The sequence below is a fragment of the Bubalus bubalis genome, chromosome 6 (assembly GCF_019923935.1).
Source record: "Bubalus bubalis isolate 160015118507 breed Murrah chromosome 6, NDDB_SH_1, whole genome shotgun sequence".
NCBI lineage: Eukaryota > Metazoa > Chordata > Mammalia > Artiodactyla > Bovidae > Bubalus > Bubalus bubalis.
Genome location: NC_059162.1, coordinates 11,448,261 through 11,520,349, shown reverse-complemented (window position 1 = coordinate 11,520,349; position 72,089 = coordinate 11,448,261). Strand labels below are relative to the sequence as shown.

The window sequence follows — 72,089 nt, the reverse complement described above, 5'->3', positions numbered from 1 at the left end:
AAGAGGCTTTTTAGTTCCTCTTCACTTTCTGCCATAAGGGTGGTGTCATCTGCATATCTGAGGTTACTGAGATTTCTCCCAGCAATCTTGATTCCAGCTTGTGCTTCTTCCAGTCCAGCGTTCTCATGATGTACTCTGCATAGAAGCTAAATAAGCAGGGTGATAATAGAGAGCCTTGACGTACTCCTTTTCCTATTTGGAACCAGTCTGTTGTTCCATGTCCAGCTCTAACTGTTGCTTTCTGACCTGCATACAAATTTCTCAAGAGGCAAGTCAGGTGGTCTGGTATTCCCATCTCATTCAGAATTTTCCACAGTTTATTGTGATCCACACAGTCAAAGGCTTTGGCACAGTCAATAAAGCAGAAATAGATGTGCCCACTTTAAAGGAGCAAAAGAGGGTTTAGAATTCAAATTTATGATTAGAGCAAGCTCTTTTAGGGTCTAGAAATGTATGAACTACTGTACCTGAGAACAATCAGTCAGTTCAGTCACTCAGTCATGTCCAACTTTTTGCGACCCCATGTGCTGTAGCAGGCCAGGATTCCTTGTCCATCGCCAACTCCCTGAGCTTGCTCAAACTCATGTCCATTGAGTCCATGATGCCATCCAACTGTTTCATCCTCTGCCATCCCCTTATCTTCCTGCTTTCAATCTCTCTCAACATCAGAGTCTTTTCCAATGAGTCAGTTTTTTGCATGAGGTGGCCAAAGTATTGGAGTTTCAGTTTCAGCATCAGTCCTTCCAATGAATATTTAAGACTCATTTCCTTTAGGATTGACTGGCTTGATCTCCTTGCAGTGCAAGGGACTCTCAAGAGTCTTCTCCAACAGCACAGTTCAAAAGCATCAATTCTTCAGTGCTCAGTTTTCTTTATAGTCCAACTCTCACATCCATACATGACTACTGGAAAAACCATAGCTTTGACCAGGCAGACATTTGTCAGCAAAGTAATGCCTCTCCTTTTTAATATGCTGTCTAGGTTGGTCATAGCTTTTCTTCTAAGGAACAAGCATCTTATAATTTCATGGCTATAGTCACCATCTGCAGGATTTTGGAGTCCCCCAAAATAAAGTCTCTCACTGTTTCCATTGTTTCCTCATCTATTTTCCATGAAGTGATGGGGCCAGATGCCATATTTATTTTTTGAATGTTGAGTTTTAAGCCAACTTTTTCACTCTCCTCTTTTACTTTAATTAAGAGACTCTTTAGTTCTTCACTTTCTGCCATAAGGTTGGTGTCATCTGTATATCTCAGGTTGATATTCCTCCCAGCAATCTTGAGTCCAGTTTGTGCTTCATCCAGCCTGGCATTTCCCATGATGTACTCTGAATATAAGTTAAATAGGCAGGGTGACACTATACAGCCTTGCGTACTCCTTTTCCAATTTTTAACCAGTCTGTTGTTCCATGTCCAGTTCTAACTATTGCTTCTTGGCCTGCATACAGTTTTCTCAGGAAGAAGGTGAGGTGATCTGGTATTTCCATCTCTTTAAGAATGTTCTACATCTTGCTGTGATCCACATATCAAAGTCTTTGGCATAGTCAATAAAGCAGAAGTAGATGTTTTTCTGTAACTCTTTTGTTTTTTTGATGATCTAATGGATGTTGGGAATTTGATCTCTGTTACCTCTGCCTTTTCTAAATCTAGCTTGAACAGTTCACAGTTCATGTACTGTTGAAGTCTGACTTGGAGAATTTTGAACATTATTTTGCTAGAGTGTGAGATGAGTGCAATTGAGTGGTAGTTTGAGCATTCTTTGGCATTGCCTTTCTTTGGGATTGGAATGAAAACTGACCTTTTTCAGGCCATGACCTGAGAACAATAAGCTGCTTTTATTTATTTTTTTCTGCATCTATTGAGATTATCTTGAAGTTTTATCTTTTATTAATAGTGTATTACATTGATTGAATTTCATATGTTAAAGCAATCTTATATTCCTGGGTTAAACTGCACTTGATCATGATGTATAATCCTTATACACTGCTGCATTTGTTTGCTAATAATTGAGAAATTTTGTGTTTGTGTCCATATGCATAAGGATAAATGCTGTTTTACAGTTTCCTTGTCATGTCTTTTCCTGGTTTTGACATTAACATAATACAGACCTCTTACAATGAGTCGAAAAATATTTCTTTCATTTTCATTTTTTTGAAAAGTTTGTGAAGGTTTCATGCTAATTCTTTGGGCATTTGGTAGAATTCACCATTAAACATTCTAAACTTCTTTTTTTTTTTTTTAACTTTGTGGGTAGTTTTTTGATTAGTAATTCACTTTTTTGTTGTCGTTTTAGATCTATTCATATGTGCTATTTTTCTTAAATCTATTTTAGAAATTTGTCTTTCTAGGAATTTGTCCACTTCATTTATAGATCATATAATTTGTTGAGATAAACCAGTGTGGAGATTCTTTAAAAAACTGGAAATCGAACTGCCTTATGATCCAGCAATCCCACTGCTGGGCATACACACTGAGCAAACCAGAAGGGAAAGAGACACGTGTACCCCAATGTTCATCGCAGCACTGTTTATAATAGCCAGGACATGGAAGCAACCTAGATGTCCATCAGCAGATGAATGGATAAGAAAGCCGTGGTACATATACACAATGGAGTATTACTCAGCCATTAAAAAGAATACATTTGAATCAGTTCTAATGAGGTGGATGAAACTGGAGCCTATTATACAGAGTGAAGTAAGCCAGAAAGAAAAACACCAATACAGTATACTAACGCATATATATGGAATTTAGAAAGATGGTAACAATAACCCTGTGTACGAGACAGCAAAAGAGACACTGAAGTATAGAACAGTCTTATGGACTCTGTGAGAGAAGGAGAGGGTGGGAAGATTTCGGAGAATGGCATTGAAACATGTAAAATATCATGTATGAAACGAGTTGCCAGTCCAGGTTCGATGCATGATACTGGATGCTTGGGGCTGGTGCACTGGGACGACCCAGAGGGATGGAATGGGGAGGGAGGAGGGAGGAGGGTTCAGGATAGGGAACACATGTATACCTGTGGCGGACTCATTTTGATATTTGGCAAAACTAATACAATTATGTAAAAAAAATAAAATAAAATTTAAAAAAAAAAAAAAAGAAAAAAAAAAGTATTTCCTTACAACCCTTTTTAATTTCTTAAGGTCAATAGTAATGTTCCCTTTTCCATTCCTGATTTTAGTAATTTGATATTTTCACTTTTTTTCCTTTGCCAGTCTAACTAAAGATTTGTTAATTTTGTTGACACTTTTAAAAGGATTTAACATTTTTTCAAGTTTATCTGTTGTGTTTCTGCTCTCTAATTAATTTTCTCTAATCTTTAGTATTTCTTGTAGTTCAGCCTTTCTAGGGACAATTTGTCTCAATATTTATTCATCTGTGAATAAATTCCTTTGTTTGAAAAGTTACTTTGAAGTATAAATAAGGCAGAAATTCTTAGTTGGTGAAGTATAAGCAAGGTAGAATTGTTGGTTGGAAATTCTTTCCTGTCAACACTTTGTATATCATCCAACTGCCTTGTAATCCCCATGGTTTTTTATAGTAAATAAGGTTTTAATCTTATTGAGGATCCATTGTATGCAATTATTTGCTTCTTTCTTCCTGCTTTATAAGATTCTGTCTTTTGGCTCTTAATAGTTTGATTATCATATGTTTAGATATGAATCTCTTCGAGTTTATCTTATTTGGAGTTTGTTTAGCTTCCTGAATGTATTGATTCATGTATTTCTTCAAATTTGAAATGCTTTTGGCTTTATTTCTCCAAGTATCTTTTTCTCCGCCTTCCGTCTTTCCTCTCCTTCTGAGATTCTCATTATCAATATTTAGTGCTATTCTTGATAATGTCACAGGGATCTCTGGAGTGAAGTTTATTTTTATTTATTATATTTTTATCTCTGTTCCTCATACTGGATACTCTCAGTTAGCTTATCTTTGAGTTTATTGATTCTTCTACCAGCTCAATATACTTTGTGAGTCTTTTAGTGATTTTTTCATGTCAGTTATTGGATTATTTGGCTTCAGAGTTTTGACTTAGTTTTATTTATTTATTTTATTTACTTTATTTTTTTATTTCTTTTTTTATTATTTATTTATTTTACTTTACAATATTGTATTGGTTTTGCCATACATCAACATGCATCTGCCACGGGTGTACACGTGTTCCCCATAGTGAACCCACCTCCCACCTCCCAGCCCCAAGCTTCCTGTATCCTGCATCGAACCTGGACTGGTGATTTGTTTCTTATATGATATTATACATGTTTTAATGCCATTCTCCCAAATCATCCCCCCCGCCCCCACCTCTCCCACAGAGTCCAAAAGACTGTTCTATACATCTGTGTCTCTTTTGCTGCCTTGCATACAGGGTTATCATTACCATCTTTCTAGATTCCATATATGTGCATTAGTATACTCTATTGGTGTTTTTCTTTCTGGCTTACTTCACTCTGTATAATAGGCTCCAGTTTCATCCACATCATTAGAACTGATTCAAATGTATTATTTTTAATAGCTGAGTAATACTCCATTGTGTATATGTACCACGGCTTTCTTATCCATTCTTCTGCTGATGGACATCTAGGTTGCTTCCATGTCCTGGCTATTATAAACAGTGCTGCGATGAACATTGGGGTACACGTGTCTCTTTCCCTTCTGGTTTGCTCAGTGTGTATGCCCAGCAGTGGGATTGCTGGGTCATATGGCAGTTCTATTTCCAGTTTCTTAAGGAATCTCCACACTGTTCTCCATAGTGGCTGTACTAGTTTGCATTCCCACCAACAGTGTAAGAGGGTTGCCTTTTCTCCACAACCTCTCCAGCATTTATTGCTTGTAGACTTTTGGATCGCAGCCATTCTGACTGGCATGAAATGGTACCTCATTGTGGTTTTGATTTGCATTTCTCTGATAATGAGTCATGTTGAGCATCTTTTCACGTGTTTGTTAGCCATCTGTATGTCTCCTTTGGAGAAACGTATATTTAGATCTTTGGCCCATTTTTTGATTGGGTCGTTTATTTTTTTGGAATTGAGCTGAAGGAGTTGCTTGTATATTTTTGAAATTAGTCCTTTGTCAGTTGCTTCATTTTCTATTATTTTCTCCCATCCTGAAGGCTGTCTTTTCACCTTGCTTATAGTTTCTTTTGTTGTGCAGAAGCTTTTAATTTTAATTAGATCCCTTTTGTTTATTTTTTGCTTTTATTTTTGACTTAGTTTTAAAAAATAATTCTAAACTCTTTTTTTGATATTTTATATCAAAGCCATTATCATGACTTCCTTTAATTCTTAAGCATATTTATAATATATAATTTAAAATATTTGTCTATGAAGCTCCATATTCATGCTTTTTAAGAAATGATTTCTAGTTACTACTTTTTTTTCTGTGTAGGTCAAACTTTATGTTTCTTTGCATGTCTCATATTTGATATTGTTGTTGCTGAAAACTGGATATTTTAAATTTGGTAACTCTGTATTTCATACCCCTCTTTCAAAGAAGAAGGTAGACTGATTATGTGACTGGCTGGTATAAGCATAGCTGAGAAACTAGCTACTCAAGTGGTTCCCATTAGTCATATCTGTACCTTTCTAGTTATAAATGCATGGTTGTAGATATGTTTTCTTACTGACATATCAGATTTTCAAGGAGGAGAGCATATTGATGAAGAAGTGCATGAGCATGGCTAATCTAGAATCTGCCTGAACTACAACAGTGATAAACAAACTCCCTGCCAGGATGAGAAGACAGATGCACTGCGTGTCCCCAAGAATGAAAGGGTTCACAGGGGTCCTGTGGTAATGAAATTAGCAAAAAAGAAAATCTAGAAGTCCACATGTGGATGACTTAAACCATGATTCTTAGGAAGGATGGAAAAAGTGAGATTAACCACTTCAATATTCTTTTTCTTCAGAAATTTTGCCAAATTCAAAATTATAGAACATATGACACAAAAATAACTTTTACATTATTAAACTAAGTCATCTCACTTTTTAAAAGAGGAACTGTAGACCAAAAGGCAGAAGTGGTTTGCATAACATCACAGCCCATTGCTAACAGAGTTGGAGTCCAAGTTTCCTGATTTATTGTCCAGCACCATTTTGATTGTGCAGAATGTGACACCAGCATCTTAGACCACAGGATATTTTCCCACATACCCCACAAGGAATCAAAACAGATAAGAAATTTTTATGCTTTTCTTACAGTCCAAATGAAATGTCCTATGACTTTAAATCATCCACCTATACCATATCCCCTGTATCCAATCATCAGTTGTATTTAGCTATGGGAAAAGGAGACATATTTTTCTGAAATATGACAGATAAGTTCCTTCATAGAGCCTCTCTGGAATTCAGGAATGCTGTAAAGGCTGAATGTTATATGGGCTGAAGGAAGAAGAGGTGAGACAAGAAAGATATGTGAACACTCTGGGAAGAATCCCTCAAAGTCCAGAATGATAGGGCACCACAGTAGGCACAGTGCATTCTGAGTAAATATTCCCAGAAGGAATTATGTACTTGGAAGTCTCTAAAGTGTATATGTGCCTGTTTGTGTGAATTGATGAAGTTATGACTCTCTAATGTTGGTATGAAGGGCGATACTATAACATAAAACACATTCTCTTTAGGAATTGGCTTTCTAAACTTGCTTTGCCACTAACTCAAAATGAAAATTGAGCCTGGCCGTTGTTCCTGTCTTTACCTCAACTTGTTCTCATCTAAAATGAATTTTGAATAGATGTTCTACAAAGCCTCTTATAGTCCTAGTAGTCTGTGGTCTTCTAAAGTTACTGAAAAATATTTTAAGGATGAGGCTGGAGAAAGGAGATCTATCCTAGTGTCCCAAGAGCTTTCTTCCGACATCTAACAGACCTCACATAGGAAAGGTCAAAGTCCTCTCTTAGTCCTCTTCTTCAGCTCCTCTCATCTGTGCTACACCATACCTGACCATTACCTGACTGCAGGTGCCATTAAGTCTTGTAGCTTCTTTTTCAGTGTCCTTTTATCTCTAGTACACTCCCCTACAAATAACTTTTGTTCCTAGAAATTTTGGTTTCCCAGGGGCTCCTTGCTGTGTTTCCTGGGGTTGCTGGGTATGACTAGGACACAGCAGAAGTCCTTCTGGGACAGAAGGTCGGGCACAGGAAGGCAAATCAGAGTAGCGCTATTTCTCAAACAACTTTTCTCAACTCTGCAACCCTGATCATAGGGCTCTCGAATTCAATCTCAGGAACATTGTGTCCTCTGGACAACTAGAATTTTTGCAAATTCCATACAGCTTTCTATGGTAAAAGATAACTCACTTTGCATAAATGCACATTTTAAGAGTCACACATTGAGCACTTAAGAAGTGAGCTTCATCTTTAAAAAAATTCCTGCAAGAATTCAGCTCTTTTTCTGATTACCACTACATCCAAAGGCAAAGAAGAAGCCACAAAGAGATGGTAGGAGGGGTGCAATCATGATAAAATCAAATCTTTTCATACCAGGTAGATGACTCACAAACTGGAAAATAAGTATACCAAAGAAGTTCTTCCATGGGAGTGAAAGTTCTGAACCCCATGTTGATCTTTAGCCTGAGGGCATGGCAACAGAAAGAGGAGTCCCCAGAGAATCTGGCTTTGAAGGACAGCGGGGATTGACTGCAGAAATTGTGCAAGACTGGAGGAAACAGAAACTGTACCCTTGGAGGATGCACACAGGGTCTCATACCCACCAGAACCCAGGGAATAAAGCAGTAAGTTCATAATAAACTAGGTCAGAATTCCCATTTAGTATTGGAGGGTGCCCTGTAAAGATAAGGGGAGCTGTGGCTCACTGTGAGAGCAGGGACACTGGCAGCAGAGGTTCTGTTGAGAATTCACTGGCATGGGTTCTCTAGGAGGCTGTCATTTTCTTGCCAAGACCTGACCCCAACCAACAGCTTGTAAGCTCCGGTGCTGGGATGCCTCAGACCAAACAACCAACAGGGCAGAAACACACCCAGCAGTAGACAGGAAGCTTAAAGTATTCCTGAATAAACTGCTGCCTGATAATAAACATAACCTCAGGCATGGCCCTGCCTACCATAAGGACAAGACCTATCTCCACGCACAATGAGTGGGTACATCCCTCCCACCAGGAAACCTGCATAAACCTCCTAGACAGCCTCATTCATCAGAGGACAGGCAGCAGAATCTAGAAGAACTACAACCCTGCAGGCTGCTGAAAGAATCTGTAATCATAGAAAGTTACACAAAATGAGACAGACAGCAGAGGAACATGTCCCAGATGAAGAAACAATATAAAACTGAAGAGAAACAACTAAGTGTAGTAGAGATAGGCAATCTACCTGGAAAAGAAATCAGAGAGATGATAATAAAGATGATCCAAGATCTCAGAAAAAGAATAGAGGCATCAATCAAGAATATACAAAAATGTTTAATAACCACATAGAAGAACTAAAGAGCAAAATGAACAGGGATGAACAGTATAATAAATGAAATGAAAAACACACTAGAAGGAGTCAATAGTAGAAGAACTGAGGCAGAACAGATAAGTAACCTAGAAGACAGAATGGTGGAAATCATTGCCACTAAACAGAATAAAGAAAGAAGAATGAAAAGAAATGAGGACAGACTAAGAGACCTCTGGGACAACATTATTCATACCAACATTTGCATTATAGGGGTCCCAGAAGAAAAGATAAAGAGAAAGGACCTGAGAAAATATTTGAAGAGATAATAGCTGAAAAATTCCCTAGTATGGGAATGGAAGCAGTCACCCAAGTCCAGGAAATGCAGAGAGTCCCAGGCAAGAAACCCAAAGTAGAAAGCACTGAGACACATAATAATCAAATTGAAAAAAGTTAAAGACAAAGAAAAAACTATTAAAACAACAAGGGAAAAGCAGCAAATAGCATACAAGAGAACTCTCATAAGGTTATCAGCTTATTTTTCAACAGAAATTCTACAGGCCAGAAGGGAGTGGCGATATTTTTAAAGTGATGACAGGGAAGGTACTATTAATACAACCATGAATACTCTACCCAGCAAGACTCTCATTAGATTCAAAAAAGAAAACAAAACTTTCACAAACAAAAAAGCTAAGAAAATTTAACACTGCCAGACCAAGATTGAAACAATGCTAGAGGGAATTCTCTAGGAGGAAAAGAAAAGGCCACAATTAGAAGCAATAAAATTCTGAATGGAAAAGCTCACCAGTAAAGGCAAACATATGTACACAAATATCATATCAAAACCAGTAATTGTAAGAAGTGGATAGCACAAATGTAGGCTATTGTAAATGCATTTGAAATTAAAAGGCCAGTAACTTAAAACAATTCTATCTATATATAGACTGCTATATCAAATCCTCATGGTAATCACAAACTGAAAATCTACAATAGATACACAGAAAAGAAAAAGGAAACCAGGCACAACACTAATGTTAGTTATCAAATTACAACAGAAGAGAACAAAAGATAAAGGGAAGAAAAAATATCAACAAAAGCCAATCCAAAAACTAAAAAATTAAAATAACAACATCACCTCAGTTCAGTTCAGTTCAGTCGCTCAGTCGTGTTCAACTCTTTGCGACCCCATGAATTGCAGCACGCCAGGCCTCCCTGTCCATCACCAACTCCCGGAGTTCACTCAAACTCACGTCCATTGAGTCGGTGATGCCATTCAGCCATCTCATCCTCTGTTGTCCCCTTCTCCTACTGCCCCCAACCCCTCCCAGCATCAGAGTCTTTTCCAGTGAGTCAACTCTTCACATGACGTGGCCAGAGTACTGGAGTTTCAGCTTTAGCATCATTCCTTCCAAAGAACACCCAGGACTGATCTCGTTTAGAATGGACTGGTTGGATCTCCTTGCAGTCAAGGGACTCTCAACAGTCTTCTCCAACACCACAGTTCAAAAGCATCAATTCTTTGGCACTCAGCTTTCTTCACAGTCCAACTCTCATATCCATATATGACTACTGGAAAAACCATAGCCTTGACTAGATGGACCTTTGTTGGCAAAGTAATGTCTCTGCTTTTGAATATGCTATCTAGGTTGGTCATAACTTTCCTTCCAAGGAGTAAGCGTCTTTTAATTTCATGGCTGCAGTCACCGTCTGCAGTGATTTAGGAGCCCAAAAAAATAAAGTCTGACACTGTTTCCACTGTTTCCCCATCTATTTCCCATGAAGTGATAGGATCGGATGCCATGATCTTCGTTTTCTGAATGTTGAGCTTTAAGCCAACTTTTTCACTCTCCTCTTTCACTTTCATCAAGAGGTTTTTTAGTTCTTCTTCACTTTCTGCCATAAGGCTGGTGTCATCTGCATATCTGAGGTTTTTGATATTTCCCTGGGCAATCTTGATTCCAGCTTGTGCTTCTTCCAGCCATTACCTTACATGTAAATGAATTAAATGCTTCAATGAAAAAGCATAGAGTGGCTGAATGGATACAAAAACAAACAAGATCTGTATATATGCTGTTTACAAGAGACCCACTGCAAATCAAGGGACACCAACAGACTGAAAGTGAAGAAATGGAAAAATGTGTTCCAAGGAAATGGAAATGAAAAGACAGCTGGAGTAGCAATAATCATATCAGACAAAATAGACTTAAAAATGGAGACTACTATTAAGACACAAAGGAGGATATTTCATTGTTGAGGTCCTTTAATGGATCGGAACCTGGTGGTCTGGAGTCAACCGATAAGAAGTAAAGGAGAGAGAAAGAGGCTGATATTCCTTGGTTTACACAGAAAGCCAATAAAGCCCCTGCAGGGGGCTTGTTCTGTTCATGAAGGCCTCAGGCACCCTCTTGATGGGGTGAAGGCACAGAGCACCTTCTCAAGAAGGTCTTAGAAGCCCAGGCAGGAAAGTGAACCTAGAGGACCTCTGCACTCCAAGGAAATAGCCTGAGAGAGAGAGATAAAGAGAGAGAGAGAGAAAGAGAAGAGAAAAAAAAGCAAGACACGGGAACCAAAGCTCTCATGGAGCAAAGTTGTTTTAATCAACATGGTGTGGGCATATATACTATCTTACAAGGTAGTTATTCTCAGATAAAGATTAAAATTCCAGACTTACAAAAATAGGTGATCCATATTAAAGAGAGAGGGTTGTAAATAATCACTTTTACCATATGGTTCATAAAAAGGAAGAGGGTACTTATCACCGTGTAGAAAAACTAACAAAGGGAATGCCTGGATTCCTCAGCCCCCGGGAGAGGCTTGCCTCTTCTCTTAATTCCTGAATATTCAGGAATTAATAAGGAACAGAGAATTCCTGACAGGTCCAAAACAGCACACAGGAAACCTCCTGTTAAATGCTTCCTGACACTGCATAATGATCAAGGGATCAATCCAAGAAGATATAACAATTTTTGATATTCATGCATGCACACAACATAGAAACACCTCCCAGTTTATAAGACAAAAGCTAAAACCATACAAGGAGATATGGATAGTAACACAATAATAGCCGGGAATATTAACGCCCTGGATTCATCATTGGACAAATCAACCAGACAGAAAATCAGTAAGGAAACACAGGCCTTAAATGACACTTTAAACCAAATGGACTTAATTGATATTTATAGAGCATTGCATCCAAAAGCAGCTGAATATACATTTTTCTCAATTGCACATGGAACATTCTCCAGGATTGATCACATGATGAGCCAGAAAGCAAGCTTTCATAAATTTAAGAAAATTGAAATCATATCAAGCATTTTTTTCTGACCACAACACTCTGAGATGAGATTAGAAATCAGCTACAAAGAAAAATACTAAAACACACACACATGTGGAGGCTAAACAATTGGCCACTAAACATCCAATGGATCACTGAAGAAATCAAAGAGAAAAAAAAGTACCCAGAGACAGATAAAATCAAAAGCATGACAATCCAAAACCTGTGGGACACAGAAAAAACAGTTCTAAGAGGGAAGACTATAGCAATACAATCTTACCTCAGGAAACAAGAAAAATCCCAAACAAACAAGTTAACCTTCCTTCTAAAGTACCTAGAGAAAGAAGAACAAACCAAACCCTAAGTTAGCAGAAGGAAAGAAATTATGAAGATTAGAACAGAAATAAATGAAATAGAGATGAAGAAAACAGTAGAAAAGGTTAATGAAACTAAGTCAGTTCTTTGAAAAGATAAACAAAGTTAATAAACTTTTACCCAGACTTATCAAGAAACTGGAGAGGACTCAAATCAATGTTAGTCACAAAAAGGATAAGTTACAATGGATACCACAGAAATACAAAGGATTATAAGAGACTACTATATTATCATAAGCAACTATAGCCAACAAATTGTTCAACCTGGAAAAAGTGGACAAATTTTTAAGAAGATACAACCTTCCAAAACCCAAACAGAAAGAAATAGAAAATACGAAAATTCAAATCACAAGCACTTAAATTGAAACAGTGATTTAAAAACTTCCAATGAACAAAATTCCAGGATCAGATCATTTCACAGGAAAATTCTATAAAACATTTAGAAAAGAGTTAACATTTATTCTTCTAAAGCTGTTTTGAAAAATCTAAGAGGAAGGTACACTCCTAAACTCATTCTGAGGCAAAAATCACTCTGATTTCAAAATCAGATACATATACCACCAAAAAAAAAAAAAAAAAAAAAAGGAAATCATAGGCCAATATCATTAATAATAACCCTGGAGAAGGAAATGACAACCCACTCCAGTATTCTTGCCTGGAAAATCCCATGGACAGAGGAGTCTGGCAGGCTATGGTCCATGGGGTCGTAAGAGTCCAACACGACTTAGTGACTAAACAACCACAACCATCATTAATAACCATAGATGCAAAACTTCTCCACAAAATACTAGCAAGCCAAATTTGACAATATATTAAAAGAATCAGACACTATGATCAAATAGGAATCATCCAAGAGATGCAAATATTCTTCAATAACTCTAAATAAGTGTGGTACACCACATTAGCAAAAGTGAAGTGAAAGTCATTCAGTCATGGCCAACTCTTTGCAACCCCATGGACTATACAGTCCATGGAATTCTTCAGGCCAGGATACTGGAGTGGGTAGCTGTTCCCTTCTCCACGGGATCCCAACCCAGGAATCGAACCCAGGTCTCCCGCACTGCAGGTGGATTCTTTACCAGCTGAGCCACAAGGGAAGCCCCCACATTAACAAACTGAGGAATAAAAATTATATGATTGTACTTCCCTAGTGGTCCAGTGGTTAAGAATCCTCCTGACAATGCAGGGGACACAGGTTAAATTCCTGTTCCAGGAAGATTCCACATGCAACTAAACCCATGTGCCACAAATACTGAGCCCTTGCTCTAGAGCCCACTAGCTACAACTACTGAGCCCATGCACGACAACAACTGAGCCCACACACGGAGACTCCATGCTCTCCAACAGCAGAAGCCACTGCAGTGAGAAGCCCACACACTGCAGCTAGAGAGTAGCCTTCACTCACCACAACTAAAGAAAGCCCTCATGCAGCAATGAAGACCCAGTGCTGTGAAAAATAAATAATTAACATTTAAATATTTAAAAAAAAATCATGGCATCTCAATAGATGCAGAAAAAGCTTTGACAAAATCCAACACCTATTTATGATTAAAAAAAAAATCTCTTTCAAGAAGTGGGCATAGAGGAAACATACCTCAGCATAGTAAAGGCCAGATATGACAAGCATATAGCTAACATCATACTCAACAGTGACAAACTGAAAGCATTTCCTCTATGATCAGGAACAAAGTAAGGAATTCCACCCTCACCACTTTTATTCAATATAGTTTTTGAACTCCTAGTCATAGCAATCAGTGAAGAAACAGAAGTGAAATGAATCCAAAGTGAAAAGAAGAAGCAAAACTGTCACTTTGCAGATGACATACTATAAATAGAAAATTCTAAAAACACTATCAGAAAAGTACTAGAGCTCATCAAAAAATTTGGTAAAATTTCAGGATACAAAATTAATGCATAGAAATTTCTAGCATTCGTATATGCTGACAATGAAAGATGAGAAAGAGAAATTAAGGAATCCCATTTACCATCATATCAAAAAGGATAAAATACTTAGGAATAAACCTACCTAAGGTGACAAAAGACCTGTACTCCAAGAACTATATGACACTGATGAAAAAAATCAAAGATGACATGAACAGATAGAAAGATACAGTATATATAAAGATATACTCAGATTTTAATAATAAATATTGTTGAAATAACTATACTATCCAAGGCAATCTACAGATTCAATTCAATCCCTATCAAATTGCCAATGGATTATTTCAAAACAAAAAATATTAAGTTTGTAGGGAAACACAAAAGACCTTGAATAGCCAAAACAATCTTAAGAAATAAAAAGGGAGCTGGAGGAATCAGCCGCCCTGACTTCAGACTATACTACAAGGCTACAATCATCAAAACGGTATGGTACTGGCACAAAATCATATAGATCAATTAAACAAGGTGGAAAGTCCAGAAATAAACCCATGCACCCATGGTCAATTAATCTGCAATGATGGAGGAAAGACATTTAATGAAGAAAAGATGGTCTCTTTAATAAGTTTTGCAGGAAAAACTTGGCAGCTACATGTAAAAAAAATGAAATTAGAGCATTCTCTAACACTCACAAAAAATAAACTCAAAATGTATTAAAGACCTGAACGTAAGACTCAATAATATAAAACTCATAGAGGACAACATAGGCAGAACACTCTGCTGTAAATTTCAGCAGTATCTTCTTGGATCTGTCTCCTAGAGACATGTAAATAAAGATAAAAATAAACAAAAGGGACTTAATTAAAAGCTTTTGCACAGCAAAAAAAAAATGAAAAGACAACCTACAGAATGGGAGAAAATATTTGCAAGTGATGTGACCCACAGGGTTTAATCTCCAAACTATGCAAATAACTCATATAGCTTAATACCAAAGAAACAAACAACTCATTCGAAAAATGGACAGAAGATCTAAATAGACATTTCTCCAAAGAAGGCATACAGTGTATGGAATGGCCAAACAACACATGAAAAGACACTCAGCATTACTAAGAATGGGAAATTATTTGAATTGCTAGAGAAATTCAAATAAATACAGTGAGGTATGTATCACCTCACCAGTCAGAATGACCATAATCCAATAGTCCACAAATAATAAATGCTGAGTAGGATATGGAGAAAAAGAAGTTATCCTATGTGTTGGTGAGAATGTAAACTGGTACAGCTACTATGGAAAACAGCATGTAGATTCTTTAAAAACTGAAAATAGAGCTATCATACAGTTCTGCAATCTTACTTCTGGATATTTACTCAGAAGAAAACCATAATTTGAAAAGATACATGCATCCTAATGTTAATTCAGCACTATTTAGAACAACTGAGATGGAAGTTACTTAAATGTCCACTGACAGATGATTGGATAAAGATGATGTGGTTTATTTATGCAGTGATAAAGTGCTCACCCATTAAAAAAGTATGAAATAGTGCCATTTGTAGCAACATGGATGGACTGAGAGATTTTCGTATTAAGTGAAGTATACCAGACAAAAATAATATAATGTGATATTGCTCATATGTGGAATCTAAAAAAACGATGCAAGACACTTATTTACAAAACAGATGCAGACTCATGGTCTTAGAGAATGACGAGGGGCAAAGGGTTGGGGGAAGAAACATATTGGAGTTTGGGACTGAAATGCACACACTACTCTATTTAAAGTAAATAACCACCAAGGACCTACTATGTAGCACATGGAATTCTCTGTTCACTACTCTATAATAACCTAAATAGGAAAATAATTTGAAAAAGAAGAGATATATGTAAATGCATAACTGACTAATTTTGCTGTACACTAAAACTAACACAATATTGTTAATTAACAACTTCAATATAAAATAATTTAAAAAAAATTAAAAAAAAGACACACTTAACTATTGTGGCCGCACCATAGTAGCATAAGATATTATTACTTATAAATATATAAGCAGACCTGAAGCTAACTGTGGCTCAGATCATGAGCTCCTTAATGAAAAACTCAGGCTTAAATTGAAGGAAGAAGGGAAAACCAATAGACCATTCAGGTATGACCTAAATCAAATCCCTTATACTATACAGCCTAGATGATGTATAGAGTAAAGGGATTCTATCTGATGGAGTGCCTGAAGAACTGTGGACAGAGGTTTGTAACATTGTACAAGACACAGTGACCAAAACCATCCCAAATTAAAAGAAGTGCAAGAAGGCAAATTCTGAGAAGCCTTTACAAATAGCTGAGGAAAGAAAGACAAGATGCAAAAGACAAGGGAGAGAGGGAGAGATATACCCAAGTAAGTGCAGAGTTCCAGAAAACAGCAAGGAGAGATAAGAAGGCTTTCTTAAATGAACAATGAAAAGAAATAGAGAAAAATAATAGAACAGGAAAGACTAGAGATTTCTTCAAGAAAATTGGAGATATCAAGGGAACATTTCATGAAAGGATGGGAATGATAAAGGACAGTAATTGTTATCACCTAAGAGAAGAGAAGAGGTTTAGATCTATACAAGAAAATATTGAAAATGAAAGTCACTCAGTCATGTCTGACTCTTTGCAACCCCATGGACTATGCAGTCCATGGAATTCTCCAGGCCAGTACTGGAGTGGGTAGCCTTTCCCTTCTCCAGGGGATCTTCCCAACCCAGGGATTCAACCCAGGTCTCCTGCATTGCAGGTATATTCTTTACCAGCTGAGCCACAAGGGAAACCCAAAAATCCTGGAGTGGGTAGTCTATCCCTTCTCCAGTGGATCTTCCCGACCCAGGAATTTAACCAGGATCTCCTGCAGTGAAGGCGGATTCTATACGAACTGAGCTATGAAGGAAGTCTTTTAAAGACCTGGATAATCACAAAATTGTCACTTACCTAGAGCCAGACATCCGAAGTGTGAAGTCAAGTGGGCCTCAGGAAGCATTACTAAGAACAAAGCTAGTGGAGGTGATGGAATTCCATAGAAATTAAATAGGATTTTAGTTATTTAAAATTCTAAAAGATGCTGCTGCTAAAATGCTACACTCAACATGTCAGCAAAATTGGAAAACTCAGCAATGGCCACAGGACTGGGAAATGTCAGTTTCCATCCCAATCCCAAAGAAGGGCAAGGCCAAAGAGTATTCAAACTACTGTACAATTGTTCTCATTTCACTAATAGCAAGGTTATGCTCAAAATCCTTCAAGCTAGGCTTCAGCAGTACATGAAACAAGAACTTTCAGATGTACAAGCTGGGTTTCAAAGAGACAGAGGAACCAGAGACCAAATTACCAACATCCATTCGATCATAGAAAAAGCAAAGGAGTTCCAGAAAAGTATCTACTTCTGCTTCATTGACTACACTAAAGCCTTTGACTGTGTGGATCACAACAAATTGTGGAAAATTCTTAAAGACATGGGAGTATCAGACCATCTTATCTATTTCCTGAGAAACATGTATGCTGGTCAATAAGTAACAATTAGAAATGGGCATGGAAGAAAGGACTGGTTCAAAATTGGAAAAGGAGTATGTAAAATAAACAGGCTGTATATTGTCACCCTGTTTATTTAACTTATATGCAGAGTACATCATGCAGAAGGCCAGATAGGATGAATCACAAGCTGGAATCAAGATTGTCAGGAGAAATATCAACAATGTAAGATGTGCAGATGATACCACGCTAATGGAAGAAAGTGAAGAGGGACTAGATGGCCTTTTATTGAGGGTGAAAGAGGAGCATGAAAAAGCTGGTGCATTGCTGATTCTGTTCACAGCGTCAGTTGTCTCATTGTGTCTACTGCGCACACAGTTCGCTGAACCCATGGTAGGCAAGGTGCAAGTTAAGAGGCTGGAAGAAAGTGCGAGGAGCCATAGGAACTGAAACGTGTTTATTCTCTCCTGGCTGGCACAGCAGCTGTAGCTGCGGATATAACATAACACAACACAAAATTTCAGGGATTTTCCTTATTGTTCAGTCTCTCAGTCATGTACGACTTTTTGCAACCACATGGAATGTAGCATGCCAGGCTTCCTTGTCCTTAACCATCTCCCAGAACTTGCTCAAACTCATGTCCATTGAGTCGGTGATGACATCCAATCATCTCATCCTCTGTGGTCCTCTTCTCCTCCTGCCTTCAATCTTTCCCAGCATCAGGGTCTTTGTGAAAAAGTAGGCTCTTCTTATCAGGTGGCCAAAGTATTGGAGCTTCAGCTTTAGCATCAGTACTTCCAATGAACATTTAGGATTGGTTTCCTTTAGGATCGACTGGTTTGTTCTCCTTGCAACCCAAGGGACTCTCAAAAGTCTTCACCAACACCACAGTTCAAGAGCATCAATTCTTCAGTGCTCAGCCCTCTTTATGGTCCAAATCTCACATCCATACATGACTACTGGAAAAACCACAGCTTTGACTATACAGAGCTTTGTCAGCAAAGTAATATCTCTGCTTTTTAATATGCTATCTAGATTGGTCATAGCTTTTCTTCCAAGGAGAAAGTGTCATTTAATTTCATGGCTGCAGTCACCATCTGCAGTGATTTTGGAGCCCAAGAAAATAAAGTCTGCCACTATTTCCATTGTTTCCCCTTCTATTTGACATGAAGTGATGGGACCAGATGCCATGGTCTTAGTTTCTTGAATGTTGAATTTTAAGCCAGCTTTTTCACTCTCCTCTTTCACCTTCATCAAGAGGCTCTTGGGTTCCTCTTTGCTTTCTGCCATAAGGGTGTGTCATCTACGTATCTGAAGTTATTGATCTTTTTCTCGGCAAATTTGATTCCAGCTTGTGCTTCATCCAGCCCAGCATTTTTCATGATGTACTCTGCATAGAAGTAAATAACCAGGGTGGCAATATACAGCCTTCATATACTCCTTTCCTGAGTTGGAACCAGTCCATTGTTCCATGTCTGGTTCTAACTGTTGCTTCTTGACCTGCATACAGATTTCTCAGGAGGGAGGTAAAGTGTTCTGGTATTCCCAGCTCTTTAAGAATTTTCCACATCTTGTGATTCACACAATCAAAGGCCTTAGCATAGTCAATGAAGTAGAAATAGATGTTTTTCTGAATTATCTTGCTTTTTCTATGATCCAACGGATGTTGGTAATTTGATCTCTCTTTCCTCTGCCTTTTCTAAATCAGTTTGAACATCCTGAAGTTTAAGAACATCTGGAAGACCTTTTCTAGGTGAAGATACTTACAGAACAAAAGTAGCCCATGGCCAAGTGAGTACTTCCTGACCTGCATGGGAATTGCTATAAGTGATCTCAGTTGTTATACAACTGTGTGAAATCATTGGTTACAGAAAATGAGGTGAGACGCTGCCAGAGAGACTGACTGGCGCCATCTTGTTAATTTCCCCACAGCTGACCTGAAACTCAACATTCAAAAAACTAAGATCATGGCATCGGATCCCATCACTCCATGCAAATAGAAGGGGAAAAAGTGGAAGTGGGGACAGATTTTACTTTCTTGGGTTCAAAAATTACTGCAGACAGTGACTGCAACCATGAAATTAAAGGTGTTTCCTCCTTGAAAGGAAAGCTATGGCAAACGTAGGCAGCATATTAAAAAAACAGAGACATCACTTTGCAAACAAAAGTCTGTATACTCAAAGCTATGGTTTTGTCAGTAGTCATGTACAGATGTGAGAGCTGGTCCATAAAGAAGGCTGAGTGCTGAAAAATTGATGCTTTCGAACTGTGGTGCTGTAGAAGACTCTTGAGAGTCCCTTGGACTGCAAGGAGATCCAACCAGTCAATCTTAAAGGAAATCAACCCTGAATATTCATTGGAAGCACTGTTGATGAAGCTGAATCTCCAATAGTTTGGCTACTTGATATGAAGAACCCATTCTTTGGAGAAGACTCTGATTCTGGGAAAGAGTGAAGGCAAAAGGGGAAGGGGGCTGCTGAGGATGAAATGGTTAGATAGCATTACCAACTCAATGGACATGAATTTAAGCAAACTTTGGGAGAGAGTAGAGAATGCAGGAGCCCAGCATGCTACAGTCTATGGGGCTGCAGAGTCGGTCATGAATTTGTGACTAAAAAACAACATAAATATATTTTCTCATATACTAATGGGTGTAATTAGTCTTATTGTGGTGATCCTTTCAATTAACACAAAAAAGATCAAATCATTATGGTGTATGCTGTGCTATGCTTAGTTGCTTAGTCATGTCTGAGTCTGTGCAACCTGGTGGACTGTAGCCCAGGCTCCTCTGCCCATGGGGATTCCCCAGGCAAGAATATTGGAGGGTTGCCATGCCCTCCTCCAGAGGATTTTTCCAATCTAGGGAATAAACCCAGGTCTCCTGCATTATAGGTGGATTGTTTACCATCTGAGCCACCAGGGAAGCCCATTATGCTGTATTCCTGAAACTAATATAATATTTTATGTGCACTATACCTCAACAAAAGATATTTTTTCACCTCAAAAAAAAAGTAGTAGACTTAGCAGGCCAGTGGAAGTGAGTACTGAATTTTTAATTTAGGGGAATAGTGTAGAATTCATGAAAGCTGGGAGCACTCCTTACCTCATGAAAGTTGATTTTTCACAATTAGGTCAAAAGGAGATGTTTAACTTGAATTGTTTGTGAAGCATGTTAAACTAAGCTTTCTTAAGGAAAGAAATCCCCACTGCAGAAATGTATATGAGAAATCTTTGAAGTGACAGTGAGTTAACGTTTGGTGGTGTTGGTTTAGTTGCTCAGTCGTGTCCGACTCTTGCAACCCCATGAACTGTAGCCTTCCAGGCTCCTCTGTCCATGGAATTTTCCAGGCAAGAATACTGGAGTGGGCTGCTATTTTCTTCTCCAGGCAATCTTCCTGACCCAGGGATCAAACCCAGGTCTTCTGCATTGCAGGCAGACTCTTTACCAATGAGCTATGAGGGAAGTCCTGAGTTAACATTTATATAGTACCTAAGGTTCTATTATTCCCCTCATTGTACAGATTAGGAAACTGAGTCACCGGGAAGTTAAGTGTGGTGGGTAGGGCTCCACAGCAAGAAAGTTTTAGAATTAATATTCCTAGTCATACAGGGAACAATTCCATGTTCTAACCACTAAACTGCTTAGCTTCTGCCTAAATTAAGTGTTGAACATTCAACATGTGTTATTTCATCTGACCTTTAGGACCCTTTGTTGCAGATTTTTTAAAAGACAAAATTGAGGTCAGAGAGTAGTTACTGTCTTTTCTTGTCCAGGATCATATAGTCAAAAAGTAGAAAAATTTGGACCAAAACCTTTTCCTCTCTGTGCTGGATATTCAGATCGTTTCCATCTGAATGTAGTTCAGATCCTGCTTTATTTAAGAACAGTTTCAATCATGTAACTTGCTAAGCAGGAAGGAATGTGGGCAGTTACTCACTCCCTACTCTCATTTGGCAGAAGGACAGAGGAAGGCTGAGGAAGTCTTGCCAAGGTCACCCAGCCCACTAGAGTGGATCTGGGGTTGAGCTCATGTTCAGGAACTTTTCTAATTTCATTTTTACATAAGCACAGTTAGAAACATTTTTATAAAAATATTCCTGATTCATAGAATGGCCTGTGTCTGCAAGCTCTGGTCTTGTCTTAGTCCCTAATGAGCTGTTCATCTTTGGTAGCTCATGTCACCTCCTTTGCCCTTAGTTCTCTCATCTGAAAAAGTGAGAAAGCAGAACTGAGTCACCTCAGCAGAGGAACTTGTTGTGGAGACAGGGTAGAGTGCAGGGTACAGGGAGTGGCCAGGGCTTTGGGTCTCCCCATTTCCACTTTCTATTTCAGCCTGTTTTCTACTTTGTTTTATATATGGTAGATTCTATATATCTACTACATGTTTACCACCAACAAATTAGTAGTAATAACAATAATACTATCTACTGAATGCCTACTATAGTGAGTATGTAAATTTACATTTCTGAGGAGACTGAGGATCCCACTAGCCTGAGATCACAGCAAAAATGATGGATCTAGTGTTTGTACATAGGTGAGGGGGAAGGAAAGGGAAATTTTATGTAAAGGACTAATATAGGATAGGTAAGGACAATGGGTTCAATAATTAGTATCCATCTAGAATGGTAAACATATTCTAATGCTATATGTTTGTTTGAAAATACAGGATTAGAGATGATTTCTTGGTCTCTTCTTTGATATTTCAAGAATGCCGGGTCTGCTTCTTGCTAGGGCTACACAGAAATTGCTGGACTAATGTGAAGAAGGAAAGAGCATTCCTCATTCCAGGATACCTGCTTACCTGTGTCAAACATAGACAGGGGTGTATTCTGAACAGATAGTATAATTCAGTACCCTCATCAAAAGAGTCAACAAGACTAGTCAGCATATGGATTGAGGACCAGGAACCAAGGACTGAATAACTGTGTAACTTAACTAAAAACTTCTACCAGTGGTGAGGGGCAGAGCAGATGGTGAAATTAGGATGGAGTCTGAGACCCCTGACACAGTAATGAATCTTCTGTTTCTGCTCTGTTTCACGTAGAAACTGGGTACTTTAAGAGTCCAAGGATGAATCTCTTAGTAGATCCAGAGGCCACAGTTCAATGAAAGGAAAATCAGAATAATGGTGAATTTTAACATTTTCTGAACCTATGATCTCTAACTATGTAACCGATTTATCTCCTCTTGTATGCCTTTCTCTCCATCCATTCTAGATGGATACTAATTATTGAACCCATTGTCTCTACCTATCCTATATTAGTCCTTTATATAAAATATCCCCTTCTCTCCACCTCACCTATGTACAAACACTAGATCCATCGTTGTTGCTGTGATCTCAGGCTAGTGGGATCCTCAGTCTCCTCAGAAATGTAAATTTACATACTCACTATAGTGGGCATTCAATAAATAGGATTATTGCTATTACTACTAAATTGGTGGTGGTAAACATAAGCATATCAAATTGTTGTGTTGAACAAAATGTTTATTTGGGTCTTCCTGTAACATCTTTTGGAAAAATATTGAACAAACTTATTGGCCAAACCAATAAATTACTGATGCTTGGTCTCAATGGGCTGAAGCATAAAGCAATTTTGAATGTCATTTCACCTGTCACTAATAAGGACTAGAAATCCCCCTACCAGTGAAGTCAGTCTCTGTTTCAGGTAGGCTTTTAGAACACCAGGCTCCTACTTGAAAAACAGAGAATAATAACATGTATCCTGTCCTGTCTTGCCTCAGTGGGGAGGTGCTGCTGAAGTGTGATAGTGCTTAGTGAATATGAAAGAGCTGTACCATGATATAGGGTCTGTAGGAATTCTGTATATGGAAAGGAGTACAGACTGCATGGACACCTCTACTTAGAGGGCTGACAGTACAAGATAAGCCTGTAAATCTTTGAGCAGTGTGTCTAAAACAAGTCAGATTTTCTCCTCCTTCTCATTTAGATCTCAGGCAGTGATACTGAACTTCCATTTCCTTAGTCAGCCCAGGCTTGCCCTTCCAGCTTCCTTTGCTCAAGTGGAGGAGCTTTAGTCTACCATTGAATTATTACTGCCCCAACCCCTTGTTTGAAGGACCTGGAATACCAAGATATTCCATAGGGAAGCATGAGAGTCAGATCTATACAGCTAAGGAAATCCTTCCACAAAACTTTTCTTCTGAGGAACTCAGGGGATCAGAGCAATGTGCTAACACATTTGTTTACAAGAAGTCCAACAAGCTGTTTAGTTGAGCTGGGGAAACCAAAGGGTGAGTACAGGGAACTGTTCCCAGGAGAGGCTGTGCCTGCTTAATGAAGCAGAACCTCAACTTTAGTGATTATCAAACTTCAGTGATTATCATTGTCTCAGCAGTGGCCTCTCTCTGCCTGAGTTGAGGAGCAGGGAGCTTTGGGGAGGCCCCAGCTTTCTCCTCATGCCTCCCTCAATTAGTACTAATTGGGAACACGAGAATGCAGAGCAGGATGCAACAAAAGCAACCCTAGAAAACAGTTCTCCTAGGAATCCTTTCCCCAGGCCTGTGGGAGATACCAGCCTCGCAGCTCTGCCTGAACCATGCAGAAGTGCATCTATTCCCTATGTTCATAGGAGGCCCTGTGGATGTAGAGCGGGAGTCAGGAGGTCTGAGCTTTAATCGAGGTTCTGCCACTAACTCTCACCCAAAGTGGGTCACGCACCTTTCCTGAGCTGTATATATTTTTTAGATTCTAGGTATTTTTGCCAGAAGAATCTTTGCCACAAGAAGTTTTCCTGCACAACTAATTGGCCATAAGACAATTTTGCCATAAGAAAAGAACATAGTGAAAAAGATAAAAAGAAGATAATGAAATATGAAAACTTAATAAAATTGTAAAAATATTTCATTGTGAAGAGTGAAAATGCAAAAATATCTGAAAACAAACTGGTGTAGCTTCATAGTTATAGTTGTATTAGGGTATGTCTTGGAGGGTGCAGTGATAGTTCCTTTCTCAAAGTCAATATTAAGGACTCAGGATCTAATACTGGATGCAAGTTGTTTATGATATATATATATATATATATATATATATATATAAATCTGCCATAAGTCACTTTCAATTTCCCTGGAAGTAAAACAAACAGAGAAGGGATGCAGCTGTTTCTTATCAATATATGTAGTGCATATAGTTGGAAGCATATATCTAGATTACATTTAAATTTTCCATCATATGTCCAGTCCTAATATTTCACCAAATTATCTCAGCTAGATTCTGTGCCAAACACCAAAATTTGTCTACACCATGTTCTCCACTATAAAATAGCAAAAAATAATCACCATTTTCAAGAACCATATTCATCAGGAATCATATGGTTATTTTTTTGAGGCAGGAGAAATCTTATTCTTTTGCTTACAACTTCAAATGTTGCTTGATACATTTGGTAAATACAGCACTCAAGAACAAGTCATTTTATCTAAATTAGCTAAAGAATTGATAATTAATGCTATTGAAGACTGTGGTGAATTATAGTTTTTTATCTTTAATGCCCAAATTGGTGTATGAACAACTTGTTGTGTGGTGAAACTACTTGCAGAAAAAGTGTTTACAGTGAAAATACTAGATAAAATTTTTAAAATATATATGTAAAATATGGAGATTTAATTTTATGATTAAAAATCCAATTTTATGATTGATTTATTTACCTTTAATTTTGTGAGGTATAATGAATGATTTGTTTTTTGTTCTGATATACAGGATAACAGCATAAAGAAACAAGACTGTAGTTTCCTTACTTGTACTTAAGGGGAAAAAGTCTACTGAGTGTGAAAAAAGAAAAGGGAGAGTAAGATCAATATATGCCCCAAGAGACAGCTCACCTCCAAAAGAAAAGGGGTGTATTCTGTATTGTCACACTTATTTGCTCTTTCAGAACATTTAAAACATCATTTTCTTTTAGGAAGAACAGCATTTCCTCTTAAGGAAAAAAAAAAAAAAAAGATCAGTTCTGATCACCTGCCTGTGAGTTCATCTCTGCTTTTCTCATACCCGTAGACATGTATGCTACTTATGTCTCATGACTCTGAGTGTACTGAAAAATTGGTACTGCAAGTGAAATTTTTCAGTGTTGATAATATTATAGAAGAACATGCAGTCAGAAAACCTTGGGTTTAAATTCTAATTCCACAAATCAGCAGTTGTAAAATTTAGTTCAGTTTAGCAAACCCCTTTTCCCCTCATTTTTAAAACTGAAAAAGTTAATAATACCTACTTTAAGGCTGTTGGGAGAATAGAGATACTTTCTGCTGGCAGATAAGAGGTGCTATAAGAATAAAACTCAACTTTGCTGATTTCTATTATTATCAGCACTATCATTGCACATCTAGTACCTAATAGGACCAAAGAGATAACTCGTAAATCTATAAGAAAAATAGTTCTTTGAAGAATTCAACTAAAGGCTAAAAATCCCCAATGAGGTTTAATTCTGTGTCTCTTCAGAAGTCCTGCAATCACTCACAGACTGAACTGCTTAAAAGTGGTCAGAAACACTTCTGAAACTGACTCAACTCATTAGTTATCTTTGAGAATCTGAAGTTTTCTGACTAGGGGCAAGCAGATCAGAGCATTTCTTTTAGTCATAATCTAAAAGGAGATCATATCTAGAAACATATGGGACCTCAATTATTGCATACTAGACTTAATAAGTTATTTGGAAAAATCAGGGTGCATGACAAAGTTCCCTGATCAAAGCCCGGTACAGTGAGGAGATTCAGTTAATATTAAATTTCTATCTTCTCCTTTAGAAATGTGAGATTACAAGAATCCTTATCACAGTGTGATCACTTTTCATCTCACAGTACTCACAGTACTGCTTATAAGTTCTGGTCTTCCTGTATGTTCTATTGAAAATACATATTTAATTGACTTTAAATACCAGAAAACATTTTTTTAAAGACAATGTGTAGAGCAGTTTTCGGAGAAGGCAATGGCACCCCACTCCGGTACTCTCGCCTGGAAAATCCCATGGTTGGAGGAGCCTGGTAGGCTGCAGTCCATGGGGTCACTAAGAGTCGGACACGACTGAGCGACTTCACTTTCATGCATTGGAGAAGGAAATGGCAACCCACTCGAGTGTTCTTGCCTGGAGAATCCCAGGGACGGGGGAGCCTGGTGGGTTGCTGTCTATGGGGTCGCACAGAGTCGGAAATGACTGTAGCAACTTAGCAGCAGCAGAGCAGTTTTAGGTTCACAGTAAAACTGAGTAGAAATCACAGGCTACCATATAGCTCCTGCCCCAACACGTGCACTGCCTCCCAGATCATCAACATTCCCCACCAGACTGATACATTTGTTACAATTGATGAACCTGCACTGACACCTCACTGTCAGCCAAAATTCATAAGTTACATCATTATCACTAAAGTACAACAAAGGTGTTGTATATTCTATGGGTTTGGACAAATATGGAATGACATATATCCACCCTGACAGTATATTTTAGTATAGTTTCACTTCCCTAAGAATACAACTGCTACAACTCTTTGTCTCCAACTGCCTAGACCCTAGCAACCACTGATTGTTTACTGTCTACATACTTGATTCTTCCCTAAGAATGATGGAGAATTGGTGTCAGTTTATACTGTTTCTTCAAAGCAATCATAAGGAATTCTGAAAAAGCTAATAAAGCAACCAATAAGAAGTCAGAGATATGAATGAGGCGGGGTGAGGGTAAGAAAGAGGAAGAGAATAGCTGAGAAGATATTCAAAAAGGCAAAAGGAGGACTGTATGACAGAGAAGAGCAGGGGCATGAGAACATTAGCTAGGTCGCTGGGAAGACATTTAGTTTCACAGTTTTATTATATGAATGAGGGGAAAAGTGAATTCTATCCATTGACTTTTCAGTGCCATATAAAGCATGGTCCATAGCAGTTAGACTAGGAGAAGGTGAACAGGATGGAATCTGGTGATAGGAAGAGAAGCTGGAAGTCAGAGGGGACAGTCAGAACTGGAAGGGTAATGAGCATCTGAGTAGGTGGCCCAGGGTTTAGGGAAGGAGCAGATTTTTCTTTTTTCAGATGTTGACTAAAGGGAAGTTTTGCCTGTTGGTAGGAGAAGGAAGTCAGAATAGAGGTATTGTGGGGTAGGTTTGTTTAGAATAGAAATCAAAGACTGACATTTCTGAGAGAAAGAACATCTGCAAGTGAGATGCTGTTTCTGCAAATTTCATTGCTCCTGACTCTTCTCCCATGTGGTGACAGTGAGAATGGTAAGAATTCTGTTCAAAAAGACATGTGTGTGTGTACGTGTGTGTGTGTGTGTGTGTGTGTGTGTGTGTGCATGCAGGCAGGCACATCCACCTGTTTGAGCTTGTGTGTGTGAATGTGTGGTATGCATGTGTGTATGGAGTGGTTTCCCCAACCTAGAGATCGAGAATATCAGCCTAGTTTCATTCCAGTATCACTGACTCCAGGTCCATGGCTCTTTTGAAGGTTGTCTACTCTGTATGGGTTTGTGGGGCAGCCAAATGTTTGCTGAGGTATCTTGCTTTTGCCCTAAATTCTGAGTTTCCTCTCTTTGGCACCTTTCTTTCTCTGTTTTCTCTCCTTCCCAATGCCCGTTCTCATTCTCTTTGTTCTTTTCCTAGACTTCCAGGAGCCAATCACTTTCAAAATCATTCGGATCTCATCATTTTATAGCCAATTCTTTACACAAAATCTGGGCTCAGCTTGGTTGGATGAGTTGCAGACTCATGCTTGGGACAACAACTCTGACAGAGTCATTTACCTGCGTCCTTGGTCCAAAGGCAACTTCAGTAATGAGGAGTTGATGGATGTGGAAAACGTACTTCATACATTCTTCATTAGACTTGGTCAGGTACTTCACAACCATGCCAGCCAATGGCAGCTTGAATGTAAGTTCAGTTCCCTCAATGGGGGTTGGGGATATGGTGCAAGTTATGGGGTGTATGTGTGTCTCAGTGAGTTTCTTCTTTCTCTAATAAGCAGCCTCCATCAATTCTGAGCCTTACCAGACACTCTCATCTTCCTCATTCCTTAATTCACTTATTAAAGTATGATTTTATCCCCCATTCAATCGCTTTAGTGATCAGTCTGTATATTCACTATAACTTACAGCGTTCTACTTATCCTACATTATTATAATCCCAAATCTCTCACACTAAGTCCTACCTTTTTTTTTTTTACCCACATAGTTTACAATGCCTTCTTCAAATACTTTGCCCCTCATGTCATTCATCTCTTTCTGCATCTCCAACCAGTTCCCAATCTTTGAACCTCCAATCAAACTAAATTTTGCTCTATTCCCTCAAATTTTGTAAAATCCTCCCTTATGCTTCTATCATATTTTAATTATTTTATTTTCTTTTTCCTACTCCTTCTTTCTTCTAACTTAGAACTTTTCTTCCCCAGATCCCTTTGAACTGCAGATAGCAGGTGGCTGTGAGATGCACATCAGAGATGCCTCAGTAGGCTTTGTGCGAATCGGTTATCAAGGATCAGACTTCCTAAGCTTCCAGAAAAATTTATGGGTACCCTCTCCAGAGGGTGGAATTAGCGCTCAGTTTGTCTGCACACTATTCAATTTGTACCGAGGCACACAGGAAATAATACACAAGCTGCTCAGTGACACCTGCCCACGTTTCCTCTTGAGTCTTCTTGATGCAGGAAAGGTGTATCTCCAGAGACAAGGTCAGACCTGCACCCTTCCTCCACAAATTTTCTGTTCTAAAAATCATACCTTCTCATCTTGCTAACAAAGAGCCAAGTGGGGAGGTCATAACGGTTGACAGATTGCTAACAGTGGGAAAAGTATGTCCATCTAAACTGACATGAAACTTTGAACCTCTGAATCTGCATTAAAGTCCTCATCTGACTACCTTCCCTGTCCTCTGCAGTACGACCAGAGGCCTGGCTGTCCCCGGGCCCCAGTCCTGGCCCTGGCCAACTGATGCTGGTTTGTCACGTCTCTGGCTTCTACCCAAAGCCCATTTGGGTGATGTGGATGCGGGGTGAGCAGGAGCAACAGGGCACTCAGAGAAGTGACGTCTTGCCTAACGCTGATGGGACGTGGTATCTTCAGGTTACCTTGGATGTGAAAGCCAGTGAGGCATCTGGCCTGAGTTGCCGGGTGAGGCACAGCAGTCTAGGAGGCCAGGACATCATCCTCTACTGGGGTGAGGAAAAACTGGGGCCCTGCTGGGATGGGAATAGGTGGTCCTCAAGCAGACTGAGAGAGTCAGGTGAAAAATTGGGGATTCTAGGCAGTCCAGACCCAAAAGGAATAAAAATAAGAAATATGGGAGTTGAAAATGAGAGCCCCATAGATATAGGAAAGGAGGTTAGATGGAGTCATCTCTGAGGAGGGATAAGAGAGGAAATAGGGAAGAAGAGATTGTTGAGGCAGACACTTGAATAACAAAGGAAAAGCATGGAAGTGCAGCAAAACAGTGAGTGGGTTCGAGAAGACACTCTTGTGTGCACCCCGCCCACAGATCATCACAGCTCCACTGGCTGGATCATCTTGGCAATGATTGTGCCCCTGGTCCTCCTGGCAGGTCTTGCATTTTGGCTTAGGAAGAGCTGGTGAGTTATTTGTGTCCTGCCTTCCCCCCAGTTCCCATGTGTCTGCCCACCTGTTTTTCTTTCTCTTCTCATTCTTCTCCTCCCAGCCCCTTTCCTTCTTGCCCCTCATTTCTCACTTCCACCTCATGTAGAATGACTTCAATCTCTGTTCTCATCAGGACTTGCTGTAAACCTTCAAACACACTTCTCCCTTTGGAAAGAGATCCCAGCAGCCCAGGAACCCAGGACGCATCTAAATAGAACTCGATGATGATGGTCTTTCCACGCTCTTTGTACAACTTCTTTAGATTCTGCTTTTTTCCTGCTGAATGATCAGTTGTTAATACAAGCAATAACAAGTGTAATTTTGCAGGATTTGTTGTTCTAACCTAGGTTTAAGACTTAAAAATTCATAATTTAAATTCTGAATGGAATACAGTCCTAGGATCCTCCACGTACTCAAATGTGAATGGATCATTAGGCTTATTTCAGATGTCACTTCATCCAAAGGGCCTTTCCTGATTCACTAGTGAAAGCTGTCTCTGCCTCATCTGAATTCCCAGCAAAATTTAACTCGACTTTGGTAAATCTCCTCCTCACTTCAGATCCTTTGTGGCCACTGTCTAGTTCTCTTTCCCCCTTCTAGTTTTTAAGCTCTTGAGAACAAAGTTCACATGTTTTACTATATGCATCCTTGGCAAAATGTTTTACCTGTGTGTGATATGTTCTCCATAAAAATCTGTGTTAAATTTATTTCAATTTTATAGCCTTTTAAACTTCAATTTCTTTCCTGCTATCTTTGTAGTAGTTGAGACATCTGATGCTCTTCTGACTAAAGTCCTTCTCACTTGACCAAGAAATTCAAAATTTTCTAGTTCCTTAGTGATTTCTCTGAGCTCCTGAGGAGAAACAGAGTTTTGCCTCTGACAATTCTAATTATTTAACTCTACAGACCTATTGGGATGAAGTGTTGCTCCAAGTATTCTAAACAGAAAGAGGAAGGCAGAATATATACCCTTATTTTCAGGGTGGTTCATGGATGAGAACCAGAATTATCATCTTGGAAATTGTTATAAATATTGGGTCTTGGATCTCTTCTTAGACATCATGAATCATAATTTGCATTTTAGCAAAATCAGAAGGGGTTCATAGTTGCCTTTAAATTCCAGGAGCACTTACATGAGTGATGCCTGAGAAGTACTGGTGGGAGTATTTCCCTGAAGAGAAAAGAAAAGTCAAGCAAAAAGAACAAGAGTATTGATCCTCAGGACTGAAGTGAGATCAAGGCAAGGAGATTACATAAAACATATTCTTGTTTTTTATGATGTTGTGTTAAATTTATAGGAAATGCTGATTTAGTGAAAATTGAGCCATTGCTTCTAGGGCAAATGCAGGGTTTGGTTCCAATGAGCTTCTGGTCACAACATTTTTCATCAACTAATAAATACATAGCTTTATGTGTGATTCTGCAAATATATATATATATATATATATTTCAAAATAATCTATTAATTATATACAGTATTTCTTAGTGATAAAATACCAGCCAAGTGTTTAATCTTTTCTTGGTCTTGGGTAATACTATCATAAATTTCTTTGACTTTCAGCCATACCACTGTGCTGTCCACTATACTTTTAAAAACAACAAAAAAAAGGAAACAAAAATCAGTCACACCTCAAGAATCCACAAATCTAGCTCTTTCCCCATCTCTTAAGGAGCTTCATCATAACATTGTAGATGTTACTTTAACGCTTTCTGGAGTGGCTCCACTTACTAATCAATAAATTTTCTTCAGTTTTCCTGGATTTACTGCACTGTTGATTCATTAACACTGAACTCATGGCTCACAATCCTACAATGTGCACTTGAACAAAACTTTATCTACATGCGTGTTTTCTTCATAAGACATGTCCCAACCTTTCTGTGCTTAGGAACACCAGACAACACTTTGACATTTTGCCTTAGGACTATTTTAAACAGCAACATCACCATCAAAGAGCACAGATGCACAGGAAATGTGGCCTAAGTAGATGGTGGAAAGCATATGTTTACAGTTTTAGAACTGAAATAAAAATGCAGGGAGTCACCTTTCTCATCTGGGAACTTGTGAGGCAGGTGGTATTTCATACCACTCTGCACACATCCATGAATGACTGTGAAAGCATTGTGAGTATTTATTTGAGCATTAAAAATAAATTTTAGCAAACAGATAAATAAGCACATGCAGAATTGGTGAATAGTGAAGATAGACTCTTTATGATTAATGAATGAAATTGGCAGTGTGAGTTGAGATATCCATGGAGAGACTTCAGTTATTTTAGGATTCATTGATCAATTCAACAAATAATTATTAAGCACTTATCTTGCATCAGGAACAAATTGAGCATAAAGTAGTAGGGGAGAGAAAGATCACCACTGTGTTCTGAGCTGAAAATTTTTGCCTTGCTAGTTTGTATGTCTTTTTGGGAAAAATATCTGTTTAGGTCTTCTTCCTATTTTTTTTGTAAATTGGATTGTTTACTTTAATGATACTGAGTTGTATGAAATGTTTATGTATTCTGATTAACCCCTCACTGGGTCATGTCATTTGCAAATAAGTGCTCCCATTTAGGGTAGGTTGTCTATTCATTTTGTCCATGGTTTCCTGTTCTGTGCAAAAACTTTTGTTTAATTCGGTCCTGTCTGTTTATTTTTCCTTTAGTTTCCATTGTCTTAGGAAACAAAGGAAATATTGCTGCAGTTTATGTCAAAGAGTGTTCAGCCTGTTTTTTTCTAGGAGTTTTATAGGTTTTGGTCTCATATTTAGGTCTTATTCCATTTTATTTTTGTGTAAGATGTGAGACAATATTCTAATTCCATTTTATTTACATTTATCTAGCTTTCCAAGTACCACTTATTATAGAGGCTGCCTTTTCCTTATTGTATATTCTTGCTTCCTTTGTAGTAGATTAATTGACCGTGGGTTTAATTCTGGGGTCTCTATTCTGTGCCATTGATCTTTGTGTCTCTTTTTGTGTCAATATCATATTGTTTTGATTACCATAGCTTTGTAATGTATTCTGAAGTCAAGAGGGCTTCTATGGCCACTCAGACAGTAAAGAATCTGCCTGCAATGTAGGAGACCGGGGTTCAATCCCTGGGTTGGGAAGATCTCCTGGAGAAGGAAATGGCAACCCACTCCAGTATTCTTGCCTAGAGAATCCCAAGGACAGAGGAGCCTGGCAGGCTACATACAGCCCACATGGTTGCAAAGAGCTGGACACAACTGAGTGACTGATACTTTCACTTTCACTTCACTGAAATCAAGGAGCATAAATACTTCCAGCTCTTTGTCAAGACTGTTTAGGCTATTTGAGGTCTTTTGTGCTGCAATTCATGGGGTCGCAGAGATGGACATGACTGAGCGACTGAACTGAACTGAACTGACTGATGTTTTCATATTTGAAATTATTTGTTCTAGTTTCATGAAAAAATGCCATTGATACTTTATAGAGATTGCATTGAAATTGTGCAGTGCCTTGGATAGTGTGATCATTTTACCAATATTAATTCTTCCAAGCAATAAACATGGTATATTTTCCTATCTGGTTGTGTTGTTTACAATTACTTTCATCAGAAACAGAATCACATTTTATGATAACATATAGAAACAGAAGGATAATACAGTAAGAATGTGGGGAAGAGGAGAGAATGGGGATAAGTCAATCAATCAAGCCATTTACAGAGGAAATCTGTTCAGACCAAATGATATCCATGAACCATAAATGGAGAATAATTCAACAATGCACTAATGATTCTAAAGGCAAAATACAACACAACAAAACAGCAGTTGGAAAATGTTTAATGATGTTGTATAGAATAGAGACTGAATTCAGATTTGCTGTTCAGTTGCAAAGTTGTGTCTGACTCTTTGTGACCCCATGAACTACAGCATGCCAGGCCTCCCTGTCCTTCACCATCTCCCAGAATTTGCTCAAACTCATGTCCATTGAGTTGGTGATGCCATTCAACCATCTCATTCCCTGCCCTCTTCTCCTTTTGCCTTCAATCTTTTCCAGAGCCAGGATATTTTCCAATGAGTGGGCTCTTTGCATCAGGTGGCCAAAGTATTGGAGCTTCAGCTTCAGCATCAGTCTTTCAAATGAACATTCAGGATTGATTTCCTTTACGATTTAGTGGTTTGATCTCCTTGCTGGTCAGGGATCTCTCAAGAGTCCTCTCCAGCACCACATTTTGAATTAGGATAATGGGTTTCATAATAGGCAGTATCTTAATAGGAAAAACAAACACAAAACTATGCAATACTGTCAGTTTTATAGCAAACTCCCTGGTGGCTCAGATGGTAAAGTGTCTGCCTGCAATGCAGGAGAACTGGGTTCGATTCCTGGGTCGGGAATATCCCCTGGAGAAGGAAATGGCAACCCACTCCAGTATTCTTGCCTGGAGAATTCCATGGACAGAGGAACCTGGTAGAGACCATGGGATCACAAAGAGTTCGACACGACTGAGCGACTTCACTTCATGCAATAGTTTGCATAGTTTTATAGCAAAACTATGCAATAAAATACTTTTATATCTAAGAAAAGTATTGAAATATCTTCAACCTCAAGACTCTCTGATTTAAAATGTTAAGGTTTTTGCAATCATTAAAGTCTATAAATGGGGGTTCCTTGGTAGCTCAAATGATAAAGAATACACCTGCCAATGCTGGAGACCTGAATTCGAACCCTGGGTTGGGAAGATCCCCTGGTGGAGTGAATGGATACCCACGCCAGTATTCTTGCCTAGAGAATTTCATGGACAGAGGAGCCTGGCAGGCTAGAGTCCGTGGGGTGGCAAAGAGTAGGACATGACTGAGCGACTAGCACTTTCACACTTTCACAAAAGCTCTAGATAGGGATACATTTCTATATTTTACCACTTGGTGGCAGTAGAGATTAAAACAAAGCTTCAGCTACTTAATACTGGAATTTTCAGAAGGCCTCCAAATCATACTACTTAAATTCACAGTAACTTGTTAGCTCTAAAAATAATTTAAAATTACTTATAAAACTTGCACATAATATTGAAAGTATGTCAGCTATAATATGGAAATATAATCCAAGGGAATATGTGGCCAGTAAAATAAGCTAACCCCAAGAAGGATTAACTTATAAAAGAAAGTGTCATGGTACCCTATGCACAGGCTATATGTGGGTCATGGATTATTAGAGGACTACAAGATGAGTGAGACTGATCAATTACATAGTCACAGAGTCTAGAAGAAACAGACAAATATGTTGTTCAGTAAAGACAGCTCTTCCTGGTCCTGAGGCCTCAAGGAAATTTCTTTCATCAGTTTCCATAGAGAAGAAACTGTTTGGTTCAGGGAACAATGTTCTTAGCAAAGTTCTTTCAGTAAACTTCATGAGGTTCACAGGCCTGTTGGTTTGTAGTCTCAAAGTAGGGTGAGCATATCAGTCTTAAATACATTAAAAATTAAATGGAGAAAATAACTCTATGCAGCACATAGGATCTGGTTCACCTGTGCAGTTCTTTGATGCTCTGGAAAATTCAATAGAAGATCTTACATAACCTACATAAATGAGTAGACTGTAAGTCTTCCATAAATATTGTTTATGTTGAACTAATTTGAATCTTTTTCAGCAACAGAGACTTTTAGATTGTTACTCGAATATACACCATATGTATGACAGTTTTATATAATCTGATAAATGCAGAGCAGTAACCTTAATCAGTGGAGTTGTAGGTGGAATTTGCAATTGGCAATTTCTTGTAACTTTTGGAGATCGCTCATGGCCTGTTGTTTGAATCTCAAGTTTGCTCCCAGGAGGCTGGTAGTACTTGTAGCAAGGACCAAGATTCTTCTCAAGATATAATTTGGCTCTGCTCTAATATAAAGGCACTTGTTGGCCTACCTACAACTCAGTCCATTCCCAATGCACAGCAAATTCCACTTCAGAGAGAATACTAGACAGAACTTGAGAAAGGGAAATATTTAAAATGAGGATGAGCCTTAATTCTGATCTAAAGTGTCCTAAGTAAAACATCCATGGTCTTTGAAAAAGTGATCTATATCCACATGACCTATTTAAGTGAAACTGTTAACTTATGTCCCTAAATTGACAGTTGAATTGCCAAATGGTGCTATATGGCAAAGACCAGATTTTTTTCTTGAAATCTATTTTGCACTTCCTCCAGAATAAATCAACTGCTTAATCATTAGCTGGACAGAATAAAATTATATATCTTACCACCTTTTTAACTGGTTGTGGTTACGTGACTGTGCTCTCAAGTCAACGCAATTTGACAACTTTTGCAAAGGGATCTGAAGTATTGGAAGGTGGTGAGTGTGCTCAGCTTTTTTCTTTCTCTTTATTGTCAGCATAATATGGGTTTGATGGATGGACCTCTGGCATCCATTTCAGAGAATGGGATTGCCTTTGGAGTGAGGATCAAGCATGGTAAAGGACAAAACAAAACAAAGCAAAACAAAAACACCCACCCACCCCCCCCCAAAAAAAAACCCTCAAAGCAAAAGAGGAAACTGGAACCAACTCTGTGACAATGAAATGACATAACAAACCTGAATTGCTTACTTCTAGTCTTTTCACAAGAGAAATTTATCTTTATTTTAAATATCTGTATCTTTTTAAAAGATATTTCTTCCATTTTAATTTTCTGTTACTTGGAGTCAAATTTGATCCTAACTAATCCAGAATGTTAGCTAAATATCAATCTAAAGTTAATACTTTTGGTTTATGAAAGGTTTACCTATAACTCTTTACTTTTTTTCATTGTATTGACACATATGCATTATTTATTTTTTGCTAAGAGTAAATAAATATTTTGACAATAGCACCCATGTTATCTGTATATAAGTTCATTTTTACCTACACATTTTCTAAGGCAAGGAAGCAAATGCAATCATCATCTGAAATTTATATGAAATTGCTATTTAAATGTGCACCCATGGCTGATTCATGTGAATGTATGGCAAAAACCACCACAGTATTGTAAAGTAATTATTCTCCAATTAAAAAATTAATTAATTTGAAAAAAGAAATCATAGTAAACTTCTAGGAAAATGATAGAGTGAAATATTTAATAATTCATTTCACTGAGATAAATCCAAAATACAAAAAGTAATTTTTCTACATCGAATCTAGTAGGGCGGTTTAACTTACACACAAGAACCAAAGAAGATCTATAAGATACATAGAAAGTTGGGGTAAAATTTTACCATACATTCTCACTCATTTTGAATAAAATGGAAGGTTGGTGTCTGTAGTTTAGAAGAATAAATTCAATGCAGGAAAGAATTAACAAAGGCTTCTGGAACCTTTGTTGTAACTCTAGAGAAAAAATTATTGTGAAAATGAAGAATAAATTAATATATGAAAGATCATCCTTAGTCTTGCTATGTTGTTTCATGTCTAAGTGCTTTGCTGATGCTGACTTCCCTACCCAGGCTGCCTTCTATCCACCAATGTCCATTGTGGAAACTTACATTCAACATTTAATGGTCAATGTAAATATCACCCTCTCAGTGGGACCTTAACAAGATGACAGAGTAAAAGGACCTTGAGTTCATCCCCTGTCAGGAGCACACCAAAATCACAACTAACTGCTGAACAACCATCAGTAAAAAAGACTACCGAACCTACCAAAAAAGATATTCTATATCCAAAACATAAAGAAGAAACCCAACAAAATGGTAGGTAGGGCATCCTTGTGACATAATCAAATGTCACACTCCCCAAGTGGAAAACCTACAATCTGGAGAACAATTATATCACAGAAGTTCTCCTTCAGGATAGAGAGCGTTAAGTTCCACATCAGGATGCCCAGCCTGGGGATCTGGCCTTGGGAGGAAGAGGATCCAGAGGATTTGGTTTTGAAGGCTAGTGGGGCTTGAATGCAGGTGCTCCATAGGAAACAGAAACTTTACTCTTGAAGGGTGCATGCAAGGTCTTATGCATACCAGGACCCAAGGGAAAGAGCAATGGCTTTATAGGGGCCCAGGCCAGACCTGCCAACTGGTTTTAGAGGGTCTCATGGGGAGGTGGGGGCAGCTGTGGCCCAGTGTGGGGACAAAGACACTGGTGGTGGAGGCACTGAAGAATATTCATCTGTGAGCTTTCCTGGAAGCCACCATTTTGGCATTAAGACTTGGCCCCACCCAACAGCCTTTAGGTTCCATTGCTGAGATGTCTCAGGCCAAACAACCAACATGAGAGAAACACAGCTTCATCCATCAGCAGACAGGCTGCTTATAGACTTCCTGAGCCCATGGCACTTCTAGCCTTGCCGCTTGACGCAGCCCTGCTCACCAGAGGGCAAAGACTCAGCTCGATTCACAAATGGGTAAGCACCAGTCCCTCCCATCAGGAAACCTGCAAAAGTGTCTAGACCAGCTTCACACACCTTAGGGCAGACATCAGAAACAAAAGCCCTACAAACCAGCAATCTGCAGAACCAAGTTCTGCGAACACAGATCAGAACTTTCCTTGGCATCAGCTGGTACCTGGGCTTGGGTGATGAGAGGATAGTGTACTTATGGAACATATAATGCATCTGCTATAGAAAACCACTTCTCCCAGGTCAAGAAACATAATTAACCTTCCACAGATATTAAAATGCAAGTAGAAATTTAGACAAAATGAGATGGAAGGAAGAATATCCTACAAATAAAAATACTCTATACAACAAGGCTCTCATTCAGATTTTACAGAAAAAGTAAAAGCATACAAAAAGCATACATGCAAAATCTAAAAGAATTTGGCACCACCAAACAAGCTTTACAACAAATGCTAAAAGAACTTCTATAAGCAGAAAAGAAAAGGCCACAATTAGAAACAAAATAGTTATGAAATTGGAAACCTCATAGAAAAGGCAAACATACAGTGAAGATAGAAAATCATCTACACACAAATATTTAAACCAGTAACTGTGAGAAGGGAGGGTACAAATGCAGGATGTTTGAAATGCACTTGAAATTAAGAGATCAGCAACTTAAAACAAGTGTGTGTGTGTGTGTGTACATAAAATAAATGGGGGGCTCTGGGGCTACTATGTCAAAACCTTATGGTAACTACAAATCAAAAATCTATAATAGACAAACACACAAAAGAAAAAGGAATCCAATGCAACACTAAAGATAGTCATCAAATTGCAAGAGAAGAGAACTAAAGAGTAAGGTAGAAAAAAGACCTACAAAAAAATACAAAACAGTCATCAAACTGGCAATAAAAACATACTTATTAATAATCACCTTAAATATAAGTGGATTAGATACTTCAACCAAAATTCATAGACTGGCTGAATGGATAAAAACACAAGGCCTATATATATATACAAGAGACCCACTTCAGATCTAGAGACACAAACCGACTGAAAGTGAGGGCATAGAAAAACGTATTCCATGTAAATGGAAATCAGAAAGCTGGAGTAGCAATACTTAGATAAAATAGACTTTAAAATAAAGACTATTACAAGACACAAAGAATGACACTGCATAAGCGCCGAAGAATTGATGCTTTTGAACTGTGGTGTTGGAGAAGACTCTTGAGAGTCCCATGGACTGCAAGGAGATCCAACCAGTCCATTCTGAAGGAGATCAGCCCTGGGATTTCTTTGGAAGGAATGATGCTAAAGCTGAAACCCCAGTACTTTGGCCACCTCATGCGAAGAGTTGACTCGTTGGAAAAGACTCTGATGCTGGGAGGGATTGGAGGCAGCAGGAGAAGGGGACGACAGAGGATGAGGTGGCTGGATGGCATCACTGACTCAATGGACGTGAGTCTGAGTGAACTCCAGGAGTTGGTGATGGACAGGGAGGCCTAGTGTGCTGTGATTCATGGGGTCGCAAAGAGTCGGACACGACTGAGTGACTAAACTGAACTGAATGATCAAGGAATCAATCCAAGAAGAAGATATAGCAATTGCAAATATATATCTACCCAGCATAGGTGCACCACAATATATGAGGCAAATATTAACAGACCTAAAAGGAGAAATTGGCAGTAATATAATAGTGGGTGACATTAATGTGCTTTGTCCATTAATAGACAGAGCATCCAGACAGAAAGGAGATACATGCCTTAAAGGGCATATTAGAATAGATAGACTCTACTGATATTTATTGAGCATTCCATCCAAAATCAGCAGAATACACTTTCTTCTCAAGAGCACATGGAACATTCTCCAGGACTGATCACATGCTGGGCCATGAAACAAACCTCAGTAAAGCTAAGAAAATTGAAATCATATCAAGGATCTTTTCTGATTGCTATAAAAATAATTGATCACAATGCTATGAGATTAGAAATCAACTACAAAAAGAATCCCTACAGAAACACAAGCATGTGGACACTAAACAAAAGGCATCTAAACAACCAATGAAATCAAAAAGAAATTCAAAAAGTTTCTAAAGACAAAGGAAAATAAGAACTTGATGACATAAAACCTATCAGTTCAGTTCAGTTCAGTCGCTCAGTTATGTCTGACTCTTTGCGACTCCATGAATCGCAGCACGCCAGGCCTCCCTGTCCATCACCAACTCCTGGAGTTCACTCAAACTCACATCCATTGAGTCCGTGATGCCATCCAGCCATCTCATCCTCTGTGGTCCCCTTCTCCTCCTGCCCCTAATCCCTCCAGAATCAGAGTCTTTTCCAACGAGTCAACTCTTTGCATGAGGTGGCCAAAGTATTGGACTTTCAGCTTCAACATCAGTCCTTCCAATGAACACCCAGGACTGATCTCCTTTAGGATGGACTTGTTGGATCTCCTTGTAGTCCAAGGGACTCTCAAGAATCTTCTCCAACACCACAGTTCAAAAGCATCAATTCTTTGGGGCTCAGCTTTCTTTATAGTCCAAATCTCACATCCATACATGACCACTGGAAAAACCATAGCCTTGACTAGACAGACCTTTGTTGGCAAAGTAATGTCTACAGAGTTACAAACTTAACATCCAGAATGAGTGTTTTAATTCTTTGTAAAAATTTACCAACAGTGGTTTGACCCGTGCTTACTTTATTCTTATCATATAATTTATAAAATATTTTTTCTATGCCTTGGTGAATTTTCATAATTCTTTCTAAGTTTGAATCAGGTTCCAACATTTTATACTTGTTTTCAGTTTTGGGGAGTCTCTGAAATTTCCTTAAAACTGAAGTCTTCCACAGGCATAACTTCATTTGAGACACCTTCATCAATTTTATAACAACCATTCTCCTCGTTTATGTTGATAAGTTCCTCTATCTAGGTTCATATCTATAATTTCTCAACCAGTGGCAATATCCATCTTCCTCAGGCCAGCTATTTCTTCAATGACTTCATTAACATTCAGTTCAAATCTCATTTCCAGCATTTTCATTTTTATCTTTGTTGGTCAATTCATTGTTTTATTATTATTCAATTAAAATGTCACAGAATTTATTATTGAAATACAAGGAGACAATCAAGTATACCCTTTGATGTCTGTTCATGGAAAAGAATAACAGTCAATGATAAACTTTGTGAAGGGTTGTGATTTGTCAGTGATATCATTAGTTATTGATTGCATGCTTATTTATTATTTCCATAGTGATTATTTTCATAGTGATTATGGATTATTTAGTTATTTCCATAGTGATTCATGGAACTAAAAATTAGTAGTTTTGTACTTTACTTACATTTAATATAATGTGGCAACTGAAATTTGAGCCATGCTGTTGGGGAATTGGTGTTATTTAAAGAAACCCTGGTAACTAAAATTTGTGTGTATTGAAAGTGTGCAAAGCAAGCAATACCTATATTAGACAAAAGAAGACTGCATTATCTGTGGATCCCTAAATTTTCCTTGTTTTTTTGCTTCTGCCAAGTGACCAGCTTAGAGCCATTTCTTTGTTATTGTTGTAAGATAGCTAAAACTTATAAGACATGAGAGAAATGACAGTAAACTTCAGTTTTTTTTAAAGTTGACAAATACCAGAAATATATTATTCAGAAAAATAAGATAATTTTGAAATTAACATAGACATACCTCTAATAGTATATCCCTACATGTTTAGCTACATGCTTTTTGATTGCCTCTTATGATAGCAGTTTGTTATATCATTTTCTCCAGGAAACATGAAAAGATCATTCAGTCTGTCTCTAGCATAAATTGATCAGATTTGTTTTTCTTTTTTATTGATTGTTTAGAAGAACTCCTTTTTTGTTTCACAATTTATTGCTACCAATGTAAATTTTAAAATTTGTTTTAAGACTATGTTTTAAAGCAGTTTTTAGGGTTACAAGGAAATTGAGAGGAAAGTGTACAATTTGCCCACAGTCATGTCCTCACCATCATCAACATCACTTTCCATATGGCGCTTTTTTTTTTTTTTTTTTTTTACCAAGGATAATCTACATTGACACATCATAATCACCCAAAGTCCATAGCTTACCTCAGAATTCACTCTTGGTGTTGTATATTGCATGGGTTTGGATAAATGTATTCTTCATTTAATATTGTAAAGAGAATTTTCACTGTCGTAAAAATTCTCTGCACTCTATTCATCCTTTCTTGCCTAGAACCACTTATTAATATTAGTTTCCTGAGTTAGGCATTTCAAATTGAGTGAATATTATTCAATGTTAAATTCATGTGAAGGAAAACCTACGATCAAGTTTTTTCTAAGAATAATTAAAAAAATTTTCTAGCTAGAGTATAAAGTAACCACAAGATTTCTTTTTATCTTCCTGTTTAGTAGGGTGGATTTTTTTCTGGTCCAGTCTTACTGAGGACGTAATACAAAATCTAATCAATGAATATAGTAAAGTTGAAGGATATAAAATCAACACACAGAAATCCCTTGCATTCTATACACTAATAATGAGAAAATAGAAAGAGAAATTAAGGAAACAATTCCATTCACCATTGCAATGAAAAGAATAAAATACTTAGGAATATATCTACCTAAAGAAACTAAAGACCTATAAATAGAAAACTATAAAACACTGGTGAAAGAAATCAAAGAGGACACCAATAGATGGAGAAATATATCATGTTCATGGATTGGAAGAATCAATATAGTGAAAATGAGTATACGACCCAAAGCAATTTATAGATTCAATGCAATCCCTATCAAGCTACCAATGGTAATCTTCATGGAGCTACAACAAATAATTTCACAATTTGTATGGAAATACAAAAAAACCTCAACTAGCCAAAGCAATCTTGAGAAAGAAGAATGCAACTGGAAGAATCAACCTGCCTGACTTCAGGCTCTACTACAAAGCCACAGTCATCAACACAGTATGGTACTGGCACAAAGACAGAAATATAGATTAATGGAACAAAATAGAAAGCCCAGAGATAAATCCACGCACCTATGGACACCTTATCTTTGACAAAGGAGGTAAGGATATACAATAGATTAAAGACAATCTGTTTAACAAGTGGTGCTGGGAAATCTGGTCAACCACTTGTAAAAGAATGAAACTAGAACACTTTCTAAAACCATACACAAAAATAAACTCAAAATGGATTAAAGATCTAAACGTAGGACCAGAAACTATAAAACTCCTAGAGGAGAACCTAGGCAAAACACTCTCCAACATACATCACAGCAGGATCATCTATGACCCACCTCCCAGAATATTGGAAATAAAAGCAAAAATAAACAAATGGGACCTAATTAAACTTCAAAGCTTCTGCACAACAAAGGAAACTATTAGCAAGGTGAAAAGACAGCCTTCAGAATGGGAGAAAATAATAGCAAATGAAGCAACTGACAAACAACTAATCTCAAAAATATACAAGCAACTCCTACAGCTCAATTCCAGAAAAACAAATGGCCCAATCAAAAAATGGGCCAAAGAACTAAATAGACATTTCTCCAAAGAAGACATACAGATGGCTAACAAACACATGAAAAGATGCTCAACATCACTCATTATCAGAGAAATGCCAATCAAAACCACTATGAGGTACCATTTCACGCCAGTCAGAATGGCTGTGATCCAAAAGTCTACAAGCAATAAATGCTGGAGAGGGTGCGGAGAAAAGGCAACCCTCTTACACTGATGGTGGGAATGCTAACTAGTACAGCCACTATGGAGAACAGTGTGGAGATTCCTTAAAAAACTGGAAATAGAACTGCCTTATGATCCAGCAATCCCACTGCTGGGCATACACACCAAGGAAACCAGAATTGAAAGAGACACGTGTACCCCACTGTTCATCGCAGCACTGTTTATAATAGCCAGGACATGGAAGCAACCTAGACGTCCATCAGCAGATGAATGGATAAGAAAGCTGTGGTTCATATACACAATGGAGTATTACTCAGCCATTAAAAAGAATACATTTGAATCAGTTCTAATGAGGTGGATGAAACTGGAGCCTATTATACAGAGTGAAGTAAGCCAGAAGGAAAAACACCAATACAGTATACTAACGCATATATATGGAATTTAGAAAGATGGTAACAATAACCCTGTATACTAGACAGCAAAAGAGACACAGATGTATAGAACAGTCTTTTGGACTCTGTGGGAGAGGGAGAGGGTGGGATGATTTGGGAGAATGGCATTGAAACATGTATAATATCATATATGAAACGAGTCTCCAGTCCAGGTTCGATGCACTATACCGGATGCTTGGGGCTGGTTCACTGGGATGACCCAGAGGGATGGTACGGGGAGGGAGGGGGGAGGAGGGTTCAGGATGGGGAACACGTGTATACTCGTGGCATATTCATGTTGATGTATGGCAAAACCAATACAATATTGTAAAGTTAAAAAATAAAAAAATAATAAATTATTAAAAAAAAATCGAAAATCTCATGCCCAACTTGTATCTTTTTTTGGAGGTCTCAAGACTACCTCATCATCTGTATGGCTAGTGTAGCCAAAGCCCTTGGGAATCAACCCTTGACAACACTCTGGGAAGTTCAAGTGTTAATGTTCATTTCTAGCTCCAATTTTCAATGTCTCATTTGATTGTTTTCTGGACAATTTCTTTAATCTTATGAGGTGAGCATATATTGAATAAATAATTTATAAAACTATAGTTTATCCAAAATATCTACATTTTTATAGTAGTTTTTGTTGTTGTTGTTATTCTTTCCTGGCTTCAATCTTGCAAAAAAAGCATCTTACTTGTCATGCTCATATGTAAGCATGGAAATTGAAGGGTCAAGTGATGTGGAAATACTCTAGGCTTTAAAATTTAACTGAGGTGGTGAGCAGAGTTTAGAAAGAATGGATAGGAAAATTAGGGAGGAGTGCTGATAAAATAGAGATGGGACCCTAGGGACTCAGATTAAAGGTAAATAGAGAACATTATGGAGTCATAATAAAGTAAGTAAGAAATGAGGACCAGGAGGCAGAGCTGGAAAAGACTATGTAAATAAAAATGAATATGAACACAGACCAACTCAAAGAATGTTAAAATTGAAACGGAACTGAAGAATATAAAATTATTTTAGTCCAATCATTTTACAGTGGGAGAAACTGAGACCCAAGACAGTAATCAATGCATTCTAGTAAGGGGTTTATCCTAGATCTCAGGATGGGACTTTTCACTGCTGCAGATGTGAGAGGCAGGAGGACCCAGAACAGAAGCTGAAACTGCTGCTGGGAACCAGGAAGGGGAGAGAATCACATGAAGAAGTGCTGATGGGGAAATGAAACTTCAGGGAAAGGCATGTGGCTCTGAGAAACAGTGGGGTTTCTTGAGCAAGAAAGTGGGCAGAGGGTGAGGTTTCTGCTGGCAGAGAGGGGATGATGGAGTAGAGTGTAACACTGTGGGGTGGACACATGCCAGTGGAGTGCTGAGGACAGTGATCTCTAGCGGGGAACCACTCGCTGACGTGAGCTTGGTGGAGGGCCAGGTAAGAGCCCAGGCAAAGGTGAGTGTGAGCACATCTATAACCTGAGCACCAATAGAGTGAGAAGATGGAGCCTGGGGAAGGTGGGTGACAAAGGAAGAGCACTGACACCCCCAGAAAAGGCAGGGCCCTCAGACAGGCTGGATTCTAATCAGGAGATGTTCCAGCCGTCTCAGGTTATTCTTTGGGGATCATGTGTATCTAGAGGGCCTGTATAACCACCTCTTTCTCTCCCTATTGGAGATTTTCAGGCTCTTGGATCTCTGTTAATAATTGTTCACTGGTACAAATTGTTCACTGGTACAAATTTCCCTTCTCGCAAATCCTACTTCTTCCACTTCCTCCAACCTTTTTCTTGGGGAATGATATATTAAAATATGAGCCTTTGTGTATAGTACTGGCATATGTAGGAGTTTGGATTATTTTTCATGAAGGCAATTGAAATATTTTAATTATGAGTTTGACAAGATCAGGTGTGCATTTTACATAGCAACTCTGAATCAGAGTGCTGAACAGAGAGGGAGAGGATTTGGATTGCATTGTCCAGATAAGGGATTATGGCAATGACCTGAGTCACACATGATGAAAGTAAGGACTAAATGTTAGTAGGGTTAGAGATAAAGAGGCAGATTTTACAGATTATGGAGAGAAATGCAGTGGTGACTGTGAGGAGAGATAGGTTTGCAAAGAGTGTGCATTACTAGTTTTCTGTTTAGATGATTGACTGAATATTATTATCATGGAATTGGATGACACCTTCTAATTCCTCTGAAGGAAAATTCCTTAAATATTTTTTAATTTCTTTTCTCAGTCCTATTCTTTCCTATGAAAATAGGAAATAGAATTAGCTCACTGGTGAGTCTAGGAAAGAAATTGGGTTTGTGATATGTCTCAACAGCTTCCTCCTGCCCTTTGCCTCTGGAGTCAAGCTGCTCTCACAAGTGTCAGTTCTGGTTTCCTCCTTCATCCCTTGACTCGACCAGACCCTTGGGGAGGGTTTGCTTAGAGGCTTTCTAGCACTTCTTGGACTAGGTAAGTGTATTAGTCTGCCTGGGCTGCAGAGGAAAACACACAGCCTGGATGGCTTCAACCATAGACATACTTTCTGACAGTTCTTGAGACTAGCAATACAAGAGAACTTGATTTCTTGTGAAGGCTCTCTTTCTGGCTTGCTTATAGATAGCCACCTTCCTGATATGTCTTCAGATGACCTTTACTCAGTACCTGTGAGGAGAGACAGAGAGAGAGAGGGAGAAAGGAGGAAGAGGGAACTCATTCTGTGTCTTTTCACATAAGACCCCACTCTTAAGACCTCATTTAACTCTACTTTCTTAGAGTCATCATCTCCAAGTATAACCACCTTCGGGGTAGGGTTTTCAACATGTGAGTTTAGAGGGGACACAAATAATCCATTTATAAGAGTAAATAAGTCTACTTCTTTTGGTTTTCAATACCAGCAACATTACTTGGATTATACAGTTAAGGGAAATCATCTAGAAGATTTATCAGAAGTGAAGTTGACAATTTGATCCATATATCAATTGCTCTCTATCTTTATCTCATTTGGATTTGAATTCAGGAGGTAGGAAAGGATAGTAGTTACTGGGCTCTATAATACTGACTCCCTTAAAATATCATTACTTCTTCTACTCAGTTACTTTAAGTCTATGTCCATAGTCCAACAACCATTATGATTCATTTCATGCACCTAGGAATGTTGTTCTCTCCCCTCCCTCACATGAGTTCCTCTTCACCCTCCCCTAACCTATACCATGAACCTCACTTATCATTTACCCTCCAACTTATTCAAATCAAAACCTCAGTTCTTGGCATTTGTCCCTTATGCCCTTTTCCCAATCCCACCAATTCTTCCCTTCCCTGTTCCTGACTGAATATATCATTGACTCACTCTTATACACTTATAAAACCATCTCCTTCTCCACATTTTAAAAAATAAGTCTCAGGTTCCGATATAGTTCCTCTCATTTTTTTCATTAATCTCTCTTTCTTCTTCCTCCCTCTTCCCAGATCCCTTTGAATTACAGGTGAGAGTTGACTGTGAGCTGCATTCTAGGGAAACCACAAAAGGGTTTTTTCAGGCAGCTTATCAAGGATCAGATTTCTTGAGTTTCCAAACCATGTCATGGGTACCATCTCCAGAGGATAAGAGTAGGGTCCAGAGTGTCTGTGATCTAATCAATCAGCATGAAGGCATCAAGGAAACAGTGCATAAACTCATCAGCAACATCTGTCCCCAATTTCTCTTGGGTCTCCTCAATGCAGGCAAGATGTATCTCCAGAGGCAAGATTGGTACAGCCCCCTTTTCTAAGATCTTTCTATATAAGTCTTGTTCCTTTCCACCATTCCTTTCAAAATTAGGAAGGGATAGTTTAAGAGGGAGAGGGGTTACTGGGCAAAAGTTCCTAGAGGAACTTTAATATTACTGTGGATATTTTGTCCCTAAACTGTCTGCTAGAGTCCTCATATGAATATTTTTAATGTCTTTTCCAGTGAGACCAGAGGCTTGGCTGACCAGTAGCCTGATCCTTGGTTCAAGTCAGCTACTGCTAGCTTGTCATGTCTCTGGCTTCTACCCAAAGCCTGTTTTGGTGACATAGATGTGGGGTGAACAGGAGCAGCCAGGAACTTAGCAAGGTGATGTTCTGCCCAATGTTGATGGGATCGTCACATGATCATGCATGTGGATGCTGAGGAGGCAACTGGCTTTTCTTGCCAGGTGAGGCATAGCATTCTAGGAGACCAGGACATCTTTCTCTACTGGGATAAGTAAGATGGAATTTTTGAGTGTGCAAAGGTGATTCTTGAGCCTAGAAGTCAGGGCAAAAGAAAGTTTGATGATGGCAGAACTAAGTGAGAGAGATATTAAGAAGGAATTAATAGAGATGATTACAGAAATGCAGAAATGGAATATGAGGGACACTCAGATATAAGAGCTTAGTGGGGAGATGAAGAATCCTTTCCAACATGTATGAGAATAAAGTGGCTAAATAAGATAATTGATGGGACTTATGCCTAGTTCGTATGCTAAGGCAGGCAAATCAATAGATAGAGCAAAATTGGCAGTGCATTTATTATGACATCTAGGTGTCTCTCTAATATTCACAGGGCATCATCTTTCCATGAACTTGATGCAGTGATTGTGCCCCTAATGCTTTTGATGATCCTTGCATTATGGATTAGGAAGCACTGGTGAGTTTTGTATTTTCTCCTCTCTTTCCAATTTCTTATTTTATATTCCATTTCATTTTTACTTCTCTTAGCTTTCTTCTCTTGACCTCTCTCCTCTTCCTCAACCACTATTTCCATCTTATTTAGAATTTCTCCCCATTTCTCTTGTTTCACAGTTCATATCAAGACATCCCACGAGATTCTTCACCATGCCTTACCAATCTGAATGAGTACCCAACAGCCCAGAAGCCTAGGAGAACATAGTGATGCCACTGTTTCTCTTCTCCATTTTTTTTTCTGCTTCTACTTTATAATGATTTGTTAATGCAAGCTATTTTAATTTCTGTAACTCTGCATGGAATACCTTCCTTGTAATCTCAATTTTCTTAGTAGTACTCAACCTTCAAAGCCCATTTCTGATGCCATATCCTCCAGAAGGCTTCCCTGATCCATAAGGAGGAAGGAGTCTCTCCCTGGTCTGAATCCAGACAGTGCTTCAGCTATGCTCTGCTACAAGTATACATTACTTCTTTCCCTGAATTACAGCTACTTAGGTCTTTGTACATCTTCTAATATTTAAGCTCCTTTGGGACAATGGTCATGACAAAGTTGACTTTCTTACATGCAAAGTGCTCAATGAAAATCAAACCAAAACAAAGCAACCTTATCCAAATTGGATTTGTTGTCATATCGACAGACTTCTCATTATAGTCATTTCTGACATCATTGTTGTTATTTGAAACTCTGATGGTCCCTGTCTTGTTTAAATGCTTTTTTTTCCCCCCTTTTTAATGTGGGCAAGAAATTCCATACTTCTTTAGTTACCTCACTTTCTATCTAAACTCTTACAGAAAAAATATAACTTTGCCCTTTGTCACACTTATTTTCTAAATACATTTAGTCAGCTCTTTCAAACTTATCCCAAACACAAGGAGAGAAAGAGTGCAGCCCATGTATGAAGGGCAATGGGCCAAATATATCACTGAATGGTTAAGGTAAGAGCAAGAGGAATGAGCATGGGATCAAAGCAAAGGATGTATATGGAAGGCAAGTCCCCCAGAGAGCGGTTCTGAGATATCCCTGCCTAGATGTTGGTTCCTTTAAGTTTCATTCACTGCATGAGTGTAAGTCACTGAGTCATATCCAACTCTTTGTTACCCCACAGACTGTGGCCCACCAGGCTCCTCTGTCCCTGGGATTTTTCAGGCAAAAATACTGGAGTGGGTTGCCATTCCCTTCTCCAGGGGATCTTCCCAACCCAGGGATTGAATCTAGGTATCCTACATTGCAGGCTGATTCTTTACCATCTGAGCCACCAGGGAAGATTTCATTCACTAATCAAGTAATATTTGTTAAGCTCTGAATACAAGACAATCATTCAACTCATAAACTGGTGGGGGAGAAAGCAACCAAGGTTATTCCTACTTTCTTGAAGTTTACTAAGTTTACTTTCTAAACCTGTGCCCTTTTTACTGGTCATATTTTTTTTTTTTCTGCTTCATTATAAAAATTGAATTAACAGCAGATGTATAATTTATGTAAAATAAAATACATCTATTTTAGATGTACATGCCCATTATTTTGAAAAATATATAAACCTATGTAAACATGATCACAATCAAGATATGAAACATTTCCATTACCCCAATACTCCTCAAATCTATTTGCACTTAAACCATTACCAACTATGTATTATTGTAGCTACTTCATATCTTATGCTAGTTGTTTAGATTTGTCTTTTCTGTAATTTTATTAAAATGGAACAAACTGTATATGCTCTTTGTAGCTGTCATTTTTTCCCACATAGCTTATGGTTATGTCATCTATGTTGCTTATCGGTGCACTAGTATCTATCCTTTTTTATTGTTCAATATGCTCAATAGAATTCCATGTATGAATATGATATTCATACATGAAATTATGTGTGTGTGTGTGTGTGTGTGTGTGTGTGTGTGTGTATGTTATTCATCCACTGTTTGGCTGCTGGTTTGTTTCTAGTTTGAGGTTCTTTTAATAAAGTCACCATTGTTGTTTCTATTTGATTCTTGCATTTTTCATTTGTTTCTTTATTTACATGCTTGGGCTAATTCTGTCAATTTTGGCTGCCTTGCAGTTTGTAGCCACTGATGCCTCACTAAAGAAAATAGGTCTCATTGCAAGTGGAATATTACTCAGAAATAAAAAGGGAAGAATTTGAGTCAGTCGTAATGAGGTGGATGAACCTAGAGCCTGTTAAAAAGAGTGAAGTAAGTCAGAAAGAGTAAAACAAACACAGCATATTAATGCATATATATGGGATCTAGAAAAATGGTGGGATCTAGAAAAATGGTGCAGATGAACCTATTTCCAGCACAGGAATAGAGATGTAGACGTAGAAAACTGACATGTGGACACATCAGGGTAGGGGGAGCACGGGGAGGGTGTGATGAATTGTGAGAGTAGCATTAACATATATACACTACCATGAGGAAAATATATGGCTACTGGGAAGATGCTGTATAACACAGGAAGTCAAGTCTGGTGTTCTGTGATAACCTAGTTGTGGGGAATGGAAGGGGAGGGAGAGGCTCAAGAGGGAGGGAATTATATATATAATTATGGCTGATTCACATCGTTGTACAACAGAAACGAACACAACATTATAAAGCAGCTGTGTTCTGTGTGCTTTCTCATGTGATTTTTCAGACAAGAATACTAGAGTGGGTTGCCATTTCCTCCTCCAGGGGATCTTCCCTATCTGAGGCTTGAACCTGTATCTCCTGTGTCTCCTGCACTGGCAGTTGGATTCTTACCGCTGGTCACCTAAAAATGGACAACAGCAAAAAAGCAGTAAATCTATAAAAATAACATCAGAAAAAATGAAATCCAAAAGCATGCGGTGTGGATGGAAGGGCCAATAAGGCAAAAATACAATGGGTTTGCCAATCAGTCTGTTTCAGAAGCTTGTCTTTCTGTGTCCAAATGACTGGAGAGGCAGGTAAATTTTTGCTGGAAAAATGTTTCTTACAAATCGTTTAAGTTTCTTTACAATTTCAAGAATCCATGAATCCTAGACAAAATTAAGCCAATCAGGTTTCTGAGTTAAAATGGTCCACAAACTCATTTCCAGGTTTTGGATAAGATTGGATAGGGGATGACAATTTCATTGGTGAATAGACAGTAAAGGACTGTTATGGGTGCAAGCAGAAGGAACTCGATAAATGAGCAAATGCATAAACAAGTAAATCAAAGTATTCTTGTCTTTTTTAGATGCATTGTTAATGTTTATTGCTTGGTTAATATCAGAGCATTAAAAAAAACAAAAACAAAAACACAGTAATATCATGGCCTACTCATTTGCTTCAGGTTCCTCTGCCTGGTCTAGCATCTTTAGGTATTGTGACCACCACTCAGACTGTATAAGTTGGCACACAGGAGCAGCCCTCAGGCAGCAATTAGATAACAGCTCACTTGAGCAGCTGACCTGTATTTCGGTGGATGGACCTCTGTTGCCCTTAGGTCTGCAGAAATCTTACCTCTAGATTCAAGGTGTGTGTTTTCTATGCTTTAGGGATATAATTTTAGGATATTTGTTGTTAAATACAAGAAATTGTTGTTAGGAACTTGGAGCAATAGGAGGTAAAATTTCACCTTTTCATTCCTACCCTCTCATTCTACTTTTCGCCAGTATAGGCAGGATCTTGTCTTGGAGGCATGAGACATTTGAAAGAGGAGTCTTTACAGTATTAGTGTGGAATGGCTTGTGGAAAATAGTGGAAAAATAGTGGTAAAACTGGTGAAGTCTGAATAAATTTGTACTTTAATGATAATGTAAATTTATTAGTTTTGGCAAATTTACCAGAGTTTTGTAGGGTGGAGAAGGCAATGGCACCCCACACCAGTACTCTTGCCTGGAAAATCCCGGGGACGGGGGAGCCTGGTGGGCTGCCGTCTATGAGGTCGCACAGAGTTGGAGACAACTGAAGTGACTTAGCAGTAGCAGCAACATTATGGGAAATGGTAGAAGTTTCCAAACTATCTCACACCTTTTCGTTAAACCTAAAATTATTAAGAAAAAAAATTTTTAACCCTATAAAGTGTATTAAAAAGTGAGTGAGTGAGTGAAGTCGCTCAGTTGTGTCCGACTCTTTGCCACCCCATGGACTGCAGCCTACCAGGCTTCTCCATCCATGGGATTTTCCAAACAATAGTACTGGAGTGGGTTGCCATTTCCAAAGTTAATAAAGTATATGAACTGTTAAGAAGGCCTACACAAGTGTGTGCCACAGAAACTAGCACTTACTATGTGGGTCTACATATTATGGTATAAACTAAGAAGAGCAAAAAAGAAATTCCATGGGGTAGAAGTGAAAGAAAAATTTAAATTAGAAATACATGGAAGAGCTGAATTAATAAGAATTAAAAATATAAAGTATTAAATATTCTATTCAAATATTTTCCCTCAAAAACCTCCATGAACCTGTTAAGAAGACTCAGTTATCCTGGCTGGAGAGTCTCAGAGAAAAGGTACCCAGTCTAATGGAAAGTCAGCCTATGCAATGGCCACTTCATCTTCTGCTGTACTTCAAAGCAGTGCAGAGAATTAGGAAACAGTAACCTCTAGCCATAGAATAAAGCTATCATGGACCAAGTAGTGTAGGTAAAGAAGGGTAGGGTGATGTGATGGAGATTTCAGACTCCTTAAATGAAGCCTTGTAGGCAGCATGTAAATGTGTTCAGCCTAGGCTCAGCAACGTCTACAGGATTTGGACATGAGGGAAAAGTCCAGCTTATCTGTGAGCTGGACAAATTTAAAACACAAAAAGCCATAAGGATGTGGATAGAATTGAAAAGCTATTATTTTGTTTAAACACTAGGATTGTTCTTTCCAAAATTAAACATTGTACCATTAAATCACAGAATAGAATATTTCCATCATGCAGATAATTTTGTTATATAGCACTATTCTAAGATGTAGTTAGCATAACTCAAAACTCCTTAAGATACATCACAAGTGAGGAGAAAGATATGGATTTTCATTTGGAATTAGCACTTTGAAGGCCTCAGAGCATACTGTATACTGCTTTTAAGTGTGTGAACTCATTTCAGGTCAGTTTAGCTATGACTGTAAAGGCCCATGACACTCAATGACTGAGGCCACAGAAGGTAGGGCTGGGAAACTTGTTCACAGGTTTTTAAAAAGTAGGTGCTAAATGTACTCATTGGTAGAATCATGGAAGCGTCACATAGGTGCTCTTAGAAATAATTATTTAAGATTTTGGAGATTCTGAAGATAATCCAATAATATGTAAGGGCAATGATAAGAGCAACCTGGATTAGTATGGAAAGAGACCTTTTTGTACCCTGTTACTGTGGCTACCTGGAACAGCATTGGCTTCATAAACTCACATGAGTGAAATTGTTATCTAAATGGAAATCTCCTTGAAAAAGAATGAGACCTCAGAGAGAAAGTGCCACTGAACTTTAGAATTAGATTTGGAAGGAAAAGAGTTGAAATATATAAACCTCCTGAAAATCAGCTACAGGAAAGAATTGGCTGTGTGGGTGGACTTGGAAGATTAAAGAACTGCTGAATAGGTGAATGAAGTTAGAAACAGTCCAACTGTTTGATTATTTGGACAGTCTGGATCTTCTCTCCTTTTTCCTGCACTTCTGAAGAAAGAACAATATGTTCAAATTGAAAGATGAGATTCTGTTGGTTGACTATTGAATGTAGTTATAATAGGAATTAATGGTACTTTATACCTTTCATTAACATTTTATTAAATTGGCACTGCTTAATCTAATATCATTAAATTGTAACTCAGACTTCTTTGGAGGAAATACAGGAAGGTCACCTGATGATTACAGCGTTTTCGATAGTAGCAAATTGAACACTTCTTTCATTTATACAAATGTATTAAAAAATCAGTTCTAGGTGATTTCCCCCCACCATTTTCATACTTAGGAAGATTACATTATCTAAAGCTAATTAGATAATATTTTATCTAATTGTTTCCAGTTAATTTTCTTCTTGTCACATGTTTCCAGTTAATTTTAAATTTTGGCAAGAAGATTAACAAAATAGGGATCTGTGACTGTAATTTTGGGACAGCCCCAGAGTGCAGCAGAGGAGGGGGGATTTCTTCTTAAAGAGACTGGTCACAAACAGTAAGTACTTGTAGTCAAAATTCATATGTACATACTAAGTCACTTCTTTCGTGTCCAACTCTGTTTGACCCTATGGACTGTAGCCTGCCAGGTGCCTCTGCCGAAGGGATTCTCCAGACAAGAATATTGGAGTGGGTTGCCATGCCCTCCTCCAGGGGATCTTCCCAACCCAGGGATCGAACCCACATCTCTAGACTCACCTGCATTGGCAGATGGGTTCTTTATCACTAAAGCTACCTGGGAAGCCCTTGGTCAAAACTGGTTAGGCTCAAATGAAATTTTGTGGAGCAAGGAGGAAGTAGTCATACCATAATATGTATCAAAAAATTAAAATTATAGTTATTTTTCCTTTAGAATTTATCTTCTATATGGTTTGAATTTAGAATAAGTCTTTTGTGATTTTGTTAATTATTTTGGGGTTTCTGTCAGAAATTTCTTTCTGCTTTGCTCAGTTATTTCATTGCTGAGACTTGCAGTTTCAGTAACCTCAAAATTGAAAACTGATGCTTGGTTATTTTCACCTATGTAACAGTGTTACTTGTGTAATAATCAAATTATTTTCCTCTGTAACTTTCTTTTTTTTTGCTTAATTTTACTTGTAAATGATTTTAAAATTCTTCAAGGTAGTACAGTTACTTGTAGTATGTTTTGAATCTTTTGACTATATATTTTTTGTAAGGTAGTATGTATTCTTTGTAATATTTATCCTTGTCTATAATCCACAATGGTGTCATGAAACCAAGTAGAATTATAAGCATTTTATAGCTTAAAATGTGTTTGTAGAGAAAAAGAAATATTGAAAATATGTAACTTAGACATATACTCAGGAAGCAAGTAAAAGAACCATAAAATGAGTCAAAATATGAGGAAGAAAGGAAGTAAGTATAAAGGCTACATCATTAAAATAGAAATTAAAGCATTTATGATAGAAACTACCAAATTAGAAACAGACAGCTTTTCTGAAAAAAATAAAATATAAAAGTAAACTGGAAGGAATGATAAAAAAGATACTGCACAAATAAAGATCACTGGGGTTTAATAAGTGGGTGCTAATGGATATAATTAAGAATGAAAATAAGAGAAAACTATGTACATCCTTATTTAGGTCATTTGAAATAAAAGTAAGATGGAAATTTTCATTGAAAATTATAAATAAGTCAAATAAGACTCATAAGAAAAATAAATTTAAAGGATATCAGTTGCCATAAAAGTTGAAACTGGTGGTAAACTTGCTGACTAATCCAAAAGACCTTAAGCACTTAATGATGCCCAGTTTCAAGATATACAAAATAATGGAAAACTACTGAAGTCATTTTATGAGGCTAGAATATCACAACACGAAAAGCTCAGCAACCCAACAAGAACACTTAAAGACAAAATAAACAGATAAACCAAACACCCAGTAGCTATTATTCAACTTCACTTAGGAATTGAAGAAAACTTAGATATACCAATAGCATTTTTACTAGGAGTACAAGAACAACTTAAAGAATACATTTGAATCAGTTCTAATGAGGTGGATGAAACTGGAGCCTATTATACAGAGTGAAGTAAGCCAGAAAGAAAAACACCAATACAGTATACTAATGCATATATATGGAATTTAGAAAGATGGTAACAATAACCCTGTATACGAGATAGCAAAAGAGACACTGATGTATAGAACAGTCTTTTGGACTCTGTGGGAGAGGGAGAGGGTGGGATGATTTGGGAGAATGGCATTGAAACATGTATAATATCATATATGAAATGAGTTGCCAGTCCAGGTTCGATGCATGATACCGGATGCTTGGGGCTGGTTCACTGGGATGACCCAGAGGGATGGTTCACGAGGGAGGTGGGAGGGGGGTTCAGGATGGGGAGCATGTGTACACCCATGGGAGATTTATGTTAATGTATGGCAAAACCAATACAATATTGTAAAGTAATTAACTTCTAATTAAAATAAATAAATTTATATTAAAAAAAGAACAACTTAAAATTAGAAAATCCATTTATGTGATCATAAATGGATTAAAGGGGCAAAAATGAAACATCTGATTATCTCACTACTTGCCAAATAAAACTCTCAATAAAATTAAACATTCATTGATGAAAAAAATATTAGTTATTTTGGAATTAAAGAAAACTTCCTTTGTATTGTTAATTTAGCTATAACCAACCTATGGTAGCTATTCATAGTAGCAAAATTTTGAAGATTTACCATTACAATTCATGCAGGAGAGTGAGCCAATATTTATTGTGCACTTAGCAAAGCTTTCAGGCACATCTTTCCCCTCAGTTTACATTGCAAAATTTTCTCAGGGATATTTAAACAAAAGAGGAGGACACATGGAAGAGAAAAGAGAGAGAAATGCAAACACAGCTTTCAGATTTCCATGATGAGCCTGTGGTAATTTGTCATCCCTTAGTTTATCTGAGGTAAGAGGAGTGTTGTTCCAGAGATCAGAGGACCTCGTTCCTTTAATTCATCTTGTATATACATGCACTGCTGTCCATTTTCAGGAGAGTTAAACAGCTGAGGGTGCGTCTGAAAAGATTTACTAAACCTTTGCTTCCCTAGTAGCTCAGATGGTAAAGCATCTGCCTGCAACGCAGGAGATCCGGGTTCAAGCCCGGGTCGGGAAGATCCTCTGGAGCAGGAACTGGCAACCCACTCCAGTATTCTTGCCTGGAGAATTTCAAGGACAGAGGAACCTGGCAGGCTACAGTCCATGGGGTCACAAAGAGTTGGGCACAATCGAGCGACTAACACACACACACACCATTGCAATTAGAGAAAAGACAATGGTTTTTGCTATTGCAATTGCTATCCAAAGTGGTGCTAAAGCGGCACATTCTAGTCCAGTGAGTAAATATAAAAAAGATATAAAAGACTTTATTTTCATAAGACATCATTTTTTCTACAGGAAAATTAAACAATAGAGAAATTAACTTAAAAGGAACATAATTCAGCAATATATCTGGACAAAATATCAACATACTAAATCAATATAATACTAAACTAAAATTTTCCATTGAATCCCATTTATCCAAAATGATATTCATTAAAAGCAGATCAATATAAACATGAAGAATGTGTTATTGGCAGGGAAAACAAGACGAGCTATTTATGACATATGTATTGGGTTCGCCAAGAAGTTCATTTGAGCTTTTCCATACAATGCTATGGAAAAATCCAAACAAAATTTTTGACCAACATAACAGAGGCAAAATGAATATGGGTGTTACAGTTTTGTTAACTTTGTTTCTTTTTCTCATTATTTTTGATTCTACTGTGAATGTATGAAATGTTTCCCCATTTATTAATATTTAGGTTATGAATTTCAACAATCTCCTTTAGTTTTCAATGTACATATCTTGCATTTCCTTTGGTAAACTTTTTCTTATAGATTTTATTGATTTTAAGACTTTTTTTAATTTAATTTTATTTTTAAACTTTACAATATTGTATTAGTTTTGCCAAATATCGAAATGAATCCATCACAGGTTGATTTTAAGACTTTTGTGTATGAAATTGCTTTCCCAATTTCATTTTTGATTATTTGCTGTTGGGACATATAAATAAAATTGATTTTATGAATATATATGAAATTGTTATATTTATCTTTTGTCTTATCAGGAATTTATTTTACTTTCAATTTGAGAATTTCCACCTAGGTTTATATTTTCCATTTCTTTAAAGATAATTTCTATTTGATGCATCATTATTGTCATACTTTATTTTTTAAAAATGAGCTTTGTTAATTGAACATTTTTAATGCTCATTACTTTCCAGCTTTGAGGATTTTTGTTTATGTCAGTTATATCTAACCCTTGAGCAACATCAGAGGCAGTTTGTATTGATTTCCTTTCTCCCTGTGGATAGTCACAGTTTCTTCTTTCTTATAATGCCTGCTTTTTTGTTGTTGAAAAATGGATATTATAGATGACATGTTGATTCTGATCTCCTTATGTTACTGCTGTTGTTGTTTCCTTCTTTATATGCTTCTTTAGTGACTTGGCTGGTCTAACCTGTCAGTCTGACTCTTCTTCCATAGTATGCAGCTACAGGAGTCTCTGCTAAATTTTTTTTCTGGTAGTTTTTATTTTTCTTTTTCAGCCCGGTTTCTTAGGGATCACTCCTGTGTGAGCATAGCTTAATAAGGTAGTGCTCAAACACTTTGAGTCAATTAAGCTTCTATCCTTTGCCAATGGATCTTTGTTTGAGTTGGGGAGAATATTCAAATTTCAGAAAATTTGCAAGTCAGCCTTAGTTTTCACTTTCCCCTCTACTTCTTGTTTCTCCTTGCAGCATGTGCACAAACCTCATCTTTATCCAAGGACCTGCAGAAAGCTGGGGTTGCTTCTTTCTGGTTTCCTGTGAGTGTGCATGCAGCCTTGCTCCTGTGTGCATCCTTCCAGACAAGAAGGGATATGTGGCAGATTATCCACAACCACTATGGTCATCCTTTTTATAAGATCTTCCTCAAATTCTCTGGTTGGTCTGCTGGTCTGCTTCTCTAGCCAGTGTTAAAACTTCAGGAAAACTGGGAAGTTAGCCTTTTTCATTTGTTTTCCTTTGAGTTTTTATTATTTTCAATGATACCCTTGGGTTTGGCTGTTTTCCCTGATTCTCTCTAAATCAAATTAGCCACTTTCAGCAGGGAAGCTTCTGGTTTTCAAGGCATTTCCTTCCTTAGTAGAACAACACTGAAAGCATTCCACATGGGAAAAAGATGGGAGAAGCTTAGGTTAGACTCACCACTGCACTTACTCCACTTCTTAATTTGTAATATACTTTTGCTTCATTTCCAGAGTCTCGATATGGTTGTTTTACTGTTTACTTGAACTTACTTTATTCAGTATGACAGTCTCTATGTCTATCCATGTCTGTCACTGCAAATGGAATCATTTTGGTCCTTTTATGACTGAGTAATATTCCATTGTATATATGTACCACATATTTTTCATCCATTCCTCTGTAGATAAACATTTAGGTTGCTTTCATGTCCTGGCTATTGTGCATAGTGTTGCAATGAACAGTAAGATGCAGGTGTCTTTTTGAATTTAGGTTTTCTTCAGATATATGCCCAAGGATTGCTGGATCATATAGTAGCTCTATTTTTTTTTTTTATTTTTTAAGGAACCTCCATATTCTTCTCCAGAGTGGCTGTACCAATTTACATTACCACTGACATTATAGGAGGATTCCCTTTTCTCCACACCTCATCAGCACTTATTTTTTGTAGATTTTTTTTTTTTTTTAATGGTGACCATTCTGATTGGTATGAGGTGATACCTCATTGTAGTTTGGATTTGAATCTATCTAAGGAGATCCATGATGATCTACCTGTCTTGGGTGGCCCAACACGGCATGGCTTAGTTTCATTGAGTTAGACAAGGCTGTGGTCCATGTGATTAGATTGACTAGTTTTCTATGATTATGGTTTCAGTGTGTCTGCCTTCGGATCTCTTACCTTTGACGTGGGGTATCTCTTCATAGCTGCTCCGGCAAAGTTCAGCTGCTGCTCCTTACCTTGGATGTGGGGTATTTTCTCACTGCTACCCCTCTTGACCTTAAACGTGGAGTAGCTCCTCTCGGGCCTTCTGCACCCAAACCGCCACCCCTTCTTGGACATGGGGTTGTCCCATGGAAAAGAAATGCAAAAAAAAAAAAAAAAAAAAAAAGGCTGTCTAGGGAGGCCTTACAAATAGCTGTGAAAATAAGAGAAAAGCAAAGGAGAAAAGGAAAGATATAAGCATCTGAATGCAGAGGTCCAAAGAATAGCAAGAAGAGATAAGAAAGCCTTCCTCAGTGATTAATGCAAAGAAATAGAGGAAAACAACAGAATGGGAAAGACTAGAGATCTTTTCAAGAAAATTAAACACATGTATACCTGTGGCGGATTCATTTTGATATTTGGCAAAACTAATACAGTTATGTAAAGTTTAAAAATAAAATAAAATTAAAAAAAAAAATTGATAACAAAAAAAAAAATAAAAAAAAGAAAATTAAAGATATCAAGGGAATATTTCATGCAAAGATGTGCTCAGTAAAGGACAGAAATGGTATGGACCTAACAGAAGCAGAAGATATTAAGAAGAGGTGGCAAGAATACACAGAAGAACTGTACAAAAAAGATCTTCACGACCAAGATAATCACAACAGTGTGATCACTCACCTAGAGCCAGACATCCTGGAATGTGAAGTCAAGTGGGCCTTAGAAAGCATCACTACGAACAAAGCTAGTGAATGTGATGGAATTCCAGTTGAGCTAATTCAAATCCTGAAAGATGATGCTGTGAAAGTGCTGCACTCAATATGTCAGCAAATTTGGAAAACTCAGCAGTGGCCACAGGACTGGAAAAGGTCAGTTTTCATTCCAATCCCAAAGAAAGGCAATGCCAAAGAATGCTCAAACTACTGCACAATTGCACTCATCTCACACGCTAGTAAAGTAATGCTCAAAATTCTCCAAGCCAGGCTTCAGCAATACGTGAACCGTGAACTTCCAGGTGTTCAAGCTGGTTTGAGAAAAGGAAGAGGAACCAGAGATCAAATTGCCAACATCCGCTGGATCATCGAGAAAGCAAAAGAGTTCCAGAAAAACATTTATTTCTGCTTTATTGACTATGCCAAAGCCTTTGACTCTGTGGATCACAATAAACTGTGGAAAATTCTGAAAGAGTTGGGGATACCAGACCACCTGACCTGCCTCTTGAGAAACCTATATGCAGGTCAGGAAGCAACAGTTAGAACTGGACATGGCACAACAAACTGATTCCAAATAGGAAAAGGAGTACGTCAAGGCTGTATATTGTCACCCTGCTTATTTAACTTATATGCAGAGTACATCATGAGAAGTGCTGGGCTGGAAGAAGCACAAGCTGGAATTAAGATTGCCGGGAGAAATATCAATAACCTCAGATATGCAGATGACACCACCCTTATGGCAGAAAGTAAAGAGGAACTCAAAAGCTTCTTGATGAAAGTGAAAGAGGAGAGTGAAAAAGTTGGCTTAAAACTCAACACTCAGAAAACTAAGAGCATGGCATCTGGTCTCATCTACACAGTAAAGAAGTGGAAAAGGAGTCTTAACAATTAATCATTACAGGTGAGTACCCACAATAACCAATCACAAATAAAGTTCACAAATATATTTCAACATGATGAATTACTCAAATATTTTAAAAAAGAGAACTAGCTAAGCAAATTAAATGTTTATATCCTAAGAGACATGTATTTTAGATGTCTCTACTAACTGTATTAAATACTAAGTTCTTTTGTTTAACAACTGTAATAAATCCCACAGTATATAAATTTTACTAATGCTTACCTGTTTGCTTAGTGGTTCAAATGGAAAAGAATCTCCCTGCAATGTAGGAGACCAGGGTTAGATCCCTGGGTTGGGAAGATCCCCTGAAGAAGGGAATGGCAACCCACTCCAGTATTCTTTCCTGGAGAATCCCATGGGCAGAGAAGCCTGGCAGGCTATAGTCCATGGGGTCACAAATGGTCAGACAGGACTGTGCAACTAACACTTTCACTTTCAATTTACCTACTAAGTAAATATATTACAATGATAGTAAAATAGTTCAGGTAATTAAGCTCTTCACAGATTATAAATATATATATATATATATATAATTTCTGGAAAGACATGATATTTAAAAAAATTAAAAAGATAAAACCTAAAAATTTTGGGGTAAAATGATCAGAATTTTATTCCCAAATATACTCAGCTTAATCTTCATTACTTTAATTCTTATCCTTATTCATATTTTTAGTTTTAACCATTTTCTAACTCTATTTTTATTTTGCAAGATATATAAATAAAAATTAAAATACTCTCATTTTTTAAAAAGAGAAATACACAAATAAGTATAATTTTTATAAAGTCCCATTAAGTTTTCCTCTAGGGGCTTGCTTTCCTAGTATTTCATTGATTTTTTTTTTTCAAATTCACATATTCTAGGCTTTGTAATTCATTGTTTACTTAATGCCTACATATAGAAGGATTGTGAGGGTTTGATATTTGAATGTATTCATGTTATTACTGAAATGGCTTTAAGCCAGTAAAAATTTTAAGGAGTTTTCTCCTCACACACAAAGGCCTCATTGGACTTCAAACTGAGGGGGTGAAGGCACAGACAATATTTCAGTTTTAAATGTTGTGGGTACACTAAATATTTGTGAAACAGGAGGGAAGGGGGCAGGGCATGGCCTTTAAAATAGTGACATAACCCAAGGACATGACATAAACTGATGAAAACCAAATAGGACCAAGACTGTATATTGTCACTCTGCTTATTTAACTTACATGCAGAACATCATGCGATATGCTGGGCTTGATGAATCACAAGCTGAAGTCAAGATTGCTGGGAGAAATAGCCACCTCAGATATGCAGATGATATCACTCTAGTGGCAGAAAGTGAAGAGGAACTAAAGAGTCTCTTTATAAGGGTGAAAGAGGAGAGTGAAAAAGTTGGCTTGACACTCAACATTCAAAAAGGTAACACAATGGCATCTGGTCCAATCACTTCATGGCAAATAGAAGGGGGAAAAGTGGAAACAGTGGACTGCAAGGAGAGCAAAAAGGTAAATCCTAAAGGAAATCAACCCAGTGTATTCATTGGAAGGACTGATGCTGAAGCTGAATCTCCAGTACGTTGGCCACCTGATATGAAGAGCTGACTCATTGGAAAAGATCCTCATGCTGGGAAAGACTGAAGGCAAAAGGGGAAGGGGACAACAGAGGATGGGATAGTTAGTGTCACCAAGTTAACGGACATGAATTTGAGCAAACTTGGAGTTAGTGGAGGACAGAGGAGCCTGGAGTGTTGCAGTCTATGAGGTTGCAAAGAGTTGGACATGACTTAGCAACTGAACAAGGTCCACGATGGCAAATAGTCAACTTCCTCTGTCTTTAGCCTCAGTATAGGCTCACCGTAACACATCAGCATGCTAAATAATGCAATAGGTGCCATGAGAGTTTCAAGATCAACTATAAAGATCAAAAAGTGTGCAGTGGTCCAATTTATAGAAATTCACACCCCTTCCCCAAAATAGCTGGAATACTCCTCCCACTCATTGACCTATGAAATTACTCGCCCCTATAAAAACTGACAATCCCATACTTGGGGGTTACTTTCACCCTCTGAGATGGCCCACACTCTATGCAATCTGTTTCTGTCTAAATAAATCCACCTCTTATCTATCATTTTGTCCCTCTGAATTCTTTCTTCAATGAGACATCAAGAACCTGAGTTGTTACTGAGTCTAAGCTCTCTGCTTCTGCACAATAGGTCAATAGATTGGAGACAAAGAATACTTTATTCAGAAAGCAGGCTGACTGAGAAGATAGCAGACAAATGCCTCAAAATAACCATCTCCTTGGGGTTTGGCTATCAGATTCTTTCATAGAGAAGAATGGAGGATGGGCTAAAGAAGTAAAGTAAAAAAGTCATTATCTTGCAAATCTCTCCTGGATTGGCCAATCTCAGGGAGGGAATGTGTTAATCTCTTCTTTCTTGCAGCTGGTCACAGGTGGGCAGAGTCAAGTTATCTCCCTGTGAGTTGAAAAAAGGCACTTTAGTTTAAGAGTCAGGCAGAAGGGCAGGGTTCCCTATTATGTATGCCTATAATAACAAAAGCTGCTGCTGCTAAGTCACTTCAGTCATGTCCAACTCTGTGTGACCCCATAGACGGCAGCCCACCAGGCTCCCCATCCCTGGGATTCTCCAGGCAAGAACACTGGAGTGGGTTGCCATTTCCTTCTCCAATGCATGAAAGTGAAAAGTGAAAGTGAAGTCACTCAGTTGTGTCCAACTCTTCGGGACCCCATGGACTGTAGCCTACCAGGCTCCTCCATCCATGGGATTTTCCAGGCAAGAGTACTGGAGTGGGGTGCCATCGCCTTCTCCAATAACAAAAGCAATGACAAGCAAAAGTTAAAATCAAAGAAACTGATCCAACATGGAGTGAGAAATGGCTCTTCCCTGCAACAGAGCTTCATTAAGACCTGAGACCAAGTGTGATCTCAGTTATGGGTCCAAGTTCTGCTTGGAGCCAGTGTGAGGAACTCCTCCCGTGGCAAAGGTCAAGAGGAAGGAGGCTCGGCATACGCAAAGGTGGGATCGAGCCTCAGGAGTCCCCCTGGAAATTCTCGAGCATCTACCCCCAAAGCCAGAGTCTGCCTACTTTACTGCTTTGTGCTCTCACATATACCTCTGACTTTATGGGGGGCTGTCCCCCACCACCTCTCTCTGAAAAAGAGTTAACTTACAGCTCCAGTTAATAAAGTTCCTGGGCGTGACAAGAGTGTTTTTGTTCACAACCGTGAGAGGCATGAGATGTTCTAAACTGTCTAAATACATATTCCTTTGAGCAGTTAAAAGATTGATTAGAAATTGTGTTGGTGAAAGGTTTTTCACTTGTTGGGCCAATGTTTGCTGCTAAGTTTCCATATCCCTTACCTACTGTGTCCCTGGCAATGTATTGATTAATATAATTGGTATATAGGAATGTAAGTAGTAGCTTTAATGTTTGTAACCTTGGATCCTTGAGTTAATTCTTTTCTTGTTATAGCCCACCACACCTTTGCCCTATATGAATGCAACTTTATCTAATGCTTTCGGAGGGTGGCACCTGACTTTAGAATAATCACCTTTAGAGAAAAATAAGTTTTCTGAAAAAAGGATCTTAAAATGTTGACAGGCCTCCGGGCCAGATGATGATGTAAATCACCTAAACTTTTGCATATGATAAGTTTGCAGGAAGAAAGCCTGGCTTACTGCTGACTCTACCCCTTCCCCCATTATCCTCTATGCACAACTTAAGGTACAAAAACTACTTTGGAAAATAAAGTGCGGGTCTTGTTCACTGAAGCTTGGTCTCCCCATGTCGTTCTTTCTCTCACCTTCTGGCTGAATTTCCATCTGGAATGTGGAGGCTCGTCAAGCCTACTAATTATGCCTGGGCTTCTAAGATCTGACCGGGGAGGCCTTAGTGTCTCCTCTCCTTCGGGAGAATGGGAGGACGCCTGCAGCCTACGTAGGTGACGCAAATTTCTTATTTTGGAATTATATTAGCTTTCCACATAAACCAAGTTATTCAGCCTCTTTTCTCCCCTGAATTTTCCTACTGAGCTATCCTTATTCTATTAATCTTTATGTCTCTAATTAATATTTAATTAAAGCTATAGTATCCAGTTTGCCGACGCCATCCCCGCTTCGAATTCCCTGGATCCACCGGGGCTGGACCCTGGCAAAGTTCCAACCTAAGTTATACAGTTTCATTTGGGATTACCTGAAACACAGAGCAATGCCAAAAAACAGAAGGAGACTAGGGAGCATTTGTTACATGTCTGCAGCAAAATAAGTACTGAAAACTGAGAGTAAATATTTAGAAACTTTTATTTCAACCTCAACAGAACAATTTCATGTATGTTAATATAATAATAAAACAAGAAAAGTTCTTGTATTTCTTTTTTATTTTGTGTTTGAAATTACTCACTTCCATTATATTTTCCAAGATCTTTGGTACATAATAAATTTTGGGGAAAATTGATCTTTTACCTTAGAAAGCTTGAGAAGAAGAGACATAGGTTATGTAGAGTATGAGGAAGTGGGCATGGTCATATAAAAGACTGAAAATAAGGAGTGGAACATATAGGACTTTGCATGCCATGTTGCATTTTTTACATGTGATCTCATAAGAAATGAAAGATTGTGCATTTAAAAATATGTTAGACATTTTAGAAAAAAAAATCTCAAGCATGTGTTAAAATTTACCACTGTGCAAACAAGTAAATCAGCAATGTGATGAAATCATTAAAAACTGCAAGTTTCAGAGACTGTGCAGAATTAGAGTGGTAAATTTCATTTCACATAATTTAATTCCACAGTTTCATAGAAACATCATGCCCAAGTCCTTTTTTACACAAGATGTCTGTACGAGAATGATCTGTGATGCCAGTTATACAGACATTAGATCAGAATTAAAAAAAAAAAAAAGATGAAGCAAATGATAGAGATATAACTTTGTCTAACGTTGAAATAACATGTTTTCACTTCCTCCCCAACAACAAACATGAAAGTATAAAATTGTATGAAACAGAGATCTGAAAGGACACTAGTTCTGATTTTAATCATTGCCAGGGGATGTCCCTCCAGCCAAGCTGTAAAAAAAGCTGATGACCCAGTTCATCCATTTCTCTCTCTCTTTTTTTAAGTTAAAGTACAAATTATTTATTTATTTTTCTTGGTAAGTCTGTTTATTTTAAATTTAGACCTGTGTACATGTCAATCCCAAACTTCCAAGTTATTCCTCCCTCCAACCTTTGCCCCCTGGTAACCATAAATTCATTATCTATGTCTGTAAGTCCGTTTCTACTTTGTAAATAAGTTCATGGGTACCATTTTTAATAGATTCTGCATATAAATGATATTTGCCTTTCTGTCTTACTTCACTTAGTATGATATCTCCCAGCCATCTTGCTGCAGATGTCATTTTCATTCTTTTTGATGGATGAGCAATATTCCACTGTATATATGTAGCACATCTTCTTTATGCTTTCATCTGTTGATGGACATTTAAGTTGCTTCCATGTCTTGGCTATTTTAAACAGTGCTACAGTGAACGTTGAAGTGTGCGTATTCTTCTGAACCGTGTTTTTCTCTGGACATATGACCAAGAATGGGATTTCTGGGTCATATGGAACTCTATTTTTAGTTGTTTAAGAAACTTTCATACTGTTATCCATAGTGGCTGAACCACCAACAGTGTAGGAGGGCTCCCTTTTCTCCACACTCTATCCACCATTTATCTTTTTCAGATATTTTGATGATGATCATTCTAACTGGTGTGAGGTGATATCTCATTGCAGTTTTGGTTTGCACTTCTCTAATAATCAGTGATGCTGAACACCTTTTCATATGCCTCTTGCCCCTTTGCATGTCTTCTTTGGAGAAATGTCTCTTTGGTCTTCTTCCTATATTTAAATATTAATTTAATTTACTTTTTATATTGTAAATCAGCTAACCCCTTTTCAGTCACATTGCTTGCAAATATTTTCTCAAAATCTGTATGTTGTCTTTTCATTTTTGTTTATAGTTTTCTCTGTTGTGCAAAAGCTTTTGAATTTCATTAGGTCCCTTGTTTATTTTTGTTTTTATGTCGATTTCTCCATGAGATGGCTTTAAAAAAAATTGCTGTGATTTTGTCAAAGAGTGTTTTGCTTATTGTTTTCCTCTTAAAGTTTTTTTTTTTTAATTTAATTTTATTTTTAAACTTTACATAACTGTATTAGTTTTGCCAAATATCAAAATGAATCCACCACAGGTATACATGTGTTCCCCATCCTGAACCCTCCTCCCTCCTCCCTCCCCATTCCATCTTAAAGTTTTAAAGTACCCAGTCTTATATTTAGCCTAAATAGTATATATATGGTATGATGTACAAATAAATGTATGACCAGTTCATTCATTTCTTTGGGGATATTTTATTTTATTTTTTGACACTGAGGAGAGTTTTTGATAATGATGAAATACAATATTTTCATTTTAGAAAGTTAACTGGGTCTGATGTAGAGAATGGATTTAACGGGTCAATAAAGAGACATTTTCAGTGATTACTGTGTACACTGAGAAAGGACTAAAATAAAGTAAGGAAGTAAAATTAACCCTTGCTGCACAATGTAACCTAAGTAAGAAGTTAATGCATCACTGAAACAAGAAAGAAGCCAGTATGTATCAAGACAAACAAGAGTTACTTTCCATGGATTTTACCTTCACACTTCTTTGAAACTTGCCTAAAATTTTGTCAATAATTGCATTATCTGTGATGGAATTCAGGGGAGGTCAGTAACTGGGTCTGCTGCTGCTGCTAAGTCACTTCAGTCTTGTCCGATTCTGTGTGACCCCATAGACAGCAGCCCACCAGGCTTCTCTGTCCCTGGGATTCTCCAGGCAAGAACACTGGAGTGGGTTGCCATTTCCTATTTCAATGCATGCATGCATGCTAAGTCGCTTCAGTCGTGTCCAACTCTGCACGACCCAATGGACAGCAGCCCTTCAGGCTCCTCTGTCCACAGGATTCTCCAGGCAAGAATACTGGAGTGGGTTGCCATTTCCTTCTCCCACGTGTGTCTCAGGGAATGAATTTTAGAGTCTGAATTAAACTTTCAATTACAAGCAGCATCTTCAAATGAATTGCAAGTTCATGAGAAATTTTCTATCAATCTGAAGCTGAAAACAATAGTTGCCTCTTTAAATTAGCCTGCCTGAAATTATTAAGTGTCTGAAGTGACCTATGCCAGAAATGTGGACCTATATATAGAATGTGCTTACTTTGAAAACATTGTGGGGAGGGTGTTTAATGTCGAATTTTGGAGGGAAGATTCTCCAAATTATATTGCGTTAAAAGTAAACACCTGCAATAAAAGAAACACTCATTGTCTTCATCTTGCTTTTGTTTTAGAAAATATAGCTCTCTGACACTCTTTACTTATTTAAAAAATAATGCCATCTGGTATAGTAGCTTTATATTACCAAGACAAACACATAAAAACCTAAACTCAAAAGTCCTTTCTGAGAGTATATAAATAGGATCTGAGTATGTGATATTTCTGTGGTGGTGAAGAAGCCATATACTTCTCTTTAGTGCCAAGATACTAGGTTAAGCTCAGATAATTTAGTTGTTGCTGGACTTCCCCAATGGCTCAGATGGTAAAGCATCTGCCTACAATGCAGGAGAGCGGGATTCAATCCCTGGGTTGGGAAGATCTCCTGGAGAAGGAAATGACAACCCACTCCAGTATTCTTGCCTGGAAAACCCCATGGATGGAGGAGCCTGGTAGGTTACAGCTCATGGGGTTGCAAAGAGTCGGACACAGCTGAGCAACTTATGAATGGGTGCCAAATATTTTTATAAGATGCAAGAGGATTACAGGAAGGAGATAAGAAGAGACTGTGAGGTCTGAAAGATTTGACCACACTATCAACAGACTTGACCTGGTTGACATATACATTCCATTCAGCAATAGCAGAAAGTGTGTCCTTTTCAAGAGCACACGGAACACTCACCAAGAAATCAAATTCTGGACCATTAAACAAATTTTTGTATATTTACAATGACTGAAAATTATATGAAAAATGTTCTGTGATCACAGTTCAATTAAACAAGTGTTTTGACAAAAGCTTTAACTTTTTGTTTCAAGTTCAAAGGATTCATTAACAAAATAAATCACTTATTATACACAAATAAGCAATTTCAATATTTAATGAAGAATTATCTAACTTGCTTTCAATATGTGATCATTAAATAAAAAGAGAAATAGAAACAGTAAAGAGTTACAGTACATATTACTTATTATTTAGGGATGTTAGTTACTCAGTTGTGTCTGATGCTTTGTGACCCCATGGACTATATAGCCTGCCAGACTCTGCATTGTAGGCAGATTCTTTACAGTCTGAGCCACCAGGGAAGCCCAACAGTACATATTAACACATCATCAAATTGGGTAGACAACATCCAGACTCAAACAGCACTGGGAAGTCCCCATGTAATAGCAATCTGGAGTCCCAGTTGGGAAAAAGTCCCAGGTAATGTATCACTTCTAGGGCTTCCTAGGAGTGATTGGTTTTAAGTTATTTATTTATTTATTTTTTTTTTACAGTGCTGTTTGTTTTGTCGTTGTCAACTATAAATTGGCACTTACCAAGAGCATTGCCAACGACTGAACAACAAAGGCATTTGTCATCTGCCTCTATGGAGATTGAACCCCATGCTGCTATAGGTGTTGACCTTCACCAACCCCTGAGGGAGTTCAGGGTGGAGTGAGGCACTCTGCTCCAGGGAATCTGGTGGGACAGGTCTTCATAGTTGGATGTGTTTAGTAACAGATTTTATGATCTCCATCCTTGCATCTCCTCATATCTAGAGAAGCACTAAATCCCTTCATGGTGATACCAGATCCTCATGACTAACAAAAAACCTTTTGTACAATGAGTGCTTCATGGTATCGAACTCCCACTTCACCAAAACCTTATATTGTCTTTCCCCCACTGCCGCTTTGGAGCAGTCTCTCAGAGCTTTCAGAGATGCTGCCTCCCAGGCTGCAGTCCTCATTTTGCCCCAAATAAAACTTACTCACAACTCTCAAGTAGCATATCTTTTTTTTAGTCGACATCATGAAAATCTTGAAATGTTGTTAAGCCCCAGGTGTGGTTGGACAAACTCCCTCCAGGGGGTCAACAATTCCGAGATCCATCCCCTACCTTATCTATGGAGCCACTCTGCTTTCACTCACAGCAGCCATGTAGTCAGGACAGTGTTCAGGCAGGTCATAAGCTAGGTCAGACACATGCTTTGCTATCTTGTCTCTGAAGCCTGAACAAGATGATTTCCATTTAATTTCCCTAACAACAAGAAAAAAAAGAAAGAGAGAGAATCATCATATATTTGGCAATAAGAAGTACTTCTAAACAATTCATGGTTCAAAGAAAAGTTGAAATAAAGATTGGACAATATTTTGAATTAAGCAAAATGAAAAGACACATATGCAGATTTGTAGCATGCAGCTAACAGTGCATAAAGGAAAATTTATAGCTTAAATAATTATTAGAAAGGAGGAGCATCTAAAATCAATGATTAAACTGTCACCTTAAGAAAGTAGAAAGAAAGAGCATATTAAATCCAGTGAACTTGAAAGAAGGGAATATTAAAGAAAAGGGTAAAAATGAATGGATAAAAATGTGAAGAGTTATATAAATAATTAAATCAAAAGATAGTTCAAAAGATAAATAACACAGATAAACATCCAGCCAAATTGATAGAGAGAATATGCAAATTATGAATATCTGGAATGAAAGAGCAGGCATTTCTATTATCCATGAAGATTTTAAAAACAGGATGAGAAAATATTGTGAATAACTATACCAATAAATATGACAGTT

The 72,089-nt window shown here is 37.9% G+C and overlaps 1 protein-coding gene and 1 long non-coding RNA gene across 3 annotated transcripts; both read left to right on the top strand.

Annotated features, from left to right (window-relative positions):
• Window positions 1-27,113: 27,113 nt before the first annotated feature.
• Window positions 27,114-33,527, top strand: LOC102411246 (T-cell surface glycoprotein CD1a). 2 transcript variants are annotated; one of them, XM_006052501.4, is made up of 6 exons: window positions 27,114-27,629; window positions 28,008-28,274; window positions 28,792-29,070; window positions 29,277-29,555; window positions 29,874-29,964; window positions 31,113-33,527. In XM_006052501.4, exons 1-6 carry the CDS (start codon window positions 27,569-27,571, stop codon window positions 31,135-31,137), a joined length of 1,002 nt encoding a protein of 333 aa, XP_006052563.1. In that variant the 5' UTR covers window positions 27,114-27,568; the 3' UTR covers window positions 31,138-33,527. The 2 variants fall into 2 exon arrangements, with proteins under 2 accessions (XP_006052563.1, XP_006052562.1); XM_006052500.4 differs by having other exon boundaries at window positions 30,123-33,527.
• Window positions 33,528-45,663: 12,136 nt separating this feature from the next.
• LOC112585530 lies at window positions 45,664-51,000 on the top strand. The gene is made up of 3 exons (XR_003109899.3): window positions 45,664-45,813; window positions 48,938-49,021; window positions 49,177-51,000. It is a non-coding gene; the product is annotated as an uncharacterized LOC112585530 (long non-coding RNA).
• Window positions 51,001-72,089: the final 21,089 nt, after the last annotated feature.

Excerpts from the sequence above, each read along its gene's own strand:
- LOC102411246 (XM_006052500.4), top strand. The coding sequence starts at position 27,569 with ATGCTGTTTCTGCAAATTTCATTGCTCCTGACTCTTCTCCCATGTGGT. Across the intron at positions 27,630-28,007 it reads ATGTGGTGACAGTGAGAATG|ACTTCCAGGAGCCAATCACT; the intron begins GTAAGAATTCTG and ends TTCTTTTCCTAG. Across the intron at positions 28,275-28,791 it reads CAGCCAATGGCAGCTTGAAT|ATCCCTTTGAACTGCAGATA; the intron begins GTAAGTTCAGTT and ends TTTCTTCCCCAG.